The sequence below is a fragment of the Cimex lectularius genome, unplaced genomic scaffold (genome assembly GCF_000648675.2).
Source record: "Cimex lectularius strain Harlan isolate CLEC.00 unplaced genomic scaffold, Clec_2.1 scaffold77, whole genome shotgun sequence".
NCBI lineage: Eukaryota > Metazoa > Arthropoda > Insecta > Hemiptera > Cimicidae > Cimex > Cimex lectularius.
In genome coordinates this window covers 1,167,667-1,239,755 of record NW_019392836.1, presented here as the reverse complement: position 1 = coordinate 1,239,755, position 72,089 = coordinate 1,167,667, and the positions used below count along the sequence as shown (strand labels likewise).

Sequence of the window (72,089 nt, the reverse complement as noted above, 5' to 3'; positions counted from 1 at the left end):
ACTGTATATTTTGATCGATTCGATTCTCAACAATTAAACCAGACGGATCTCACCAATCTCCATGGGCTTCTTCACAACGATCCGATTGATTCGATTGTCAAGACAAAAACATAAATGCTAAATTTTAATAGTTAATAAGAATTGCGAAGAACATACACTGACAGGCAAAAAATTCCACCTAACTATATTTTTTCCATTTTCTCGATAAAAGAAAATTCTGCCCTTAATTTGTTTCATTGTTTTTATCAATAAGTATGTGTTTATGCTATGTTTTAAATTGGGAATATCAAGTAGAGGTAAATACTCTTAATCCTTAATCCAAAACAAGAATTAAAGATTGTTCAATGTTCAATTTTTACGGAATTTAAGATTCAGTCTCATTTGAATTCTGAAGCAATAAACTGTTTAGTTTTCATCTTTGTTTTCTTAATTTCAATTTTTAAACTTACAAATGCCACTTAGTGCTGACGATGTTTCGCGTGGTGCGGCACTTACTGATGGACGTCCATCTGGTATGCGGCTACAAAACTCTGCGATACGAAGTTAGAAGTTTTCCTACCATGGAAGGCCCAGTCCTGGACGCCCTAGTGTAACAGAACCACAGGAACGTTTTTTGACTTCGAGAATTTTGCGAAACCGTCACCTTACTGTTGTTCAAGCGAGTCATCAGGTCCAGGAAATTAGAGGTGTCCAAATTTCTGAACGCACTGCTCGAAGAAGATTAAATCAGTATGGTCTGATGGCTTTTCGACCCCGTACGCGGACCAGAATTGACCAGAACACAAAGTTGCTCGCATTTGCTCGAGAACACAGCCATTGGTCTTCTGTACCTTTTACAGATGAGTGTAGATTTGCTCTACGATCTCCAGATGGGCGTGAAAGAGAGTGGAGAAGGCAAAATGAAAGTTACGAAGCTGGTAATTTTCCCAGAGCCAACCTTTTCAACGTAGCTCAGTGATGTGGGGAGGAATCTCAATGGAGAGCCACAAGAAATTGGCTATTGTTAGTGAAGGGTATTTGATGGCCAATCTTTACGTGGATGAAATTTTGGAACATCATGCGTTTCCTATCCTCCATGAAATCAGCGACAATCCTATTCTAATGCAGGACAATGCCCGTCCAAGTGTCGACCATATAGTTCAAACGCACTTCAACAGCATAACATCAGGGTCTTAGCCTAGCCCGCTCTCCAGACTTGAACCCCATCGAACATTTATGGGATAACCTTATAAAATACAATATATATTAAAAATAAAAAATAAAAAAAATCTTATAAAATTGTCGTGGTGGGATCAGGACAGTTGTTTCAGGTCTTTTGATGTGAAATAAAAATAACCACAGCAATTAAATACAAATGAACACCTTTTTTTCTATTTTTTGAAAAAATAAAAATGAACAAAAAAAAAAAAATCCCCTTTTTTTAAATTAAAATAAAATAATACAAATAAGTATCTTTTCTATATTTAAAAATGAACAATACTGATTAAGGCCTTTTTATAAAAAATTAAGAAAACAAAAATAAACATTGTGCCAGCAATAATAAAGAAAATCAATTGACAAAAAGTGAACAAATGAAAATAAAATGTTCTCTGGACAAGTGATTACCCTGCAGCTCGTTGAAAGTCCAAGGCAAAAAGTTGTCGAACTCGTATGAAGCCGGTTGTGCAGTCCGACGTCCAGAAAGATCTCTTCCCTCCGTAAAAAAGGCTGCTGAATCCAGAAAACGTCCACTTGTCGTCCCCGGGGAAAAATAACAAGAGCGCAAACCACAAAAAACGACAAGCCACCTCTCTCGTCGCCACGCGTTCTTCGTCTGCCGGAGCCGCCGCGCATCAAGCGAACTCTCGTGCACTCGCGCTCCAATTTCAATGTGGTTATAACCTCAAAAGACGAATAAGAGCACGTCCATGACTTCCTGATGCACTCCACGATCTTCAAAGAACTATTCGTGAAGAATGGGCTAACCTCCAGCAAAGAGACATTTCCACACTGGTAGAAGGTATGCCGAAGTGTCTTCGAGATGTAATTAAGGCAAAAGGAAGAAATACGCGATATTGAAATGTTAATCAAAAATCTAAAACAAATCTTATCTGTCCACCATTTTTTTATTTTATTTTTATTTTTCATTTTCCTTAGCAATTTACATTTTTTTGGTTTTACTTTTTTTGATAAAGACTCAATAATTAAACATTAAACAATGTGAAAATTCAATTGATATATAAAACTATATACAAGTCAAGTTATATTACAATTGGGCGGAATTTTTTGCCTGTCAGTGTATATCCAAAATCTCGGCAAAAGTGGCTATTGTTTTATGCAGTTGACCAACACCCGATCTACTTCCCTTACTCTTTATTTTGGTCTATTCGATGCTCAATAATTTTAAGGACTTGTTTATTTAGATATTTGCCAATTTTAGACGGACAGATTTTTATCTTCTTGAGACTAAGCAGGCTTAAAAAAGACGATTTAATTCAAAATAATCTAGAGCTCCTCTATAAGAAGAAATGTGTTGTTACATAGTTACATAGTATCATAATTTATCGAATATAGGCCCGTCGACCAATCTAGTCTCGCAGGCGCAATTGTTTATCATAAAAATAGACGTGTTAAGAGAATTCTTTTTAGGAGTGGCGTTTTAAAACGGCCCATTTGTTTTCAGTTTAGTTACGAGGTATGAAAAGTGTAGTCTGTTTATACAGTCGGTGGTTGGAAAAAAAAATCCGTTCAAATCTTAACTGCAGTGTTCACATAAATCGTCAAATTTCAATTAACATTCACCATGTAAGTCGTGGACCTCTTCAAAAACCGTTTCGACTTTTTCTCTTTAACAAAGTACTGGACTTGACAAAATCAACTGTATTTGCCCATAAATTAAAAACTGTAAGAACTGACTGATTGTTAGATCTTCTTATAATTATTTCGATTAATGACGAAGTATACGTGGAAGTAAAAAGTACTCATTTTTCAGATTGCTTTCTGTTCCATTTCACTATTAGATTGCTTTCACCGTTTTCATATTTATGATTTGCCGGAAATGGAAAAAAAAACCGAGACCTCCCGTTAGGATGGAGATAAATATTTAAATTCCGTCCTGCCTAGAATGCACAAGATGGCTAAATTTTTATCTGAATAAATAGAACAACGAAAAACGGTCGTGTTTAATTTAATTTTCACCAAAAAATCTAACCTTTTAATCTGGTTTTTGTATTTCAAAGTCAATTTTTCATTATTTTTAAGCATTTTTCTCCAACCGGGTAACAAATTTAAAAATAGGAAACTTCAATGTTTAAAAAATTTGCCGAAAAATCAAGGAATTCGACATATACTATGCATACAAAAAAAGACAAAACGCACACAACAACACTGATGATGATGTTTGATGCTGATAAAATGCAAGGCTAAGACCGAAAAATAAAACCGTGACCGGGGTAAATCCACATTTTTTTTCAGTAGATCTAGTTTGGAGCTTATTTTTGACTATTTGCTTAAAAAGTAGTTACAATGTGTGAAGTGGACTATTAAACCAGAAGAGACAGAAATATTAAAACAAAAGATGGCTAATTTTGCATCTGAATAAATAAAAGAACGAAAAAGGTCGTGATTAATTTAATTTACACCAAAAAATTTATCTTTTTAAGGTAGTTATTGTATTTTAAGACAATTTATTATTATTTGTAAGCATTCTTATCCAACCAGGTAACAAATTTAAAAATAGGCGTAAGAAACTTCAATTTTTAAGAAATTTCCCGAAAAATGAAGGAATTCGACATATACTAGGCGTACAACAACAAAAATGTAAGACAAAACTAATTAATCTTTATGTAAGGTATTGGTTGAGATAAAAAAGTCAGCGTCACGAGCGGGATTCGAACCCACGACCTTCGGCTAAATACGCCGCTGCTCTACCACTTGAGCTATCGTGACTTCGACCCACTCGGAAACCAACTCTCCATCTCAACCTACAACCGTTCCAATTTTCCCTCCTTTTTGCCATTTTTAAACATATTTTTTTCATTTCAACCAATACCTTACATAAATTAATTGAAAGATGTTATTCGACTCCTTTCTTTTTTTGAAAAATGGTAAAAAGGAGGGAAAATTCAATAGGTGGGGTTGAGATGGGAAGTTGGTGTCCGAGTGGATCGAAGTCACGATAGCTCAAGTGGTAGAGCAGCGGCGTATTTAGCCGAAGGTCGTGGGTTCGAATCCCGCTTGTGACACTGACTTTTTTATCTCAACGAAAACCTTAATTAAAAATATTAATGAATTGAAAAAAATATTATTATTAGGAACGCAATTTTTCAAAATATAATAAAAATTTATAAAACGAACGGAAAGTAATAACGTAGGATAAGCAGACAGGCACTCCCAAAATTGGTAAAAAAGCTAGTCTTTCATGAAAAACAATTCATAGAAGATTTGAATTCAATTATTTCTTTTCCCAATTTCCTTCTATACGAAAATATCTGCACAATCGGATGAAAAAAAATTGTTCAAATTTTTTAAATTTTTCATACAGGACGTTTCGTAAACGCGCTGCTGTGAAACGCCAGTCGGAACCTTTCGACGGTCCATCCAACAAGGAATGTTATCCAAGGATCTGGGTCGATCTATTATAATTCGAGTAATTCCCCGTCCCCCGGTCGTTCCGACTCTGAGGAAAAACCTGAACGAACTTTCCTTTTGCGAAATCCCAGCCTGGATTAACACCAAATAAATTAAGACAATACCATGACCACAGGATAAGTGTTAAGGAGTGTTAATGCCGTTCAATTTTAACTTTATGTGCGTTAGTCATGAGAGTCAATTTTGTTTCGAAGTTTTTCCAAACGGTTTATAATCCATTAACGGTAATTTTATGGAAGAAAGTTTGATATGTTTCTGTTATGCAAAGTCGATTTTCCTTTCACTCTTTTTTCGTTATTTTCTTTAAGACACACTTGCCAATTCAATTAGTTTATTGGCCAATCCGTAATCGAAAGTCGTTGCGGTTATGTAATTACATAGTAAGACCTTAAATGTACAATCAGAGACATTTAGACTTTGAATGAGATATTTGCGACCATTGCAGTCATCGATTTGCCGACTTTCGCTCGTTTTTGGTACCGTAATCGGAATTGCCTTGTCAACACGTCGATTAGCATCGGCCAACCTGCAATTAAACAATTTCCAAATGCGTATTTTTAAACGTTTGTTCACACCCTCGGACCGGCGAGATGATATTCACGGCCCGGATCTGTTATTAATGGGCTGCCGGTGACGTGTTGAGACTCCGTTGTTGGCTTAATTGCCGGACAAAATTGGGAAAGGAAGCGGAATAATTACAGCGCCACAGGTGAAAAAGACGCGGACGGTATGTCTCTGCTTTTTTTGTCCGATTCGGTTTTTACTCGGTGCTTTTTAACGAAAGAAAAAACGAACGTTAACGAACGTCCGTTTTGGGTGGCCGTCGGTGTCGGATGAACAACTGTGTTCCTCCGGACGCAAGGTCCAATTCCCAAGTCTTAATTCGGTTTATTGACTCTTAGAAAGCTGAAAAACCAGGCACATTCGTTATTTCACAGACAAATTTTCAATACTGTTGTGTTACAATTCTAACCACAAACCTCAAACAACTAGAATGGTTAGTGGTTCCAAAAGTGGTCCCTACGCACCCCCAGGGGTCCTCGGTATCTTTCAGGGGAAAATTTCAATTGATCTGGGGGTCCTGAACAACGTCGGGGGTCCGCGCAAGGTTTAATATAAAATAATAAAATTGTGATCCATTTTTATTCTTATGGAAATTAGCAGTATTGTAATACTCGGTAACGAGTAAGAGAACTGATAAAATAGCCAGTAACTAGTACGACTAAGTAACTGCCGTAACTTGTAACTATAACAGTATTGGTAACGAATAAAAAAACGATCATTTCGGGATCGTGAGTTGCGGTCTGATGTGACGTAGGTTTTATAAAAACATTTTCTTCATCGTGCCAACGTTTCGATCTTTATTGAGATCATCTTCAGGCTCAGTGTTTGTTTTACGTGCAGATGTGTCATTATTGGCACTCTCAACACGACACACAAGAATGACACATCTACACGTAAAACAAACCCTTTGAGCCCTGAAGATGATCTCAATAAAGATCGAAACGTTGACACGATAAAGAAAATATTTTTCAAAAACCTACGTCACACCAGACCGCATCTCACGATCTATAAACAATTCCTCAAAAATATTTGAGATTTCTCCTATTGTATTTTAGTTAATGCAATATATTGGCAAAATAAATTGGCATGATAAAGAAAATGTTTTTCTAAAACCTACGTCACACCATCATCTTCAGGGCCTGGTATTTATAAGCGTTGTTTAAATTTCACAAATACATGTAGGATGTGAAAAAAATGAATTATACAATGCTTGAAATTTTAGATTAAATCAAAGTAATTGTACTCACTCGAACTGTATGTTTTCTGTGTTACACAGTAACAGTGGTTTGTTGAAAATTAAACATTTGATTTACAAATTTTTTTATATCCTTCTGTGCCATTTTTAACATATAATAATATGTGTAAGCCGAAGGAAAAATACTGACATTACAATGGGCGAATATTTGAAATATGGCTTTATTTCATTACCAGGAATTAGTATATTACCTATGTGTCTTCTATGTAATGAAACTATGCCAAATGATTCAATGAAAAGTTCCAAGCTTAAGGAGCATTTAATAAAGATAAGGATTTAACGTTTTTTCAAGCAGTCAATGAAAAATATTTGAAAACAACGTCATTGCAACAACTCATAGGGACAACATATAAGCGAGATGACGATGGACTGCGTGCTTCTTCTAACATTTCTTTATTGATTACAAAGTCCGGAAAGCCGTACACTATAGGTGAAGAACTTATTTTACCAGCTGTAAATGAGGTAATTGGATTTTCCGGTTACAAAAACAGATCCCAATTTTATATCCTGCATTATGAGTTATTGTGCAGAAGGTGGTGAGTGCTTTCCCGTCTTCCTATTTGGCAGAACGTGGATTCAGTCCCGTTATGAACCTCATAACAAAAAAAAAGAAACACCGACTAGAAATTAGTGCTCGTGGGGATATGCGGTTGCTGCCACAAACATTGAGCCGGACATAAATACACTCATAACATTTCATCACGTTCATCATTATTTTTTTTGTAATTTTATTTGAAACATAAGTTATAATTTCAATAAATACTTCTTCAACAAAATGTTTTTTTGTTTTGTTTTTTAATTTGTAATTTTTAAGCTTTTTCACTTGGGGGTCCGTGGGCAAGTTTTGACTATAAAAAGGTGTCCATGGGTCAAAAAAGTTTGGGAACCACTGAACTAGGTCAACCTACAGGAATTTGTTTTTCCTCTAGAAAGACGATCAAAATTCAACAAATACAAAATAACCCGACCCTCCAAGGCGAGAGTTTATTAAATTTTGAAATAAACACGAAGAGGATAATAACATCCTGTAATAACGCAAGGTGACAAAATCACCATTACTCCAGCATAACACAATTACAAAGTGTAACTGAGAAAATCCCCAGTTAATTTGTTTGTTTTGCAAATAAGGAAAGAGAAAGCTTGGAATCTGAGTGGCCAATGTTTTTGCTTAAAAATTGATATAAAAATAAAAATCAGTTATCTGATAATACTGATATTCCGACCAGAGTACATGATAAGCCACGACCAACTCGCCGAAGTACCTTTGGTTACTAGGTATGCTGAAAAATATAAAATACCAGTACCAGCAATCTATGGACAAAAGTGTATCAATAGAAACAAATCTTCGACCAAACGGTATAAATGCAATGTAAAGGAGTTTTACGTCTTGCTTTTCCCTACTTATAACCCTGTCACTCCGGTAGCCAAGTCTTTATCTAATTTATTTAGGAATCGTGATATGCGGTCTGGTGTGATGTAGGGTTCAGAAAAACATTTTCTTCATCGTGCCAACGTTTCGATCTTTATTGAGATCATCTTCAGGGCCTGGGATTTACAAATATTGTTTACATATAACAATTACATTTTGGATGTGGAAAAGTGAATATATACAATGAAAAATATATTTTTTTATATATTCAATCTTTATCAAATTTAAAATTCATTATAAATAATGGCAGGATAAATGGTTTTCTCTAAGGTTAATAATATTCATGAAGGAAAACGCAGGGATTCTGGTCAGATTTCTCAACGACCAATTCGCCATTTTTATACTGTTTTTATTACAATTCATATAAGTTTTCTACAAAAAAGTGAGTAAGTTAAAAACCAAAACTTCTATCACGGAATAAAAATCCAAGGGAAGTAAATTTACGTTTTGCAACTCCCTGCTTTTAAACACAACATCGCTCCATTAACCACATCATTACTTAATTTTCTTAAGGGTTCATTTTCATTCAGGGAAAGAATGAAAAATTTTTCATTTTTTCGTATCATCCTGTGTCCTCTGGGTGCATATGGATGGATTATTAACACCGGCCAGATTTCACGATGGCCGAATTCACCAAAGTTCCTTTTATACAAGATGGTGCTTTTTATTACATTTTATAAAAGTTTTCTAGAAAAAGCGAATAAGCTAAAAAAAACTTCTATCACGCAGAATTAAAGGAAACGGGAATGAGTTTTATGTTGTACACTCCCTGCTTATAACGGTTGCGTCGCTCCATTAACCATCATCATAACATCTCTTAATTTTCTCAAGGGTTTATTTTTATTGAGGAAAATTGGCAGTTTGAATGATCCCATATAATCTCGCTATTTCTTAAACAATAACTGTTTCAGATTAATGTGCGGTAACGAGTACTCAGATATACGAATAGAAGCCGGATTCCCACATGCTTGCGGATGCAGTATTGGTCTCTTCTTCTTTACCATCTATTCGGATGAAACTGCAATTTTGCCTTCTAACCCAAAACCCCATTGGGCTCTTTCTGTATCAAAGATTTCCACTGCACATCATAAGGAACTACTGACTTCCACTCAGGTTATATACTAAGGACTTTACCTAGCCGGCAATGTGGAATCCGTTAAATTTAAGCCACAACTACGAATCAGACTTGATAAACACGAAGGCTTTTATGACCTAAATCTGTTTTGATCCTCAGAACTCAACTATCTCTGTACAAGACTTTACTGCTATCAATACGGAGTGATATTGGACATATGGAGTGGAACTGCCATCCAATCTACACCGTATCCTTCCAATCAAAAGTCCTCAGACAGATCGTCTTTACTAACCGCTATATAAAACTTCCTCAAGATACCCTCTTTCAACGGTTTGTCACTTAGTTCTCGATTGATGCTAACCTTTTGACCAAAATCTATCTACATTTTCCCATCCTCAAATAACGATCGCCTCGGGACCTCGCCACTTAAATTTGTCATATTGAGTGTCAATCCAGTGCAGTCCTCACTCAAATAATTAAGTAACTAATCTCAGAGTAAGGTGCAAAAACGAGCACTCAGATATACAAATAGAAGCCGGATTCCCTCAAGGAAGCTTTACTGGTACCTTCCTTTTTACCATTTATTCGGATAATCCTGAAATTTTGTCTTCTAGCCCGAAACTTAAACTTCTAACCTCATTGGACTCTTTCAGCATCAGATTTCCGCTGTACATCCATAAGGTACTACGGGCTTCTAACGAGGTTATATATTAAGGACATTAACTAGATGTGAGATATGTGGAATCCATATGACTTACGAGATAACAACGAATCAGAAGACTTGATAAACACGAAGACGTTTAGGACCTAAATATGTTTTGACCCTCAGAACTCAACTCTCTCAGTACAAGACATTACTGCTATCAATACGGAGTGATATTGGACATATGGAGTGGAACTATCTCCACCGCAACCTATCTTTTCAATCAAAAGTCCTTACAAACCGGACTGTATAAAACTTCTTCAAGATTCCCGCTTTCAAGGGTTCGACACCTAGATCTCAAATCATGCTAACACTTTTGACCAAAATCTATGTACATTTTTCCACCCACAAATAACGATGGCCTCCAGACCTCACCACTTAATCTCTCATATTGAGTGTTAAACCAGTGCAGTCTTCACACAAATCCGCAGCATTTCTTTTGTCAAAGGACCAACCAACTGTCCAGCATCCTAAAGTTTTTTAACCACTCGATCAATCTTAGCAATACTGCCCAATTTCTTACCCTGAGAACCGGCATTAATACGATGGTAGTATCTATTGATATGTCTCTATTCGACCAATTCAGCGTGGGTAGATCAAGCTACCCTCGAAGCTTTATCGTTAATTATTCAGAAATCGTGAGATGCGGTCTGGTGTGATGTAGGTTTCAGAAAAACATTTGCTTTATCGTGCCAACGTTTCGATCTTTATTGATATCATCTTCAGGGCTCAGAGTGTTTGTCTTCTGTGTAATTGTGCCATTCTTGCGTGTTGAGAGTCACACACAGAAGACAAACACTTTGAGCCCTGAAGATGATCTCAATAAAGATCGAAACGTTGGCACAATGAAGAAAATGTTTTTCTGAAACCTACATCACACCAGACCGCATCTCACGATGTCTGAATAATTATCGATTAAAGGTCACTAATCACCACACATTTATCGTTAATGATAAGATGATTTGAACCTTGTGAGATTTTTCCATGTCTGCAAGGTGATGTATCTGTTGGCTGATCTTCACAATTTAGGAAAAAACGAAAATTTGTGGTTTGATCCTTTCCGATTACCCAGTTTATTTTCGCCATATATCAATAAAAAATGATAAAATATTCTATCATCAGAGAAACATGCAGACATAAAAACGATTCCTTCATAGTCCGACCAAAACAGGAGGACGGATCGGGATGATTCACCACTTTGCAGACCTCAAATAAAAATAATAAAGTGTTAATTTGACAAAATGAACAAAATAATTCTATTTTACAATCTTAATCGATGGTTATTGAATTATGATATGATGCTATCTTCTTGTTTACCGTAAAATTTAATAAAAGTCTACCCTTGAAGCTTTATTATTGAAAGTTAGCACCTTGTTGTGATTTCAGGTTGCTCTTAAACTCTAGGCAGTGGAAAATAATCCAACCTGTTGTTGTCAGTGCAACATCAAACCGAAGTAATTGGTTATCGAACTAAATGTTGGGTCGTGGCTTAACCTTGCTTCGATTCCCTTTTCGTGTCGAAATTGCGAAATTCTCGGACTTCCATGAACCGCCGTCCAATCAATCCATCTCGTTGCATCAGCCCCCGAGATCCTTGCGCAACTCTCGACAATCGTATTGTTCCACTAACCGCCACTTTAAAACGCCTTCCTGACTTACACTTTTCAAAATAGTACTCCGATTTCGAGAAGCGTGAGCTTAAAGGTCGCAATCGCGAGGTAAACAATGCAATCCCTTTTCCCTTTTACTCGACGTTAGTAGAGAATATCATCCGAATTCTCTCAGGTTAATAAAAAACAATATGAAATTTTAAAGTGACATTCTAATCGACATTTAAGTCCTAATTGGCCGCGATAGTCGGCCAGAAATTAATAATCGCCGGTCCGTCTATTCTCGCTTCAGGTGCGACCAGCCATTTTTCAAAATAGCTCCTCCACAGGTTGTTGTTCTCACCTAAAATTTGGCATACGAACCCACACTCTGTTCGAAGCACTGAGAACACTTAATAATTTGGTCAAAGATTATTTATAAATTCAGTAGAAAATTTGAGAAAAAGATTTCGCAGAATGAATATCGTTATCATAATTTAATATAATTACACAGCATGTTAGACAAATGTGAAAAAATATATGTACTATTAGGTAGTGTAATCAAATATTTAGGAACATGTTAGAAACATGTTCAAAAATTTTTTTCAATGGGACCTAGGATATAAAAAAAAATTAAGTATTTAATTTTTTTAATAAAGTTCTTTTAAACATACTCTTTGTAGTGCATGAATTTCAAAATTACTTAAATCAGCCAATTCGATTTTTAGCTAGCATAATGATGAATTATGCAGGATCGTTTTAAATGAGATTACATATGTAAAAAGTTATAAAAACCCAGATACATTTTCAATAAAGAAGGCCAATTTTTTTTTTGATGAAATAAACAATTCGAAATCGTTTTTGGCACAGTCAGAGCTTTTAAAAACGAATTTTTTTGGAAAACAAAATTAGGCGATTTTGGGCTGGATCGGCCGGGGGCATTTTTGTTCTAGTATGTCAAATGTTGAACTTAAAAATTCCTAAGTCCTCTGGATTTTAACCAAAACCTACAAAATTACAACTGTTGAAAAGTGTATTTCTCTTTTTTTTTGCGTATATCAACCAGACTGAGATTTTATGTCAGTATAAGTGGGAAAAGTAAGGAGGAATGCTATGCCATTACGTAAAAAATGTAATGTTGTTAAAACTTGTAATTTTATTATTATTTATATTTGTAATTGTAAAAATTGTTTTCTGTGGATCTGTGAGGTTTCGTCAAAATTATCTCTATTTTGGTGATTTTCAAAAAAAAATCTGAATCAATTTTGCGTCAGGCTGAATTGATCTCTATTAGGACACATCCACAGCATACTGCTAATCTATATTATTTGAGGAAATTATTCCGAAATTTATCTTTTTGTACTAAGATCAGGTAAATTGCTTTCAATTAAAGCGATAAATAAACTGGTGATTGTTTGAAATTAGAGATTTTGTTTATCCGAAAAACTATGTTCAAAAATCCCTTAAAAACAAAATCAAAATCAAATATAAGGTTCTAAAACCTTGTAATGTTTTCTGTAGATATGTGAAATTTCGTCAATATTATCTCTATTTTTGTGATTTTCGAAAAAAAATCTGATGTTTTAACCAGGCTGAATCGTGAATGTCCAATGTTCAACTTAAAAATTCCTAAATCCTCTGGATTTTATCCAATAGATACGAAATTACAATTGTTGAAATGCTGCATTTCTCTTCTTTTTTGGTCTCTCAACTAGATTGAGATTTTATGCCAGTATAAGTGAGAAAAATAAGGATGAATGCTATGCCGTTATGTATAAAATATAATGTTCTGAAATCCTTTAATGTTTCTGTAGGTCGGTGGAGTCTTTACAAAGTTTTTTATACTTTTATGATTAAAAAAAACTAGCGATTTTGCACCAGGCTGAATTAAGCTTTAGTAAGCCACATCCAGAGCAACCTGTGATTTGATTTGAGGAAATTATTCCGAAAATTTTTCTTTTGTACCAAGATTAAGAAAATTACTTTAAATTAAAGCGATAACTAAACGGAGGATTTGTAGATGAAGTTAAGGGTTTTGTTTATCCGAAAAACTATGTTCAAAAATGTTTTTAGCAAATAATATGAAAACAGTTGCCCGAAATTAAAAACCTTTTAGACGTTTCAATTTAGCATCAAAACACCTTTCAGAAATGGTACATTAATGAATACTTCTTTCAATTAATTATTCTTTCCATGTAAAGAATTGAATTGAATAATAATTCTTCATGTAATCTGAGAAATGTTTAAGTTTAGAAATAAATTAGTCTGTATGTTAGGTATTGGTTGAGGTAAAAAAGCCAGTGTCACGGGCGGGATTCGAACCCACGACCTTCGTCTAAATACGCCGCTACTCTACCACTGTACAGTTAAGATAGCTCAAGTGTTAGAGTAGCGGCATATTTAGCCGAACGTTGTGGGTTCGAATCCCGCTCGTGACACTGACTTTTTTATCTCAATCAAGACCTTATATGGAAAAAATAATTAATTAAAAGAAGTAGCTTGGTCAATTGACCACTAAAACGTAAATGCATTAATGAATACCTTGCAATTTTAAATAGATAAGTTTCTCTCTGTATCCCGTTATCCTGTTGAGATAAATCAAAACGTTTTCGGATCATGAGAAACTTGAATAAAAATTAAAATTTAAGTCTGTCGGGATATTTTACAAAACGACCCCATAAAAAAATATATGGGAGGTACAGTTAAACTCTCCCTGTATATTGAAATACATAAGGTTTTTTTTGACCGAGCGTCGTAGCAAAGTAGGGTAAAATATTTTTAGAACCATATATCTAAAAAAAATGTATATTTAAATTACTTAAAGTTTATTTATCGGCTCTTAGTGTCGATTGGCAAGAGCGATGGGACGCGCGTCTAATAATTTTTGATCTTTGCCTCCTCTTGTAAGTAAAATAGTAGTGAAATAGATTTCGGTTAAACTGAATTTAGTTAAAGCTTTCTAGACGTGAAACATGCTGATATAAACAGTCATTAACTTAAAATGTTCCAACCAGATTTAGTTAGATCTGGTTACTAAGGCTCCTTTTAAGTGCATTCGCACATAACGACTTTATTTTACGATTTTTCAAATATGTCAGAAATTCTTAACTTTTTCAAACACTTAACGAAGTTAAAAATGTAAATATATACTATATGCATGTTATTCAGTAGTTTGCAAATACATATCTCAGAAATTATAAACTTAATAAAATTATTATACATTACAAATGTGACGAAGATAAAGTTGTAGAGAATTAATTTTTTTTAACAATATGAGTTTAAGTACCATTTTCTACCTTTAAATATGACATGTTATTACCAAACAGAAAATAAAAATTTTGAGTTTCGTCTTAAATTACATATTTGAATATCTACGATGTCCACGTTAACAGTTAGTTGCAAAGAAAGTGAAAACATTTTTTGTAACAAAAAATAAAGTTGATATTCCTTTTCTGCACTCCAAAAAACCCCTTGATTCAAACATATAATTGGAATAATAAAAAATTAAAATGTTTGTCTCAAACCAATTTCGTTCCATCCGATATTTTTCGAAAACCCAAAAACAGTGACTTAGAAACTATTTTGTCCTCTATCGATTCACAGGAAACTTTACGCAGTTCAAAACACTAAATAAACTACTCAAACGCAGAAAACAAACACGTTGAGTGAGTAGAAATACTTTGATTGAATATAAAAAATAATTTTTGCATTGTATAAATTAACTTTTCTCCACATCCTACATGTATTTGTTAAATTTAAACAATGTTTGTAAATCCCAGGCCCTGAAGATGGTCTTAATAAAGATCGAAACGTTGACACGATAAAGAAAATGTTTTTCTGAAACCTACGTCACACCAGACCACATCTCGCGATTTCCGAATAATAATCGTAGTAAAGTTAAATATGGATAAAATCCAAAAGAGTTATAAATTTTTAAATGGAATAGTGGACATCGGAGAAAAAAATTGCACCCTTGACAATCAAGCCCAAATATTTCTATTAAATTAACATATACATCAAAAATTATTTGAAATAATAACCTTGAAACATCTCCATCAATCTACAGGAAACTTCACGTTGACCTAGGACCTCACAAGAAACTTAAAATAGCACAAACTAGGCACCAGTTAAAAAATTATAACCCGAGATAAAACCGTTTAAAGGATTTCATCAGTATTTTTTAAAGCTATAATATCATAAAATGGATGTTCTAATCTCAGGCATAAAGTAGAAAGATTCTTCTTTCTAACGATTTTAGGAACATGGAAACATGGATAAAATCGGAAGGAATCATACGTTTTTAAATGGAACACCAAACATTGAAGAAAAAAATTACACCTTTGCTTAGATAATCAAGCACAAAAATGTAAATTTTATATTTATGGGCTTTAAAAGGTGCTTAAAACGAATCCATTTTTTTCAAAAAATTTTCACCAAATTCACTTGAAGCGCGTTTTCTTTCTGCAACTTGTGCGCAGAAAGTTGGAAAACCAAATATAATAAATTAATTAAAAAAATAAATTTAAAAAAATAAAATAAAGTGGTAAAATTGGAACACACCATCGATCCACAATAAACTTAACAGGGACTTTATGACTTTATAAACTACACGTAATGGCACAAAGTTAGCTCCCATAAATAAATTGGAACCGGAGATATAAAGTAAAATGTTTAAGGAATTTTTGTTCATCTCCAAATAATTTTCCCTCTTGTAATGTGATAAAATCATAGCATTGTTGTATTAGACGGAAGGAAGATTACAACGATTCAAATAACTTTCATTTAATTAATCTTTATGTAAGGTATTGGTTGAAATGAAAAAGCCAGTGTCACGAGCGGGATTCGAACCCACGACCTTCGGCTAAATACGCCGCTGCTCTACCACTTGAGCTATCGTGACTTCGATCCACTCGGACACCAACTTCCCATCTCATTCCTACCTTTCGAAATTTCCCTCCTTTATGCCATTTTCAATATTTTTTCATTTCAACCAATGCCTTACATAAAGATTAATTAATTAATTAATTGAAAGGTGTTATTTGGTAAATCTGATCACGAAATATGATGGGTTATAATGACATTACATTTTTTAAATGGTGCTCCAAACGAATTGAAATTGTCTTTTTACACCTTTTTTATATATCAAATCTTATTTAGTACAATCCTGCATATAATTTTCTTAGCCTAGGTAAAAAGTTATATATTCCTTAAAATGAATGCGTAACAAAGGTATAAAACCATATTAAAAAATATTTACCGGCTCCTAGGCCCATTCGTAAGAAATTTAGAATCTATTTTCATTACTTTTTAACCAAGTATCACCAAAAAGTTTAAATAAAATGAGCGACCCCTCGTTCTTCTACTTGTTAATTCTTTTCGATTCAGTAAATTTATATTTATTTAAAGGTAAAAATTAAAAAGAAATTTATTTCTCCAACTGAATTTATTATTCACTAATGACATGTTTATTGCTTCTGAGAGGCACCATTTTAAAAAACGTGGATGGCCAAAACTCAATTAAACTACTTACAAATGTGTGGTGATTAGTGACTCACCGTGAGATGCGGTCTGGTGTGATGTAGGTTTCAGAAAAACATTTTCTTTATCGTGCCAACGTTTCGATCTTTATTGAGATCATCTTCAGGGCCNGCGGTCTGGTGGGATGTAGGTTTCAGAAAAACATTTTCTTTATCGTGCCAACGTTTCGATCTTTATTGAGATCATCTTCAGGGCCTGGGATTTACAAACATCGTTTACAATTAACAAATACCAGACCGCATCTCACGATTTCTGAATAACTACTTACAAATGTTCCTCATTCATAGTACTATATTTTTTTAATGTGCAATATCTATTTAATATGCAAATGGAAAAGTGCAATTTCGCTTTAGATAATCTCACCGCCCTATTTTTCAAGAGTAGCTTTCCCCTATTTCATCTTTATCTCCTGGAAATAGAAAAATAGAAATTATTTGCGATGTGAGGTATTGAGAGCAGATGAGAAAATGCCAATTTGGCCTGGATGATTGACAATGCATACAACTTTCCTCCAGGATGAAGATATGTTTTAAAAAATCCACGTTTTACGTGAAAAAATATAATCGTTTTGATGGAAGAATATCGCTGTGTAAAATTTGTAGCCTGTTGTTATTAAACAATATAGCAACAATCTGCTCGAAATGCAATAACTTGCATAGATAACGAGATAATTCAAATTAAAATAAAAATAAAAATGAAAAAGCATCAGTGGAGAAGCTATCCTATGATAGCGCTCCTAAATTAGAAATCATCACTAAATCACTCGAACTATTGTGTACATGAGGATTTGGGATTGTAGGTTATGAGATTTTTTGAAGCTGGATTTTACAACTTCATTAAAAAAAGGAACATTTAGGTCGTTATGAATAGTATGTTACAGTAGAAAATAAAACGGGGAGTTGACAATATATGTAAGGCTTCGTGATGGTAAGGTCTGGTTTCTAAGGAGATTGGAAGGTTTCGCTGAACATGTCGTATGTCTATATTAATTTCGATGATGATCATGATGATGGATACTAAGTATGGTTCCCCAAGCACAGCAGCATTCTGGCTTATTGTACTTTCCTAGATCCTTAGTTCTGTGGTATCGATTCGATACTCCTCCTAAAAAGTACTAAGTGATTGACTGCCGTTGGTAGAATTCCATTCCTGGGTTTCCTTTTGTCTCCCTGTTTATGTTTCGCATTCGAAGATGGCATGGGTGGCTGTTTCTTCCTCCTCATTGCATAATCTACAAATGTGATTATCATTGCATATGCCCATGTTACCTTATGGGTTTCAGTACTGAGTTGTATACGAGTATTTTGTTGTCAAGAGAGATCTGTCGTCTAGTAATATTTGAAGTAATCGTCGGTTCAATTCTATCCATTTGAGTCGTACATGAGGTTTCAGGTGAGTCTAGATGCTCTAGCTAGGGGAAAGCGTTGTCGGTTGGAATTGGGTGAGGTTATAATAGATTCGATGGAGAGTGATGCGACGGAGGGTGAAGGTTATGTTGTAGTGCTTTGTGTTCTTTTTGCTTCGCCATTTTTGAACCATTGTTCAATAGAATGTATCCGGAAGGTTCGGTGACGGTCGGAGCTAGAGGACAGATAGTCAGTATCGGGTTGTTAATGGATATCAGCAGTATATACTGAGTACAATAGCGGCCCAAGGAAGTTACCCTGAGGGACTCCCGCCCAACCTTACAAAGGAGAGTGTGACGATCCGACCCCTATTATAAAGTAGGATTTGAAGATGAGATAGTCTGTAGACGGTAGGATGTCAATGAGTTTCCAGCGCAAATCCAAGTGCCATTCTCGATCGAAAGTTTGTCCGACATTGAGATACGGTCCCGAGAAAGAGAAAGACTCTTGAACTCAAGAAAGGATGCGATGATGACCACAAATTGGATGGTTAAACAGAACGCCTAAATCATCATTTGGGGATTATATTCGATGATTCAAGGATGAAGTGTATTGCGTTAAAGGAATTTTTCAATAACCAATAATTGGCAAAATAAAATTAATTTAAGAAATTTACAAATTGATCGTGATTCTCCCACGCACAATTTTTCATGAAAATGAATTAAAATTTTACTCAAATTTATGTAAACATAAAAGACAAACGTTAGAGAAAACGTAAAGACAAAAACACCGAAATTATTAAAAAATTTAAATGTATAAACGTTCCTTTGACCGAAAATACAAACTACTCTTCTACTTGATTCACAATTTTTCTACAATATAAAATCTTGTGAAGTCTTGACTTTGTCAGTTGTTGAATATATACTTTTTATACCTAGTGTGATTTATTAAATTATTTGTAATTTAAAATAAATAGCAATATTTCGTTCAGTAAAGTTGTTTTATTTTGCTCGTCTACTCCTCTTACATGTCTAACATTAATCCTTATTTGATCTCTTTTGTTTATACAATGTATATACATAATTGTTTACAAGGACTAATCCTTTATTCATTCTTGTGTTCTCCAACGTTTATTTTTATTTCATTTGTTTTCATACATCAGAACGTCGTGCATGTCTAATGAAAAGTAGTCAAAGGCATAAATTCCTTACAAAATCTTAAATTATGAACGGTTGTGAAAAGTTTTGAGAAGCGTATCGGTTTTAAATATTTGCAATAATAGGAATATTGCGTCTAATTTTTTTTGTTATAGATCCATAGACTTTTCTGGCGCATGGTTGGAACACGCCAGATACGTAGGACTGAGAGGAAGTCAGCCTCTCCCTGCTTATAACCTTGACACGGCGCTGTAGCACTTTTGTGTCTTTTGGAACAAACTTGAGGATATTTTTTACCTCAAATCAAAAGAAGATATTGACATAAATAACAAAAAAGAAAAGATCATACTTGAGAGCTTAAATCCGTGTAAGTTTTTTTGATATTTTATAAGTTAAATTTATAATTAATTTTACAAGTTAATAGTATAAACAGCTTGTATACATAAGGAATTTTGTGAAAAGAGTTGCTAGAAGAGTTTGAAACAGTATTAAATGAAAAAAAATGTACAAAATGGAATGAATCAGAATCTTGCCTCTCCCTCCTTAAAGCCCTTACGTCACACCATCTTATTACAATACATACTTATTGTCTGCAATTTGTTCACTTTCTGTTATATCAAAATATAAGGAGGATTTTAATTAGTATCAATTTAAATCAAGAGTATAAAAGTCACGTCAGGGGTTGGTTTCAACATTATAAAGCAGGCGAAGAAAATAGGTATGAATACATTTAATAAAGTTCAGTGGAAATGTTGAATGCAAAAAATTATTATCACACCCTGCTTATATCCCTAACGAACAGGAATCAGAAAATTGCTGACACAACCTTTTCTCTCACTCCCCCCTCCAATAATCAAAAATTGAGCTATTTACTTGAATGACTACTGTCAGTTAGCATGAGCAGTTATAAGTACAGAATGTTTCACTGTAATGTATTACTTATCATCGTAAATGTGACTTAAAAAGCGAAATTGGGAAAAATAAATAGTTTTAATAAATCATAACAAATGTATCAGTATTTCAACATGTGACATATAGTCAGGGTTATAAGTAGCTAGAGGCGAAATACTGACTCGTTCCATTTCTGTGAATTGGACTCAATGAAGAAAAAATAAATTAATAAACAATAAGAATTTTATTCAACCACTGCAGAAATATTCTATATGAATATTTAAACATATGACTGGAAAATATAGTCAGGGTTATAAGTATGAAGAGGCAAAACACGGACTCGTTCCATTGCTGGGAATTGGACACAATAAAATAAAAACTACAAAAAAGGAATTTTACTCAATTACTGTAGAAATTATTCTATACCATGATTTAAACCTGTGACTGGGAAATATAGTCAGGGTTATAAGCAGGTAGGGGCAATATACTGACTCGTTCTATTTCTGTGAATTGGACATGAAACAAGTAAATAAATAAATAAATAAATAAAATCAAAATAATTAAAACAGGAATTTTATTCAACTACTATAAAAATGGCTGGACAATATAATTAAGGTATAAGCAGGTAGGAGCAAAATACTGACTTGTTCCATTTCTGTGAATTGAACATCAAAAAACAAAACAAAATAAATAAATAAAATTAAAAAAATAATAACAGGAATTTTATTCAACTACTATAAAAATATTCTTTAAGATGATTTAATCCAGTGCCGGGAAAATATAGTTAGGATTATAAGTAGGTAGAGGCCAAACATTGACCCGTTCCATTTCTGTGCATTGGACTAAAAAAATAAAAAATAAAAACATACGAATTTTACTCAGCCATTGTAGAAATATTCTACATCAATATTTAAACCTGGGACTGGGAAATAAAGTTAGGGTTGTAAGTAAATATTAACAAAATACTGACTCGTTCCATTTCTGTGAATTGGGCTCGATTTAAAAAATGAATAAATGAAATAAATAAAAAGATATGAATTTCCTTGTTGTATTAATATTCCAGATCAATATTAAACATGTGGCTTGAAAAAGTCAGGGTTATAAGTAGGTAAAGGCAAAAGAGTGACTTCTTCCTTTTCTGTGACACAAATGGCTAAATTTTTCTGGCAGACCGGGATGATTGGAACGTACAATGAATTTATCATTTTACATTGTTCCGACATTCTGACAAAATATCAGTTTGTAAAGGTGTGGATGAGTTGGTGAAGTCGATTTATTACAGTCGTACCAGCCGTCAAAAGACACGATCTTCTTTTTTGGATTTTCCTTAGTCTTTAAGTTTTAAATGTTATCTTAATTAAAACTGACATTAATCAAAATAGCTCTACACTGTTTTAATCAATATAATTGGGTAAAGCCCTGAGAATGGTGATATAAATCGCCGAAAGATTGAACCTAAAACTTCTACTTCATCACAAAGACTTTATGAAGATACCTCAAAAATTATGTGATTACTGTCCGGACGAAAAAAAACTCTAACTTTAGGTTGGTGATGTCGTCCTATAATAAAATCCGCTGACTTGAAATCAGGGTTATATGTGGGGGTAAAACCCTGAAGATAGTGATATAAATCGCCGAAAGATTGGTGAACCTAAAAACGTCTACTTCATCACAAAGACCTTATGAAGATACCTCAAAAATTATAATGCGATTACTGTCCGGGCGATAAAAACTGTAACTTTAGGTTGGTGATGTTCTGTAATAAAATCCGATGACATGACATCAGGGTTATATGTGGGGGTACAACACTGACTAGTTATTTTTCTGTGAATTTGACCGAAATGGCTAAATTTGCCAGACAGAATGTGATGATTTGATATTATCGTGAAATTGGGTGTTGTGAATTGGTGAGGAAGGGTTGGTGACGTCGTTCTGAGGCCGAGAGGTCGCTTCGACCGGCTTCCAGCCTGTTGCTCATCTGCCCAAGTCCGCAGGTGGCTACGAAGCACCAGGAGGGGCTTCGCCACCCGGGGAGGGGGTGCTTCGCCGCCCTGGTGGCCCGTGGGCCAAGCTGCGCCGACCGCCAGGGGCGCCCCGTCCTCGAGACCTCCGCCGACTTCCTCCACCACAGTCAGTCTAGCTTGCACACCTCTACCGCGACTATCTCTTCCACAGCCGCTCTTTCTCATCACTTCAAGTGCCGCGTCTTACCCACTCGGATGCTGAGCTATCACACCGGCTTCAACATTAAAAGGAAGAGATTTCGCCATGTCTGACGGCTCGTGAATTTTTACAACATCCGTCCCAAAAAAAATTATTTCTCTGGGTTTTTTTTGGGGAGTGTTTTTTTTGTGTTTTGTGTTGTGATCTCAAGTGATTCAGTGATTTCAAGATTTCCTCAGTCATGTTTGGGATTACTCTATTGCTATTTCTCCTTGGTTATCCTTTTAAGGTGAGTCCTATTTTTTTTCTTACTTTTTATACGTATTTTTTTTTCTAGCTATGCTCTGAAAAACACGGTTTTGGATTACCTCTTGTCCTTTCGTTATATCGCGTTTCTCATTTCCGTGTAGTCTTGTTTACACCTGTAAAAAATACCTGTTTAAAAGGGCTAAACTTCAGTCTATTTACACGATTTCAGCGTGCTCATCATCTAACTTCTTCCTCTTAGCTTCCACCTTTAAAACAAAAGTCATTCCACCATCGTGACATGTCCATATCCATAACAAACCATAGCCAAAAAAATCGGATGTTTTTTTCGTCGTTTATCCAACCTGCGATATAAATCGTTTATCGCGCATTCGGTTTTTTTCCGACCCTAAGAAAAGCATCCAAATTTCTTGTATGTTTTTTTTATAATTAAAAGTCAATGTTGAAAACTCCAGCCTTATGTTTACTTCGATCCTGGATTTTTTTTTCAAATACGTAACCTTTCCGGTTTTGGACGTAAAACCACGTGATGGCGAGGTTGGACGTTTTATGACGAATCATACGACGAAAAGGTTTCGACAGGATCACCTTACTAGATTGTAAACACTGACGAAAATGATCACAAAATCATTTTTTTTAAAACGTTGTTTTACACGGTTTTAAAGGTATTGCTATTATGAAATGTAAACTTCATGAATTTATTGCTTGACAAAAACAACTTTACTATTATAGATCAAAAATGAAAGACAATGTTTATATTTGTTTTAACAAAAAATAACAATCCTGGTCCGCCTTGTTTCGCTAGTTTCGTATTTTTAAGTATAACTAAATAACAAACACCTAACATACCTATCAGACTGATGTATCGACTGTAATATATATACTGTATACTTCGCCCATTTTTCTTCCAGATAACATTTTATTAATTGAAACATGTTTTTCGATTTTTGTAAAGACTGAAACGTTTTGATATTATTGACGAATAGTTCTTTTTGACCTTCTTTATCGTCCATTTTTCTCTTAGGCAAAGTTGTCAGTCGTGGTTTGTCAACGTTGACAAGGGTTTGGCTCCGTTTTGGGTCATAGAGAAAAGCCGTTTTTGGTTATGGTAAAAAGACTCGTTTTTCGAATTTTTTCTTTCCCCGTACTTCGGATAATTTCTTCGTCAAGGTGGCCATCTAAGCACCTGCCGGCGAGCATCTGCTCGATTCTACGAAGTTTACCATTAAAATCACCGGCGGTTTTTCGCCTGGGACTGGTCAACATTCGGCCCGGAGGAAGGTGGAAATCATTCTGTCGGGGGGGGGGGGGTTACTTCAAAAACTTCGGCGATGAAGTCCAACGGTGTTTTTTGTACGACGACGCTAAATTCGATTGAAAATTTCTTTATAGTACTAGGTAACTTTACATACTTAAATTGACCAACTGACATCGAAAGTACTAAAATTTCTCATGTAAATACAAAAAGTAAATAAGAAAAATTAGTCAACACACTATCTTTATACATTTCCATCATCATCAGCGTGATTTTCTCCATATAAAAGTTTACTAAATGCAATTTCGGTTTAAATAAAACAATAATTTAACATAAATTACATAAAACAACATCCTAGGATAAATCGTAAACAAACACTCGAACTTGCGAATTTTTATCACAAACTCACAAACAATTTCGGTCTTAAACTACATTTTTCTCCCAAATATTTCATTAATAATTCATAGATTGACATAAATCCATGGAAAAAAGGTCAATATTTTTAGATAGTTTTCATAAAATTAAAGTTTGGTTTATAGCATATATGATTGATTTTTAAAATGGTACCAATTTAAATAAATATTTTTTTATACAAGAAATGCCAAGGAAGGTCAAACTTGACGAGGTGCTTCCGATTTTTCTGTTTAATTAATAGTTGTCATTGGGTCCGTTTAGTTTCCCTCGTTTTCTTGTTTTTTTTTGTTTTTTTTTTAAAATAAACAATCTGTCTTATAAAGCTTCGTAAGTTTTTCAATTTCCTCCAACTTGCTGTATTTAATAAGACCATTAAAAAATTCAGAAAAGGATTCTTTTACGATTTATTACTTTTCATTTAGATTTTATTGTTTATTTCGTTATATATGTTGGGAAATATGAGAAAATAAGAGTTTAAAAGAGTTTTCCTCGTGATATAAAATAGTAAATAAAAAAATAAACTTTTGTTATGTTGAATTTTACGCTTGATGCTTTATGCTGCAAACTTTTCTCTTTCAAACACCCATGAATCTTTTAAATACAGCTCTTGATGGTTATATTCGCACAAGTGCATAAAATACATGCAAATATGTATTTATATATACGATAATGTGCTTGTGTTGAAACAAAAAAAAATTTGAAATTCAATTTTTCAAGTTACGGCGTAAAAACTACTATTCAGATGTCAGCCTGTTATGTTTTTAAGTTTTTATGATCGCATTGCATAAGATTGTTCTATGTTTGACAATTTGTAATAAAAGTAGGGGGTTTGAGTTTTGTTTTTCTATACTTAGATTTATAGAAAACTATGATTTTTTGGTCCAAATTGCTAATTTACTGCTGTGATTTTTTTTTTAATACTCAAGGATTGGATTTTGAATTGAAATTAACCCTGACCCATCGTATTTTTTTGGTTTATAGAATTGTTTAGGGTCTTATTTTATTAAATGATTATGGGCTAATTATGGGCGGAAATTAAGTACAAAGCGAGACTAGTCGAACCGAAACCAGGAATGTGCTTGAGAAATTTAAACATGGAAATGTTCATTTGTTTATATAGACTATTGGTAGATTATTCATTTGGCAGTTTTTATATTGACATTATATAATTTTATAATTAATTTGATTAATTTGTAAGTAGTAATGGATAGAAAAAGTAAGAAATGTTTTCTTGTTTCTTCACTTTTGGATTATTTTTTGTAAATCATTATTTTCCTCATTTCTAAGTTACCTGGACATTATTGTAAATATCCTGAGAATGGGTTGTTTTTACCAGTCTTGGTTTTTATTTAAGAACGGCTAATCTTCGGCTCGACTTAAGCCCCGATGAGCCGGCCGTAAGCGACAATCCTTTTCCAAATATAAAAGGAATCAGTCGACAAAAAAATTTTCTTTTGTATTTTTATTCCCCCCCCCCCCAAATGCCCATCCGGCAAATTCGTAATAAATCTATTCCGGAGCGCACTTGAACCCGAGATAAATAAAGATCCCCGGCCGGACGAATCCGCCGAGCGAGACCCATCGGGGGAGAAAAAAATCCCCGTCCTGAATTAGACGATCTCGGTCCGAACAGAATCGGATTATGGATATTTTATCATATTTTTTTTCACAAAGCGGAAATTTTGAGATTTGTCTAATCCTTGAAACAAGGCCAAATTCGGTGCAATACACAAGGTAGGGTGAAGTCTAGGGTTAAATACTGATAAGTGAACAATTTAAGATCTCCTGGCATCATGTCTTAATCTTAAATAAAGTATAAATTTGTTTAACAAATTCCATGGACTAGCATTTAAAAACAAGTTAGATAAACAATAAATTTCAAGAAAAAAGTCCACGTTTAGAATATTCTCAACATTTCCAAAAAGGACGATTTTTCCAATTTCTTAAGGGGAAAAATTGTCCCAGGTGGTCAAATATTTTATAACGACCTCCTAAGAAGGAAATCTCTATTCACATGATGTAAATTTAATATAAAAACACGTTAAATTTACCCAGTAATCGATGGTAAAAGTTATCATTTTATTTCCTCTCAAAATTGGATGATTTTTCTTGATCCTTCTGGGCGCTTTTTCCCATCATTCCTCGATGAATTTTCTTTTGGTTTTGAAGCGGACAACTTACAAAGCAGCCCGAAGTCCTTGGTAATCGCAGAAACCCCACGTCAAAGTTTGAACCCCCCAGGCCTGGCAGCTTTGAAGGAATTGCGTGCTTGGCACGATGACAACGATGACAGTTATCAGTAACAATTTCAAAGAAGTTATTGATTCAAAAGAAAATATAATTTGTTTAATTTCAAGCTGGGAATTTCATTAAATTTTTTATCTTAAGTTCGTCCTGATCTGTTTTGATATGACTTTTGTGCAAAATCCGCTTTGGACCAAAGACGAAGGAAAGCGAATCCGGATCCTCCTTTAAAATTTTCTCTTTGTTTCTTTTTACATTTTTTTAAATTGTGTTTTTTTTTCCCCAGTGCCAGTCATCAGGAGTGTTCGAACTGAAGATCCTCTCCCTCGAAAACCCCTTGGGGCGGGATTCGATGGGCGAGTGCTGCACCGGAGGCGGAAGCGGCGGAGGCGGCGAGTGCCCTAGGCCGTGCTTGACCCGCCTCCGCGCCTGCTTAAAGCACTATCAAGCCCAGGTGGACTACACGAGCAACTGCACGTTCGGCGATCTCGTCACACCGGTCCTCGGTACGAATTCGCTGGATCTCACGCCGAACGGACACCTCATCTCGTTCCCTTTTGACTTCACATGGCCTGTAAGTAGCAAACGTCAAATTTAACCTTTTGAAAAGCGCGACTGGTTAGTTTTGATAATGACAAGTTTGCATTGCCTTTGGATCAGCTCTGCCTGCCCTAGATTGTATACTTCGATCAAAGGACAAAGTACATCCGTAGTACCTTATAACAAACAATCTGATTTTGTCAGGAATAGCGAGAGTATTCAGATCATCATCATAAACTATAAAATAAAAATCTTAAAAATGACTTTCCTTAGAAAAAAAAATGCTACCTCTAAACTTTACCGTCTTTTCTCTAGTTTTCTCAAAGAAATAAATAAACTACAGAATACACTATTGATCAATATTACAAATACATTATTTCTTCGTGCTAGATAGAGTCAGATGTGCATACAAATCTTTTTTTCCCAATAAATATCAAACACGTTTCATTCTCCTTGGCCTGTTAATAATTTAATCTCGAATCAAAATCTCGATTACAGGAAAGATACATCGGTTTCGATTACATATATGATAAATAGGTCGGTTTTATCTGAGTAGAAACGGCATTTACGTCCTGTTTCTTGTTCTTTTCTTTGTATTTTTTTAATTAATAACGTACCAGTAGGTGCTCGTTCTTCTATAATTAATTATTGCTTTCTTAAAGGAATTTTCGTTTAAATAATTAAATAAGACACGTTATATAAAAAAGAAGCCTGAGACTTGATCTCTTCCTAGTGCTATTCGAACAAAATAAAATCCCTCGTGTTAATCGGAATCCCGTTAATGATTTGAAATAGCAAAATCTCGAGCTTCACGTAATGATTTATTATTTAATATATTAATTATATTTGCTAAAATTATAAATAATTATTAAAGTCAATGAAACCGTCTTTTCCATTTTTCTTCCTGTTTGACAGTTGAAGTTTTTTTATTTTTATTTTTTTTGGGTAATAAGTGACCAATTAGTTCGAAAAGTATACTTTCAGTCATTTTCTTTAATTATTTAATGCCCTTTTCTGAAAATGTACCTAATAGATTTAAAAGAGGTTCACTGTGAAATGCCTGACGAAAAAGTCACAGAAACTCCATATTCTTGATTTTATTTCATAAATTTTGTTATAATTTTTTATAATAATATATTTTATTTATACTTTTTATCTATATATATTTTTTTTAAATTTAAAAAAAATTTCTAGGCTTGACTTGCATTCATAGCACTAATAAAATGTCAATGTTGATAATAATAGGTAAAGTGTTTAGCAAGGAGTAATAAGGGGATTTGACCATATAAATGTGGTTTTAACTATTTGATCTTATTTTTCACTTTATTTATTATTTTCTTGATTTATAATTTAATGTAAATGCAAGTTAATCAAATAAATCTAAATGGTCAAAAAATTTAATAACAAATCAGGATTGTCTTAGTTCCTGCTTTGCTGTCCTAAAAATAGAATTTTCTCGTTTTTTCATATATACATTTTAAAATAATCTTTAATCTAGTTGTTATTTAAGAGAAGATGATATTGATAATAACAAATTTTTTTAGAAAAATCATTGGATATAAGAAAAATAATATTTGTCTCGATTCTGTGTCTTTCTTCGTCAGTTTAAGCAGAGCTTATTTTATTTATTTTTTCAAAGTTAAATATTTTTTATCGTATTTTGTACTGTGGGATTTAAGAATAGTTATTTTATTTTGTTACATATAGTACGTTATATTATTTTTTAGTAATCATAAAATCCACTCGGTTTTTTCGGAGTTGAATTTAGAGCCGGCCAACTTATTTTAAGTTAAAATATTTGACGAAACTGTAGCATCGGAAGCGTGGGAATTTTCCCGGCTACTGATTTAGAAGCCCCCCTGAAGTGCTTAATCCGTTCGCTTTCCTCAGTGGCCTTTCTCCGCTTTTAATTTAGGAAAACCCGGGAAAAGTTAGCCGAACGTCCTACGATAGGTTTATTTAAAATCAATTATTAGATGAAAATAATACAGCCATCAATTATTGGTCCAAGGGAAATTGTGTAGGACTTGGGAAAAAATTCTACCCGGAGTTAATCTTGTCTTTTGTATATAATATTATAATTCATCAACATTGACATATATTTCAAATGAAGGCTTTATTTTATAAATTACTGCAGACAAGAAAAAATAAAGATATCTAATTTATTAATGCCTTGTTTCAACAAAATTCATTAAGCTTTATAATATTCTGAGAAAGTAAAATTTTGCCTAAATAAACCACAAATTAACATTCTTTTTTTAAATGTATTGTACAAATGCTTAACCGTTATCGTAAAACGTTTATATTTCAGCAAAAGTTGAAAAGTCCTTTTTTATTTTTAGTCGTAGGATGGAAAAAACAGAATTAACAATTGGTGAGAATTGCGCGTTAATTGTGAAATAGTGTTGCAAGTGGGAAAGTCGATTTTTCCGTTAATTGGCCAATTTTGATTTTAAAACTAGAAGGGGCCTCAAAAATTTAACAGGGTTCTTTGAATATTTAGACAAAATTGCATAGTGGGAAAACCTCGGTTTATCAACCTGTAATTTTTTTTAGGGTTTTCCAAATTATTAAATCAATGAAAATATAATTAAACCAGCCGAAAAGATTTATTAATAGTTAAGTCTGTATAAAGCTTTGTCAAACTTTTTAGTTGAAAATTTTGATTTAAAAAAAATCTTGTAGCTTGAGTTCTTAGTTCCAAAACCCTGTCTAAAAAAAACTAGTAGGATAAATCAGATGGGATATATATATTTTGAATATTAATAACAATAATTTAGTGAAATAAAAATAAACTGTACATAAAATAAAACAAAATACTTTTACTTTATAATTATAAATTCTCTAAAGTTCTTTAAGCATTTTTAACGGTAAAATTAATTTAATAATTTTACTAGATGTTTTAAAGTTTTCCTATGCGGAAGTTTGATCAGGGCTTTGTTTTATAGCTTTGTTAACCTATAAAAATCGAACATTTTTGATATTATTTTAAGCCTTTTAAATTTTTATTTAAATTGGTTGGTTCAGTTTGAATTTTGTTTACGTGAATTTAACTGGTGTTATAAATTGATATTTTAACATGGTTACAAGCCTAGGGTTTCTTTTTGTGTTGCCCTTGCCCACAAGAACATGTAAAAAACTTATCAAACGAACTAATCGAAAGATAATTAATCCCCTTTGTTTTGGGTGTTGTACGGGCGTGGAGGAGGTTTGGGGGTCGTCAGAGGACGCCATCTGGCCCAATTTTTGCCCATTATGCAGTTACGAATGGTCGTTTAAGTGTGCCTTATCCTGGGGGATGACGAATCCCACTTGTGCGCCCTATTTATAGTGAGGCCGTGTTCTGTTATGATATTATTTTTGGGGGGCCCGATGCTCCTCTGGCCTAACGCCACTTATAGACACAGGGGCAAACCTTTAACAAGCCCTATGCTGAGTGAAATTTCATAAAAAGGCGGAACGGAAAGTCATCAAGAATGGATTGCCTAGGTTTCATAAAACGGTGCTAGTAAATTAATGTCTGCAGATTTAAAAATAATGCTCTAATTAACAATATAAATAAAGAAAAATCCAAATAAATAAATGTAATAAAAATAGCTAGGCGTTTCTTCTATACCTCTCAGGACTATTATTTCGTAATTGATGACGTCGTAAAAGTATGAAGTAACATTCTTATTAATAAACAAGCATTGTATTTATATTAAAAGTTTCACTTTCAATTTTAATTTAAATGTTTTTTAAAAGATTAAATCATCGTTTTACACGATGTGACAGTTCAAGTGAGGAAAATCAATTTATTTCTGTACGCCATTCAATCCTGACAACTTGGCAAGACTTTCACATTCTCATTCATGCCATGAGATTTATTTGTGAATCCTTGAATTTTTATTGTTTTTGCTGTTGTTTTTGTTTTGTCTGTACAATGAAATATTAAAAAATAATATTTCTGGTAGATGTATATATTGCTGAAACTTTTCAGTAAGGACAGTAATGTATTTGAAAGGCCTTTCCACCTTAGCTTGTTATGTTTTTGCAGTTTTTTTCTTTGTCACGGGTGCACATTTAAAATACATTTTATTGAATCGTAACGGTTGTCATTTGCTTTCAACGGTTCAGATAAAAGGGAGAAAAGTGGAATCGTCATAAACCAATCCAGGTTGATTTACTGGGTTCGTTTTTCTCCGGGCTACCGTGTCGATACGGGCAGTAAATACTTCACTTTTCCTCCAGTACGCCACTACCGTGGATAATGGGCAAGGCTACTGACTCCAGTTTTGACAAAAACCGATTCGTAACCGGTGGGCGAGACTCGGATCATACCTGGAAACGTCCTTCAAGGATTTACACCGAGGGGGAAATCGGGCCCCGATAATTATAAGAACGCTTTTGGGGAAACAGGTTGAATTGTAACAATTAAAAGGGAGGGCATTTTTCCGAGGGGCAATTATACGTTTTGTACAGGGGTATGTGGATGGTTTTTGCTTTTTTTATATTTTTTATTTGAGGGGGAGAACTCTTAAAGCCCACTAAAGGCTGCCCTTAGGCTGTTTCGCTTCAAAGTAGGGAAAAAATTCAAATAACTATGAACCGTTTGTTTTGTATTTTATTTAACGTGATCTAGTTGGTATTCATTTCACATTTGGGCCCAAACCAAAATTTCTCGATGAAGGAAATACCAAAATTGTCCCATTCCTTTCTCCTATCTCTCTCTCTCTCTCTCTTCTCTCTCTCACTCTCTCTCTCTCCTCTCTCTCTCTTCTCTCTCTCACTCTCNTCCTCTCTCCTCTCTCTCTCTCTCTCTCTCTCTCTCTCTCTCTCTCTCTCTCTCTCTCTCTCTCTCTCTCCACCCCTCCTTCCATATCTATACATTTTTTCTAAAGTTTCTTACTTATTCTTATATCTTACTCCATCCATCGAATTTTTCTCTGCTTGCAACAGGTTTTCTTACTTTTCTTTCTTTGTTTCTTTCTTTCTCACTCCTCCCTCTCTCTATCTTTTTATTTGTCCCTTTATTTATCTGTTTCTTCACTAACTTTCTTACTTGCCTTCTCTCCGTCTCGTTCCTTCTTTTTTGCTCCTTATTTTTCTTTTCTTACTTGTAACTTGTCTTCTCTCTTTTCCTTTCCCATCTCTGTAATGTAATTTATCTTCGTGTTCAGCGAATTTCTTACTCTTGCTCTCTCCGACTAGTTCTTTGTTTTTCGCCTTATATATATTTTCCTATTTGTAATACTTGTAACAGCTTTCTTTTATTTATTTCTCTGTCCATCTTTCTATCTATATATCTATGTCTTTTCTCTTTGCCAGCTAAGCCTTTGAGGTAAGAAGCGTTTTAGTTTCACTTGGTTTTGGCAAAGATTTTTTTAGCAGTCCTGTCCATTTATTTGCCTTTATCATAGGTGAAATTATTTTATTGACTGTTTTTGGAATCCTTCGCTATTTACTTCGGTTATCCAGTACCCAGTAAAAATTGAGACTAGGCGGACTAGGAAAACCAGACTTCTTGGACATTCAAATTCATAAATTTCCTTTGAAATAATTGTTCTAATAAGTTTAAAATTCGTTTTTGGCCCTGCGTTGTTTGTTTGATTATCAAATACCGAATTCGATTAACCACGGATTGTCCAGAAATTAATTTACTTTAACTTATTAAAATTATTTTGTATCCATTCTATATCGGCAATTCTGTAAAATTGATCTTTAGGCAGATTTCTTTCTGTTTGGTAATAGATTTTCCTGGCCAAGAGACAAATTGACTATCACTACAAAGTCACTGCCATAAACAAAGAACGAGAACTTTGAAAAATACCGCAAACAATACGCCAATATAGAAAAGGACCTAACTGACCTTCAAAGGGCAATTAAAACTGACATACAAGAAAACCTATCGATTTTTAATTGACTGTCACTGAAAACAATGGTGTTTCTTGTCTCAATACAAACAATATGCCACTTTAAAAGGAAAACATCCAGAACAATTATAGATGACATTTTACAATGAACAATGCTGGCTCCTGATTGACTGTTATTGCATAGTTCCATTAACTACGCCATAGCATAGGTCCATTACCCCAAGAGGAATTCTCACAATTTGTTGGTTTTTGTTTGACGTTTTCTCGAAACCCTTCCCTTTTTGTTTACTCTAATCCGTGTCAGATGTAGTGTTCGGTCTCCAGATTTCAACCGCCTGGGTAGGAAAAAAAGGAAGGAACCCCGAGGTGATCCCGCAAGTACCTGAACGTCTTTTCGACAGTTTTGTGAAAAGGGGTCGTAATAATCATAAGGCGAAGTATAACAATTAAAAAGGGCGGCATCTATGGGCGAGATATATGGGCAACCCGGCCTCCGGCAATTACACGTTATATCCTTGTTTTTCCGGCTGGATTTCTGGAGAGAGTGGAGCGCCTGTGGGAACTTACTCGGCGGTGAGTAACGGTGCTCCCGGCAACCGGTCCACCTCATTCATACAAAACATCATCAATTAGCAGTCGGGCTTTTTCCCACACCTTTTTCCACATCACGGCCTTATAAGCATTCAATATTAAAAATTAACCTGCGTGTCTTTTTTTTTTCAGGGGACTTTCTCTCTCATCGTCGAAGCCTGGCACGACACGAACACGACGTCGAGCCTGTCTGGTAAGCCCTTTTAAAACCCTTTTTCCTATGTCAACCTAAAACTTACGAAATATCAAAATCCATTTTTGTCATCCCTCGCAATCTTATTCTACTTAAAAATCTTCAAACTCAGAAGTAAACTAAATGCAAAGTAAACCCAAAAAAAATCACAATCCTTTTCAAAATTAAAAAAAAATACACAATGGAATCGCATTTAAAACAACTTTGGCAATTTTATTCCCGACCGGATTTCAATATTATAACAGAATTTCTGGAAAACAGATTTTGGTTTTGTTTCCTTGCCCTAATCCCATTTGTATAAGCCTTCACAAACAACGGTGAAACAGACAAATATTTTTTATTTGTCATTCATCCCGTATAACAATAACATGAGAGTATAAGATGGAAAATACAGTAGGTTACGATAAAACAGACGATTATTATTGCAAATTATCGACTGGAGATGTATGAAATGAGGGTTTTAAGTTTTAAACATATTTTTATAAAGGGTTACGAAACAAATAATGTTTTTTCTATTCTTAAAATTAAATAATTAACTCATAAAAGAAAAATAATCCAGTACACAGGAATAAAATTCTGATTAAAGAAAGACAATAATCTACAATATTTTGATTTTTATGTTTAAAAACGCTTCAAACCTTTAAGTTAAACATAATCTAAAATTTCATTTTATTTTTTTCTAGTCTTAACTTACAAATTAATACACACAGGAAAACAATGATTAAAATATAAAATAGATACAAGCAAATAAAAAGTTTTTAAAATTTTTTAAAGTTAAGTTAACTACAAATAAAAGAACATAAGAAAAATAAAGAACAGAAATCAGCTAAGTTTCTTAGCTACGTTTTCTGATAACTATGCAATAAGACAAAATATTTTTTATTCATTTTCTATGTTTGTATAACAAAATTAAATGTGTTCTACACGTTCTTATCAAGTCTTAACTTCATATGACACTAAAAAACACAAATTAGTGCACACAGGAAAGAAAAAGTACAGAAGTTAAAGTTTATTTTTGATAACTATGCAATAAGGCAAAATATTTTTTTATTTACTTCCTTTCTTTTCTAATTCCCTTTCAGTCTTTGAAAAAAAAATTTAAATATGTTCTGGAAGTTTTTTTTTCCGATTTTAACTTCATATGCTACTAAAAAGTACAAATAAGCCTACACAGAAAAGAAAAAGAACAAAAACCAGTTAAGTTTTCTTCTGATCAGTAAACAACAAAAAATATTTTATATTTGATTTCTGTGTTCTAAATATGTTCCGAAAGGTTTTTTCTTTTCCAAACTATAAAAATTAAAAATTAGCGCACACCAAAATGAAAACTTCTTGTCAGCTAAGTTTCCTCCTAATGCAGTAAGATTCATAGTATTTCTTTTATTCTTTTTTGTTTACTTTCTATGTTTGAAAACCAAGTTAAATCCATTCTAGTAGTCTTTTTTTTTCAATGATAATATTATTGGGTTGTCCGGAAAATAATGCAGGATTTTGGTATTAAACAAAAAAAAAAGAAACTAGTTACTTTAAAGCAATGTTCTTTAATCAAAATAATTTCCCATACTCTCAATACATTTCTCCCAACGTGTTGGTAANTCATTTGGAAGAGGATTAATAAGTGTTGACATTCATACAAATGAGTAATCCTGTAAACGTAAACAGAATATTTTATATAGATTTTTTTTAATGAAAACTTAAAAACCTGCATTATTTTCCGGACAACCCGATATATGCTGCTAAAGCATTCCCAATATGCTTGACAGAAACGAAAATGAGTAGAAAGAACATGTTGGATTTTTTCAGTTAATTTAGCAATAAGATAAAATCTGTTTTTATTTGTTTACTTTTGTTAAACAAATTTAAATATGTTCTGGAAGATTTTGTTCTGTGCATAAATTCAAAATAGACAAATTAGCTTAAAAAAAAACAGAAACCAATAAAGTTTTCTCCTGATAACTATGTAGTAAGACTTTTACTTTGTTCAATATGATTTGTAAGTTCATCTGATATTTCCAATCAAGGAATAAAGTGTGGAAATGTTGCACATATCAAGAAAAACTAGTAGTTCTTAGTTTCACCTAGGTAGGACTTGATTGCCTTCTTGTAACACAAGGACTTGTCGATTCTCACTTTTGCAAGCAATTCGACAGATAAAAGTCGCCGCAAGAGTGTATTATCGAGTTTTTTTTCTCTTCCTTCCAGTCCAATACAACACACGGTATGATTAGGAAAAATCCATTGTTCCAGTTCCTATCTTCAGATCTGTTTTGTTCCTATGAGAAAGGTTGCGAAACAGATTCCCAACGGGCGGCCGAAACGTACAACAGGTGTTCATCCCCTCATTTGGCCTGCTTGTCCTGCTTTTATGGTCCTTGGAAACTTCTTTTTATGGCCCAGGGTGTCGAGCCTGTTGATACCTATGTTTACTGGCCTAGATGGGAAATTTTTGTGAAATTACGTGAAAGACGCGAGCTCCGCCTGAAGATATTTATTTTCCGCAGAATTATGACTTGACGTTGAAGTTTAACCAACTTCCTCAAAAATGTGTGGTCTTTACCGTTAGTTAATGATTATTTGGAGATCGTGAGATGCGATCTGGTGTGGCGTAGGTTTTACGAAAACATTTTCTTTATCGTGCCAACGTTTCGATCTTTATTGAGATCATCTTCAGGGCTCAATGTGTGCTTTCTGTGTAAGTGCCCTGTAATAAAGATCGGATGTGGCACGATAAAGAAAATGTTTGCTAATACCTGATGCGATCTGGTGTGACGTCGGTTTTAGAAAAATATTTTTCTTATCGTGCCAACGTTTCGATCTTTATTGAGATCATCTTCAGGGCAAAGAGTGCTTGTTTTCTGTGTAAGTATCCTGAAGATGATCTCAATAAAGATCGAAACGTTGGCACGATAAAGAAAATGTTTTTCAAAAAGCTACGTCACACCAGACCGCATCTCACGATCTCAAAATAATTCTTCAAAAATACCTCAAGCTTTCTCCTATTATATTTTACTTAATGAAATAAATCTGGTCATTCTTTTTTTTGTGAAAGAGGCAATAGTTTTTTACTATTTTCTATTTTCCCAGTCATCTGACCTAAATATTTCAGTATAGGAAAGGGGCTTGAAGCGTTTTGCTCGTCCCGGAGCATCGTGCTCCGCTTGTTCTCGCTGTATATGCCTTACTTTAAATACTCATAAATAACACACTGAACATGGTGCGATTTCATTCTACATTGTGGAATGAGGTCATATTTGTTGTTGTTTTGATTAATGTTCTTGATAGTCTTCGTACATGATAGTTGCTTGTTTTATATAAATTTACATATAGATATATATATATATATATATATATCTTCGGTATGATAGGAGGTTGTTCTTTAATTTTCTCCAAGTAGAATCTTTCATTTTCCTTTTTCCTTTCTGGAATTCGTTAATTAGGGTAAATCGGGTTTGTTTTCGGACGATGCTTCGATTATTGTGACAAGGCCGGGGGTGTTCCCACGTCTGGTATGACCCACCGAAACTTTTCCCAGAGAGATAACTCTCGCTGAGGCGAATACAAAACAGATCGAGCCGGGAATACAGCCGAGAAACCCTGTAGATAGGCATCTCGTCGACATTTGTATTCAGACGGCCCGGGACCTCTCCGTGCTCTACCAATTACCTTCTTAGTCCTTACAGTCTTCACCCCCGCCTTCACCGCTGGCTCTTAAACGCTGAATTAATACGATCGGCCTTCTCTCGGATCCACGCTTACCAATTACCAAGGGTCTCGTTTAACAGAAACAAATTCAAAAGTTTACAAAAAGCACCGAGGTGAAGGGTTCCTCTCGGAGGTCAAAGACAATGCGAACTCTCCACAACAAAACCGACTCAAATATTTTCAAAAGTTAAAAACTGCCAAACTTACATCAATAACATTCAAGAATCTTCAGAATAGGTATTTATTATTATTATTTTCAATACAATTACCATTTGAGAAAATATATAAAGTAGATATACCATCGTTACTATTAGCTACAATAATTTTCTTTACCCTAAGTTATTATAAGATTAGATTTAAGCTAATAAAGGTTTACTCTAATGAGTTTTTCAATCGCTTTAACTTTATTTTTAAATTCATTAGATTTCGTGATCCGATTGACCAAATAACATCTTTCAATTAATTAATCTTGATGTAAAGTATTGGTTGAGATAAAACAGTCAGTGTCACGAGCGGGATTCGAACCCACGACCTTCGTCGTGGTAGAGCAGCGGCGTTTTTAGCCGAAGGTCGTGTGTTCGAACCCCGCTCGTGATTAATTTATTTCTAGACTTAAACATTTGTCAGATTACATGAAGAATTATTGTTCAACTTTTCATTAGGGTTTCTAATATATATATTTATTTTATTATCAGTCCAGTGAACTATTCAGAAATGTAATAGGTTTTAAGGAAAAAATCATTATGAACAATTTGACAATCTGTTCTTTTTACTTGTGTATTTTGTATTTTTTTAAGGCTAGAGAAAAAAAGTACTTTTCAAACTTTCAAAACTTCATTTCTTGATTGGAACTATCCGATAGGCTTACAATCGTGCTCAATAAATTAAAATTCTTATTGCATAGTCATCAGGCGGAAATTGAACTGGCTCTGTTCATTTTCTTTTTTGTGTACGCTTATTTATATATGTTTAAGTTAAGATTAGAAAAATAACATTTTTAAATATATTTCGCTTGGCTTTCTATCACGGAAATTAAATTAAAAAAGAAAGTAAGTAAATAAAGAAAATTTGGTTTTATTATATAGCTATCTGAAGGAAACTCGAATGGTATCTGTTATGTTTCGTTCCTGTTTAATCTAAAGTTTACTTTTTATAGTTTCGTCTTATTGCATAGTTATCAGAAAAAGAACTGGTTCCTGTCCTTTTTCTTTCCTGCTAATTTTTTATTTTTTTGGGCATATAAAGTTAAGACTAGAAAGGAAAAATGCATAAAAGAAATTTTCGAAGAGAAACTGAAGATTTCCTAAAAATTGCCTTTTTAACAATCAGAAGGAAACTTAGCTGGCTTTTGTTCGTTTTTCTTCCTGTATAGCGTATGTATTATTTTAGTTGCATATATTTAACTTTGTTTTTCAAGACAGAAATAAGACTTAAAAAAAAGAATAAATGTAAATCAAAAATATTTTGTCTTATTGCATACTTATCAGAAAAACCTAAGTAGTTCCTGACCTTTATCTTTATTTTGTCTTTGTTTAGAGGCATATAAAGTTAAGATTATAAAAAAGATTTAGCTCTGTTTTCCAACAGAGAAAGTAAATAAAAATATTTTGTTTTATTGCATAGTTATCCGGAGAAAAAACCAAGTGTCCCTGTTTTTCTGTCTTTATAAATTTAAAACTAGAAAAAAGCTTTGACTTTGTTCAACGGAGAAAGTAAATAAAAATCATATTCTGTTTTACTGTTGCATTGTTATTAGAAACAGACCTTAACTGATTTATTTTTTTGTCAAATACAAAAAGGTCAGTTTTTACTTACATGTTCTTTATTTGGCATATAAAGTTAAGACAAAAAAAGAAAACTGAATTATTATTGTTTATGTAAACACTTGTAAAAGTCAGAAAAGTGTTTGATTCCGTTAATAAATAATATTTCAAGCGTTAACCCTTTACAAAAAAATACACGTGAGTTCTCAGAAATATCGACTTAGTAGTTGTAGACCCTACCCTACTTTTGACAAATGATAGGTCAATTATTGTAATGCTAGGCGGTGCCAAAGTAGGATAGGTCTTAATTTAGTTGCTTGCTCCAGTTTTACCGTTTAGAAAATATAATTTTGTTCCCATACACACTCATTCACGTCTAACGTGTTATTATTTTCACAAATAGTTTTACGTTAAATCAAAACCATAAAATCACTAATTATCTTTTGTTTAATATAAAGGTCTATAGGTGGATGGTTGTAGTAGGAATGAAAGAAAATAAGAAAAAGGCATAGTTTCATTTTTGTGATTTTAAATAGATAATAGAAATTTCCATATGGAAAATAAGTATATTTGTCTCCTTAGATTTTGAGTAATAATACGTTAAATTATTCTAGGTGAGTTAATTTAATTGCTGTCTAATTCAGTTAATAATTGGTACTTTTCATCCTTGGCTATTGATAAGCACGCATAAACATAAATTATGTATTCAGAACGTCAATTCTTTTTCTTTTTCTTTTCATGGGATCTGAGATTTAGTAGTGTTGTGCATTGGAGAGGTCAATTGCGATGTCTATTTAAAATAAATCATCGGAATTGGCTATCCAGTTGCGTTTTGAATAGTCTCTCGGACCTGGGTGCTGTGTTTTTCTCCAGTTTTCCCAGCCGTTTGAAAGAGAGTGGAATGCCTTTTAAGGACGATTTCGCTTCCTGCCACCGATAAGACATGGAGAAATGGACCGGTCAGAGGGTTCAAGGACTGTTATGCATCGTCGTGACGGTCTTATAGTAGCTATTAATAACGATACTTTTTCCCACGTACTGGAGGCTCGCATTCCAGCCACCTATTTCTCGAACTTTCCCAAAGGACCTGTCTGCCCTCCGACGAACGTCCTCGGGGATTTCGTACCGGGATTGTCTAAGGTCCTGTTTTCGAGAAAACCGATTTAAGGAGACCTTTTATTTTGGCCTCTCGATTGGAATCCGGCGGAGGAGCGAGAGCGAGAGGGAGACGTCCGAAAGGAAGAGAGGGGGAGCAGAGATTCGTGGGAAAAGAGCTGATAAGTTGCCCGTGCATACCTCCGTGCTTCCCCTCCCCGCAGTTCCACTTCACTATTACCAACCTAACCCGCGCACCTTAATTTACCTACTCCTCTCAATACACCCCTTAATCAAATACAATTAACGGGCAAAAACGAGGGGAAACCAAATATTTACTGGGAAGAGTCTCAGGACCCCGTGGGCCCCGGGGGTACTTCGCGATTCGGCGTAAAACACTTCGAGGTCCATCGCTAAAACTCATTTCCCATATTTCTCACCTGCAAGTCCACTCAAAATAAACAAAATCAAGAAAAAAGTATCTTCCATAATCGTTATAGAAAATCCAAAGGCACACACCAATCAATGAAACGGCGAGATTACGCGGACCGGATGAAAACTAAAGACAAACCTAAAAACAATTACTTAACTTAAGATGATTTCTTTAAAATCAATGTTTTGTTATTGAAACTGGCTGTGTGCCTCTCCCTACTTGTACCCTGACCTGAATACCCTCTACTTTAGCCTCCTCTGAAGATGGTGAGCATTGAGCATCAGAAATAAACAAAAAGTCCTGAACCGCATAAAATCAGGTTATTAGACACCACTGGCTTCTGACTTTTTATTACATTTCTATAGTTATATACTAGGTTCATCGCTAAAGCCCACTTCTAACGGTATTTTCATTTGCAAATCCACTCAAAATAAACAAAATCAAGAAAGATATGTTCCATAATCGTTATAGTATTCAGAAATCGTGAGATGCGGTCACCGAGAGACCGCATCTCACGATTTCTGAATAATTATCGATTAACGGTCACTAATCACCACACAAATCGTTATAGTTTGAAAGTCCAAAAGCAACACCGTTCAACGAAACGGCGAGATTACGCGGACCAGATGAAAACTAAAGACATACCTCAAGACAATTACTTAACTTAAGAGGATCTCTTTAAAATCCATGTTTTATTTTTGAAAGTTAGTTTGTACCCTCACCCGAAAATCGTCTATTTTAACCATAAAAACCTCTGAAGATAGTGAGCAGCAGAAATAAACAACAAGTCCTAAACCGCATAAAATCAGGTTATTAGATAATGATTTTGTTATACATTTCTATAGTTATACACGAGGTTCAGTGCTAAAACACATTTCCAGGAGTATTTTAATTTATAATTCCACCACCTTTCACATAAATTAAAAAAAAATGCTTCCATGATCGTTATAGGTTGAAAAGAGCAACAAAACACCCTTTTGCCTAGGGCCAATTGATATGAACAGTTCATGTGGTAGGTCTATTACCGTCAAAAAGTGGCATTAGGAAATAAATAAAAGTGATTCCAGGCCCCCTCGATGATGATATCATCAATAGTTTTTTTGTGCTAATGTGAAAATAGGGTGTTGATGTATCGGGTGTGAGATCTCTTCTTTTTATGTAGCTTGGTCGTTTTCGATCATTTTTATGTACCCCTCGTTTTTGGGCCCGTTCGTTATCAAGCTCTGATGATGGTTGATTAAAGAAAGCAGATTGTGATCGCAAACGATCAAGCTACATGTTTAACATAGTAATATGTACAAGATATTAAGAGGGCATTTTACACTCTTTTGTTTATTTTATTGTTCTCGTTTTTATTTTTTATTTTTATTTTATTTTAGGAAACAAAAGATTGATAACAAGGCTGACGACGCAGAGATGGCTGGACGTCGGATCGGACTGGACCCCGGGCGGCACTGAGGGTGCGCTCAGGTTCGAGTACCGAGTCACCTGCGAGCCTCACTATTACGGAACCGGTTGCGCAGTGCTGTGCAGGCCTCGGGACGACAATTTCGGCCATTACACCTGCAGCGAAAACGGCAGCAGGATCTGCACCGAAGGGTGGGACGGCGAATACTGCACGACGCGTAAGTCATTCCGCACACATGCAGATCCCGGGTCGGTGAACCGAGGGGAAAAAAATTGTACCCGAGAAAAATCGGCAACGGCTTGCATAATCAGAGTGAAGAAGGGAATCGGTGATAATTGGAGGAAGGCTGGGAGGAAAGTGGTATAGCCGTGGGAAAGGCTACCTACGGATGGACCGGGTCCGGCAGCTGCCCCGACCTCTTTTTCTTCTCCGACTCCCTCTCCTCCCATTCGTATTTTGTACCCTCTTATTATATACAATAGAGCACGGCTTTACTTCTCACTGCGGACTTTTCATTGTAAAAAGATTACCCAGGGATCTGCAGACCCTTTATGTTTACTTTACAAAACGACAATATATTAACCCTTTTTTGTTTTTGTTTTTTGCAGCGAAATGCTTGCCTGGTTGTGACGCCCAGCACGGACGCTGCACGAATCCAAACGAATGCATGTAAGTTCTTATTAATATTCTTTTTAGTTTTTTTTAAGCCGAGAAAATAGTGGGAATTTATTAGATAGCGGTTCTCAAACTCATTTTCCCTCCTGCTAATTGGGAACGATGGAGTGTTTTAATTACAGTAACGGCCTACCTCCAGGATTTGAGACGTTCACGGCGGAAACCTCGTTCTTAAGATCCATGGGATCTTTTCAGCAGAATTCGCCCGAAAAGAACAAAACATAAATTCATAATGATTTTCGCACAGTGATCATATTAGACTCGGCCGTTTTTTTTTCATCCCGGTGTATATTTTGATCTGACTTGACCTGAAGATGGCCAAGTGCCGAAACATTCAAACAAAACATCAAATAGTCCGGGATTTAATTTATTCTCTCTTGACATAGTGACATTTTTTCAATTCAGCTTTTTAATTGTTTATTATTTTTAAATTGGTTTTAATTTGAAATAGATTCGAGTTTTGTCATTAAGTCGGGATTTTAAAAGCAGGGATAAACGGAAACGGAGAACCGGTACCGGCTAGGTTTCGGTTCAGTCGCACGGTGACCCTCGTCATGTGTCATTCGGCCTGGTTCAAATTTGTCAAAAAGGGGATCGATTTTGCCGGAAGCCGGTTGGGAAAAATGTGTTCCGGTGCCCGGCCGGTGGATCGTCTGGCCTTGTGGTGCCGAGGTGAACCTTTTCTCACGACACAACTCGGATCCACTCCATTACACAACCACTCCTACTATTATCGCCGTAATCGTGGCTTATTTATTTTCGGATCGATCTTGTGTCGGGGGGCGGGGGGGGGGAGAAAATTAATTTAGGAATTTGCCCGTTTCCGAGCCGATGGATCGTTTTCATTAGTTGGCCCGACTTCAGAAACCTTTGTAGACAGATGTAAAAGACAAATCTTTTTAAATTAACAACCCCGCAAACTTTCTGAGACGTTTCATCAAAATTACACTTGCTTTTAAAAAATTTCCTTTATAATTTATTTAAAATAAACCTTCACATATATACATTTATGTAGGGAAGTTGTGTTTCGTTGTTGAACTTTAACCAAGCCGAGACATTCGACTTTCACCGGGACGAACTCTTCAATTAAAAGGCGAAATTAAACGGACCGGATGAAAACTAAAAACACACCACAAGACTTAACGATTTAGCACAGAATGTCCTGAAAAACCCCCTTTGGTTCATGAACCCGGCTTTCGGCTCTCCCCACTTATAACCCCGACCTGAAAACGCACCGCTATAACCATAAACACCTCTGAAGGTGATCGAAAATAATGAACAAAAAAATACTTAAACCTCGTAAAATCACGTTATTAGACAGGCTTCTGGCTTTGTTTATACATATATAGTTGTATTCCATGTCCATTTCCCAAGGTATTTAAACTCCTGTACACCTTCCACACAAAATAAACAAAAACAAGAAAAAGACTTTATTTGGCATGGGCGTGATAGTTTTGAAAGTTCAACGCCAAAAACACGACAAGACTTAATAATTTAGTACAATATGATTGCAGACACCGTTGAAGACTATGAGAAGCAAATACAACATCTGACAGGACAAAAAAAAGTAAAAATAAACAGAAACTACCTTAACAACATAAATTCATGTTATTAGATACTATGGGCATCTGGCTTTGCTCATATATATTTATAGTTATAAAAAAATACACAGATAAAGTTTCGTTCAAGAACATAAGAGTCTCTTGAACCAACGATTTTTTTTTTGCCATTCAAGACCAATTTGTTGACAGAATGTCCTGAAAATCTCAGTTTGATTCTACATTTGGCTTTTTGCCTCTCCCTACTTAACCCTTGACAACATTTTTATCATGAACAACGCTGACGATGACGAGAAGAAGAAACGCTTCGGACTGGCCAAAAAGACGATAAATACAGATAAGCTAAAATAAACAGAAACCATATAAACAATATAAAAACATACTCAGAAAGAAAAACGTTGATCCTCAAATCCGAACTTCTGAACACTATTTGGCACATATTTTCACTCGACTAGTAACTATTTTGGTTTGGGTTCTTTCTTTTTAATATTTGTTTTTAATAAAACCGATATCAATAGATAACAGAAGATCTGTACTGTACATTATCTGTGAACTATGAAATGAACATTGATTTTTTGCTTCTTTCCAATATTAATTTACATTTTAAAGTCCCCATCAAATTTTATTCACCCCCTCGGGCTTCATAATCAAATAGGTCACGGAAAGGAACGGGGTAAAAAAATCTAACAATGTAAATGGACCGGCCGGAACGCTGTGTGGAAAAAAAGTGGGAACCGGCGTACCCTCGCACTCGTGACGACTTCTAATGATTGCTCTAATGAAATGTTGGGAAACTCTTTTGCCTCCCTTTTAACTAGGTGGCTGTTTTTGCCTCAGTCCGTCCCACCGACAGTCCACCATTGTCGTCGGACGACAATGAGTGCCATTAGATCGACGACAATGTCCCACTCGTGGCACCCTTGTGAAAAGGAATAATTAAAGGCCTGTCTTTTACATCAACCAACAAGGAGGTAATTTGTAAAGACAAAACTCAAAAAAAATCTTAATTCACTTTTAGAATATTTCACAAACCGAGAGTTGAATTAGTCGTTTTTGTTAATAATTTCTTGTGTTTCACGTGATTAATTAATGAAGAGTAGCTAGAAAGAGTGTTAATTGCCGACTTTCCTTAAGAAAGTGATGTTTAATTGAATTTTGTAATAATAGACCCACGAGCCGTGTTAATACGGCGCGACCCAATTCCCCGGCGAGGTGGCGTGATCGCCGACAATAGTCCCATTGACGGTCAATTATGTTTCAGATGTCATAGCGGCTGGAAAGGAAGGCTGTGCGACAAGTGCGAGCGCTACCCCGGCTGCTTGCACGGCACTTGCCAAAAACCGTGGGATTGCCTGTGCAACGAGGGCTGGGGCGGTCTTTTCTGCAACCAGGATCTCAACTACTGCACTAACCACCTTCCCTGCCGACACGGAGGCACTTGCTTCAATACCGGCCAGGGATCTTACACCTGCAGTTGTCCCCCTGGATACACGGGGACCGACTGCGAACACAAAATCGACGGTTGTTCTCACAAACCTTGTCTAAATGGGGCAAAATGCATCGTAAGTATAATTGATTTAGTCCATTTTTGCCTGTATTTTTTGTGTTTGTAATTTTAATTTTTTGTTGTTGTCTTGAAGGATGAAGGGGCGGGAGGATATAAATGCGAGTGCCCCTCTGGTTGGAAAGGCACGCATTGCGAGAATTCAGCGGTGACGTGTGGTCATCTGCCATGTCAGAACGGTGGGACTTGCGAAGATACAGCGACCGGCTACTCGTGCTCCTGTAGCCCTGGATTTTCCGGTCAAGACTGTTCGGTGGAAGTGGACTTGTGTCAGTGCCAGAACGGTGCGACATGCACTCCAGAAGGAAACTGCATCTGCCCGACGGGCTTCTCCGGATCTCACTGCCAGACCAACGTAGACGACTGCATTGGCTCGCCTTGCCGCAACGGAGCCACATGCATAGACGGCGTCGACTCCTACAAGTGCCAGTGCGTACCCGGATTCGTCGGCAAGCACTGTGAGGACGAGGTGGACTACTGTCTCGCCAAACCCTGCGCCAACGGGGGAACCTGCTACAATTTGGTGAACGATTACAAGTGTTCGTGCAGGGCCGGTTTCACCGGTAAAGACTGTTCGGTCGACGTTGACGAGTGCGCCCCCGCCCCTTGCAAAAACGGCGGAAAGTGTACGGATAGAGTGAACGGTTTCTTGTGTACTTGTGTCGACGGTTTCGAAGGTGCGACGTGTGCGGAAGAGCCGGGACGTGCCGGCAACATCTCGAGGCAAGTGCTGGCGAGAGAAGAGTCTGGTCTGAGCGCGGAGCACATTCTGGTGATAGCCACCCTGTCGGTGGCGGTCCCGTTGGCCGTGCTGATCGCAGCTGTCGTCGTCGTCTGCATGAAACAGAGGCGGGCCCTGGAGAGGCGGAAGGCCGACGAAGAGGCTAGGCGGCAGAACGAGCAGAACGCCGTCTCCAGTGCGGTGGTCTCCAAACGAGCCGACCCCCACATGATAAAAAATACCTGGTCCTCTCCTCTTGCTCTGGGTAAGAAGACGGACGACGGGCCGGAAACGTGCTGGGACCCCGTCTACACCCTCCAGCGGACCAGATCTCAGAAACAGCTCAACACCGAGTTGGTGAGACACAAGGACGAGCTACCCCCTACGAAGAGGATATCTCTCATGTCCTTGGACTCTAATCATCCGCCGCCGGGCGTCCTCTGTAATTCCAGGTAAATATCTCTCACGATCCCTCTGAATTGTTTTTCTCCGTCGGTCAATAGGTGGGAGTTGTTCAGACTCATTCCCACCACCCCGTCTACAGTCCACAAGGACGTTCTTTCATACCGGCGCATTCATTGAATTGAACAAAAGCCACCATGATACAAACTGGGTTTAAAAACGTCCCCCCTCGCCTTCTAACGCACAATTCGATACATTTCATAATCATAATTACTCTGATGAACATTTTTTTTCTCTCAACTCTTGCACTATCAACATTTCCACTATTTTACGTGCACTTTCTACTATTGCAAATCTTTACTCGCGAATATTTATATTATGCTTATAAATCTTCAAAATTAACGCTGTGGCTTTTTTTTCACTGCAGGAAATCCTAATTCAGTTAGGTTATTTTTTAAGATTATTCCTTCCCGGGCCAATTAGATCTTTCGCCCCTCTAGTTTTCTTCTCGGGATATTTCACCTCGGAGTCTTGCTTTTATTTTTGTCCGTTTTGCTCGACATCCGACTAAGTGTGTTTTTTTGTTTTGTTCAGTTGCAGTGACATGTCTGGAGGAAAACGGCTGGAGTCGACGAGGAGGAGTAGCACGATAGACATGCTCAAACCTCCTCCCGTCTACGTGATAGGGGACCACCATAGGCCTTAGCCATTCGACTGAATTAACTATTTAATAAACAATGAACTTCGCAAAATTATGATAATATACATACATGTGTGTGATATTACGTGTGCATGTCGACTTTTTTTTGTACTTTGTAAATAACTTATTATAATTGTGATTCAAATTGTCTGTCGAAAAAAGAACTAAGTCATACAAAATTTAAAAAAAAATTTATGAGAACGAAAGTTGATAAACACGGACAAAACGCGTTTCCCGGAACTGAGCCGGCTTCCGCTGACACTGTGGGGACGCTTTTTCTTTTCTTTTTTATTAACGATAATATGTATTATTGAATGGAATAATTTGTATTATATTATTATAAATATTATGTGAAGGGAGTCCTCCTATGGAGGGATACAGTTCCTGTAATTGTTATTGCTAAGTCATACCTATCTGTAGTGGGTGGGGGATCTCATTTCTTTGGTAAAAATATAATTAGAAAAAATAATGTATTTAAAGCGAGAGAATAATTAAAAAGGGGGAAGCACCCACGACTTAGTTATTTTCCAACTGGGTCCTGGGGCTCTTCCTTTTTACGACCAAAGACATTGAAGAAAAACCAGTTCGTCTTTAATTTAAACAAAATAACCTCGACCAATGTATTTTTGACTCGAAACTTCCGTTATTTATATTTAAAAAAACGTTTAATTGTATGTAAGACTTCTCGGTCATGTGTATAACACTTCATACTCTTTATACATATATATATAGACTTGTACATTGCCTGAAACGTGATATGCACATGAGCGTGAAACGAATTGAAATTTTCTCACTCACTATAACGATTTTTCTTTTCTCTTTTGTATGATATTGTATATTTACGATTAAAAACAAATTGTAAGTTGTGTAAATAACTTAAAATAATGCCCAATAGTTGTTTCACTTACTTTACTTTAATAAAACAATGTCGATACATGACTTATTTTCAATTAAATTGTAGTTTTATATGACCAAAACATTCCTTTCCCCATCTCCGATAAAATTCGAAAATTTAATTAACGATTTTCACTCTCTAATCGTTCAAATATTGGAACCAAAATCTATAATATATTATTTCAAAGAAACACTAAAACATGTAGTTTTTTTAGCAATTTTATAATGGATAAAAAATAAAATTATACAAATAGTAATACTTTTATATCTAAATAGATAAAATCGAACCATCAACAGGAAAAATATAGTCGTAAAAGGGTGATGACAGCTTATAAGCGAGGAGAGGCGAGATACGAATTATTTAAATTTCTGTGTTAATTTGTTGTTAACTTCAAATTAGCCTCTTTTAATTTCAAAATAACCCTTTAATTAAAGCACAAAAAACGGAGAAAAACACTGAAATTTTTGCATATAGGCTAATTTGGATATAAATGAAAATTAACCACAACGAAAATTAAAAATGATATAAATATAAATGATTCGTGTATTTATGAATAATAGAATTAATAATAAATGAATTACTTAATCATTTGAAAAATGTGAGCAATTCTGGTTTTTAAGTCTGGATGTATTTGTTTTTTTTTTTAAATCTCACATTAAAATAAGAATAATTTGTTGTATGTTTGATTTTATATTTTATTTTTATTTTTAATCGTAATTTTCATGTGGCCTCTAATAGGCCCAGCCCCATTGTCTTTTTAATTTTCAATTTGGCTTTTGCCTAATTTGAACATAAAAACGGTCAATTTGATATTACAAAGGGTTAATTTGAAGTTAAAAACAGTTAAATTAAAAAAGGGATAATTTGCAGTTAAAACTCAATTTGAAATAAAAAAAGGTTAATTAGAAGTTGAAACTGGTCAATTTGAAATTAAAAATGGTTAATTTGATGTAAAAACGGTTGCTTTGAAATTTAAAAGGGTTAATTTGAAGTTAAAAACTGTCAAATTAAAATTTTAAAAAAAGATAATTTTCAGCTAAAGTTCAATTTGAAATCAAAAAGGGTTAATTTGAAGTTGAAACCGGTTAATTTGAAATTAAAAAGGGTTAATTTGATGTTAAAAAACAGTTGATTTGAAGTTTAGAAGGGTTAATTTGAAGTTAAAAACGATCAATTTGAAATTAAAAAGGGTTAATTTGATGTTAAAAAACAATTGATTTGAAGTTTAGAAGGGTTAATTTGAAGTTAAAAACGGTCAATTTGAAATTAAAAAGGGTTAATTTGAAGTTAAAAACAGTCAAATTAAAAAAGGGATATTTGCAGTTTGAAATAAAAAAAAGATTAATTTGATGTTGAAACCGGTTAATTTGAAACTAAAAGCAGTTAGTTTGAAGTTGAAACTGGTCAATTTAAAATTAAAAAGGGTGAATTTGATGTTAAGAAAAGGCTGATTTGAAATTTAAAAGGGTTAATTTGAAGTTAAAAACTGTCATATTAAAATGTAAAAAGGCTTGATTTGCACTTAAAACTCAATTTAAAATCAAAAAGGGTTAGTTAACATGAAGTTAAAAACTCAATTTGAAATTAAAAATAGTAATTTGAAGTTGAAATTGGTTAATTTTAAATTAACAATGGTTAATTTAATGTTAAAACCTGTTTGTTTGAAACTGACAGAATAAGACATCCAAAAACAAATAAACAAAAATTGACTTTAAATATATATTTAAATCAAATAAAGTAAAGCCAGCAGGGATATAAGCAGGGAGATTGAAAAGTAAAACACTCAGACTGACTCGATCTTTTAAAAAGACAGTACTTTCTAACAGATTTTTGCTTTCAATGATGATGATGAGCTGTAAGCTTGAAATCCGGATAGTTGAAAACAACAATCTGGGAGTAAGAACTACCTTTAAAAGATTGTAGAACATAATCACTTTTATCATTTGGACTCAATCTGACTTATTCTACCTCAGTGAAATTCACCTGAGCCTAAATGTATGCTTAATGTCCAAAATGTAATTTTTGATATTTTAGTCGTCTTATTTTTTATATTTTTTTAAGTTGTTTAATAATTAAGTGCTGCAGGTCACAGAGGATTATCAAAATTTTCACTTTTCCTATTCAAACATCTGTTTAATCCACTCGGGTGGAATGAAGCCGAGGATAAAATTGTACTAATTAATTCACCAGGTCGGATAAAACAAAACGGCTTTGGAGGATTTCCCATGAGATCGCCCCCGGGAGAAAGGCTAATGGGCCGAGATGTAGGCGTGGGTGGCAGGGTTTATCCCCAACCACCCCGAGGAATATCGGGGTAGTCAGAATGCTAACCAGACTATCATGTTTTTCCTTATTTGTGTTATTTTACCCACAATTAACGAGGCCTTTTGGTATAGAGAGATTACCAGTAGGGTAAGGATCAGAGCGTTGGTTAAAGTTTTATCACAAAACATCATAACTTGGCTGGATAATCAGTTAGTGATGTTAAACCTATTCGGAACGAATATATTGACAGTGTTGTGGTCGAACCGCTGTCAGGGTTATAAGCAGGGAGTGGCAAGTCGCTAATTATTCCATTTAAGAAAAACAGTTTCCCGGCATCTAAACTAAGGACAACAAGACTACTCTATAATTACGCGAAATAAAAATGTCTACTAATCTCCCTGTTGAAAAAGCATCCTTAAAAAAATTTCAGGGTTTTAAGTAGGACACAAGACATTTCAAACAAACTGTTGACAGAGTCCGTAACACAGCTACCTGGAAAAAGTTTAAATTTAACGGCAATTTAAATCTATGCAATGCTGTAATCGAACAGGTGTCAGGGTTTTAAGCAGGGCGAGGCAAGTTGCCGATCAAATACAAATTTTGGCTAATCTCCACGTTTAAAATCAACAGGGTTGTAAGAAGGGCGTGGCAAGATATTTCAAACAAACTGTTGAGTCAGTAACACAGCTACCTGGAAAATTTTTAAATTTAACGGTAATTTAAATCTGATATGTTGTAATCGAATCGCTGTCAGGGTTTTAAACAGGGCGAGACAAGTTGCCGACCAGTACAAATCTTGGCTAATCTCCACGTGTAAAATGAACAGGGTTATCAGGAGGGTGTAGCCAGACATTTCAGATAAATGTTGACAGTGTAAAACGCACTGTTATATTGAACAAATTTCAATTCAATGAAAAGTTAAACGTTTCTCTGAACCATAACTGCGCAATGGTATGAACCAAAGCCAGGGGCATAAGTAAGCAGTTTCTTCAATCTAAGAAAATCAAACTTAAGACAAAAGTACGATCAAGAAATAACGACAAAACTACTCCATAGTTACACCAAATACAAATCTATGCTAATCTCCTTGTTGAAAAACCAATGTCAGGGTATAAGCATGGAACGGCAACGCTGATTCCTTCAAGTTACAATTTAAAATTACAAGTTAAAAAAAAAAAATCCAGACAGCGAAGAATAGTCGAATGGCGTGTCCGAGAAGTATGGTTAGAATGGCAGAGTGAATAATTTTATAATAAAGTGGAAAATTATGTCCTTCCACCTGTCAGAGTTTATTTTCAGAAAGCAATTGTTTTACATTTAGTTACATCTTATTAGATTTCGTTTAAATTCCCAGCATTGTGCTTCGTTGAACACGACTGAATTAAAAACGACTCCTTACTAAGGATTGAAAATTCTTTTTATCAACCTTCTAAAATTTGATTTATTCTATACATATTGATATTTTAATTTTGAAGAAAATTTGAAACAAACTTTGAGGCTTAAAGAATTTTTGAGTTTTTAATTTGTCCATTAATATGGATCTGCTTATTGCTGTTTCATCATGAATTTTCTTGTTCATTCCAAACAAGAGAGTCGTTTTACTCTCGGGCCATCGAAGCAAACACTGATTAAAACATTTGTCCTTTGATTCCTGCCGTTGAAGGAATCAGGCCAGACTTGCACACACTTATGACGACAGCCTCGATCCATATCAAGTTTATTAAAGAAGCGGTCTGTTTTTCCTCCTGTTAATAATTCAGCGAGTGCAAGAGGCTGATTCTGTGAAATAGGACGGACGGGTAAAAAATTCCCCTGCACCCACGTCGTTAAGTGTGTTAACTGCATCGAATAACTTGCTATTAATTAGCCAGGAGTGAAAGCTGATATTGCATTGAGTTCGGGAGTCGGGTCTCGTTTAATCGGAAGGTACGAGGTTTTTCTCACGGTTCAGTAGTCGAACAGGAGCCCATTCACAATTCAATTAAAAAATCCACACCAATATTATTTAATATAAATTACTAAATGATCCTATGCGATTGACCAACGTTCGATACCGTTCGAGTGAGAGAGAGTGATTTAATGAGAGAGAGAGAGAGAGAGAGAGAGCGCTAGAGAGAGTGGGAGGGAAGGAGAGAGAGAGAACGGGAGAGTGAGAGACAGTTTTAGTCAGAGAGGGATTTAATCCGAGAGAGACGGTGAGAGAGACAGAGGGGGAGAGATTTAATCATAGAGAAAGAGAACGGGAGAATGAGAGAGAGAGATTTAGTCAGAGAGAGAGAGGTTTAATCCGAGAGAGACGGTGAGAGAGAGAGAGAGGGGGAGGGAAAGAAAGGGAGAGTGAGAGAGAGATTTAATCACAGCGAGAGAGAGAGAGAGATTTAATCAGAGAAAGACGGAGAGAGAGATTTAATCAGAGAGAGATAGAGGGAGAGAAAGATTTAATGAGAGAGAGAGAGAGAATGAGAGAGAGAAAGAGTGAAAGGGAGAAAGGGAGAGAGAGAGGGGAGGGAAAGAAAGGGAGAGTGAGAGAGAGATTTAATCAGAGAGAAAGAGAGAAAGAAAGAGAACGAATCATTCTCTGTTCCTTACTCTGTATGTCTGTCTTTCATTCAGAGATAGATGGATAGACAAATAAAATGAGAGAATAGAGTCTGTTACAAGAGGAATATATAGATAAAAAGACAGAACAGAAAAAACGAAAGGGATAGACTATAGAAAAATACGAATAATGAAAAAGAACGTACAATACATAGGCGTAGAGATGAAATGGTAAGTAAATGGAGTGTGAGACGATGTGAGACAGAAAGAAAGAGTGAGAGGGAGAGAATGAAAGATAGACATACAGAGTAAGGAACAGAGAATGAGAGAGTGATTAAGTTCACTAATTCAGTCTCGATCACTCTCACTCTCTCTCACAATCTCTCCCTCATGAAATCTCTCTCTCACTCTCTCTTTCACTCTTTCTTTCATTCTCTTCCTTTCTCTTTCTCTAAAATACCCTCATTTCCCACCCTATCTATTTATATATATTTATAATCTCTCTCTTTCTCTCTCTTTCTCTCTCTCTCTAGCGCGCGCTCTTTCTTTCTCATTAAATCATTCTCTCTCGCTCCCTCTTTCACTCTCTTTCTCCTTAAATCTCTCTCTCTATCTCTCACTCTACTTTTCACTCTTTCTCTCATTCTTTCTTACTTTCTCTCTCTGTAAAATACCATCATTTCCCACCCTATCTTGTTATATATAACCTCTCTCTCTCTCACTCCCTCTCGCACTCTCTCTCTCTCTCTCTCTCTCTCTCTCTCTCTTTCTCTCTCTATTGCACACCTCTCTTTCTTTACCCTTGTCTCTTTTTATAACCTTTCCAATTCATAGTATGTTTCAACACAACCTTTTTTAAATTTCGGCTTACTACTACCACCATTTATTTCTATATCATTGTTGATGTATCTATTTTTTTCGGCTGTGAGCAACAGTGTGTTTAATACAATTTGTTTGTATAATTAAGTATAATTAAGTTGATGCTATCTAATTTCAGCGACCCATGCCTCTCATCTGTAAATGGTAACAGCTTTTTAAAGTTTACCACTTCTGGACACGAACGGATCTCGATGAAAAATCGGACAGAAAAAAAATAACTGTTTCAACTTGGGCAATATGAAGTCCGGTTTAATTCGCCGGCGGAGGTGAACCGAGGAAATTGTTGTTATGAGAGTGAAAACTCATGCAGAAATAATTGTCGACGAAAAGCTACCCGAGAGGTCGTGATGATGGGTCACGAATTACGTTTCGACCCTCCTCCCAAAGCTTAAAGAGCTCTTGTCACCTTTTAATATAAAGAAATATTTCATATATATGTATATATATATANATATATTGTTAAAATGTCTATTTAAATATGTCTATATTTTTAACTTTAATATTAAGTCATATTATTTAATTATTGAAATTATGAGAAAATGTGTTCAACTGTTTTTTTCTAATTTTTATTATTTTCTTCACGACGATGGCGATGAAATAACCTAGGAAGTTGGGTACTTTATTCATACTTCTAGCATTCATTTTTTCACATTCTTTTGATGAGAATAAAATCAAAATTAATTGTCGGGGGGATTTTTTTATTCAGGCGCGTGGCGTTCATCATTTCCACGTGTAGGTCAGTATTGATGACAGGCAATGCCTCGGATTCCTCCGCGTAGCCGTCGCACTTCCTCCACGTGTGCAAGGCGGACGACGATCGATAAAACTAACGTTTTAATTCAGCGGATGAAGGTCGAACAATGACCAAAAAGGATGTGATTTGTCACGCGTCCTTAACATCCTTCTAGGGGTGATATTCCGTCAGAAAAAGGAAAACTTACTGAGCAGAAAGTTTAGTGACAAGACAAATTAACCCCTACAACTTGATTCTACGGATACGGAGCCGTATTCTGATTTAACGAAAAAAAAAGAAGAAAGACATATATTAAATATTAGTAATTATTCGGAGATCGTGAGATGCAGTCTGGTGTGACGTAGGTTTTTGAAAAACATTTTTTTTATCGTGCCATCGTTTCGATCTTTCTTGAGATCATCATCAGTGCTCAAAGGAGTTTTTTCTATGTCGATGAGTCATTCTTGTGTGTCGTGTTAAGAGACATACAAGAATAACACATCTGCACGGAAAACCAATACTTTGAGCACTGAAGATGATCTCAATAAAGATCGCAACGTTGGCAGGAGAAAGAAAATGTTTTTCTAAAACCTACGTCACACCAGACCGCATCTCACGACATCCGAATAATTATTGACTAACGGTCACTAAACAGCACATATTAAATATTACAATTTTTTTAGCTCATATTCCATCAGACACTTCTTATTTTGTAATTGAACAAAATTAAAGACGAGCTTTTTAATAACTCCACTAGTTTTTTGTAGCTGAAACTGCTGCAACAACGATTCACTTTCCTACAATCATTTACAAGCTTAAAAACTACAATGAATAACAATTTATTTAGTATGTACACTTTTTACATAAATATCATTCGATTTGTTGAGTCGAAATGTTTTATGAACGAAACACGTTCATTTCTGATGAGGGAATACCGTCGAGGTTAATTCCTGGGTAGTTATTCAAAAGTGTTTTATATCAATAACCTTTACTATAGTTGGGTTATAGAATGAAACTCTATTTTTTATTAATTAATCTTTATTTAAGGTGTTGGTTGAAATAAAAAAGTCAGTGTCACAAGCGGGATTCGAACCCACGACCTTCGGCTAAATACGCCGCTGCTCTACCACTTGAGTTATCTTACCACTTCGATCCACTCGGACACTAATTTCCAATCTCAACCCCACCTTTTGAATTTTCCCTCCTTTTTGCCATTTTTAAAATGTGGTGTAATCTATTTGATTCTCGGCGACAAATGAAATGTCCACGGAGAGCGTTAGTGAAGATATACTTCATTTACCTTATTAAATTCACTAGTTTTCGTGGTCCGATGACCAAATAATATCTTTCAATTAATTAATCTTTATTTAAGGTAGTGGATCGAAGTCACGATAGCTCAAGTGGTAGAGCAGCGTCGTATTTAGCCGAAGGTCGTAGGTTCGAATCCCGCTCGCGACACTGACTTTTTTATCTCAACCAATACCTTATATAAAGATTAATTAATTGAAAGATATTATTTGGTCAATCGGACCACGAAAACTATGAATCTATTTTTTACGTATTTTCAATGTTTCCTTGATCATCGTGGGACGCGTATTTTTGCTTTTTTCTATCGCTTTTATATATAAGCAATTCTTTTATCCACTCTCTCTCTCTCTCTCTCTCTCTCTCTCTCTCTCTCTCTCTCTCTCTCTCCCTCTCCCTCCCTCTTTCTCTTTCTCTCTTTCTCTTTGACATACACACTTGGATAGACTTCATTCCGGGAGGGGTCGTAATCAACTCCAGTAGGAAAAAACCCTTATGTAAAATTTACAACTGCCATGAGCAATGCCGAATGGATCAATGTGGTGGAACAACATCCCAGGACAGACAAGCGAAAAACATTGTTCGATAAACATTCTACAGATCGATAGGTAAATAGACATATATAGGGAGACATGGACTAATTGAAGAATAAATGTGTTGTGAGATAGATTGAAGAAAAAGGGAATGAGTGAGAGAGAGGGAGTGAGAGAGAGAAAGAGAGAAATTTTATGAGTGAGGGTGAGAAACAAAGGTACATGTCGCAAATCTGAAAGAAACAACTCATATGATCTTGGTGATCTGTTCATCGAATGAATTGATTTAGCTCAGATCCAATTTTGAAACTTTTTCTAAGTCTTTTGTCATTGTTGTTCTAAAAAATTCAATTTCGTTTTGAGGAAAGGTTTTCCTTCTAAATACGATAAAATCCTCCTGGGTGCTCGACACCGAAGCTTTTCCAGTTTCCCTCGGAAAAAGTCGACCTCATCAAGACATTGCGTCTCCTTTATATTCCCATCTATTACGGGTTTCAGATCCGGACGATTTCTGATGCTGATCAATACCGTCTCTGTCTTAAAATAAGCTCTGACCTCTCTGAACTATATATAAACAAAAGGGGGATTTTTAAAAGCGGGCAAACTGTTATTTTAAATAAGTGGAAAGGACATTATTTCTTTTCACGGGTTCCAGTTTTCTGTTCGTACTGATAGTTTATGAAACATTTATTATCTGTCATTGCGCTTTTTCCGATTGAAACTTGATGCACTATAAACGGCTTGCGTATTACTTTATGATTAGTGTTATCTGCCCCCAGGGTCGAATTTGTTAACTAATTCAAGTCCCGCATATGAGAAATATCTGTATTGTACTACTAGGGGCTCTCCTAGGAGAAAAGCCTAAAAGAACCAACGCCCACACAGGCCAAAATTACTACCAAATTCAGGTTATACGTTTCAAAGCTGGTAAAAAAACCTATTAAACCAAAGTATGTAGGCGAAGGGAAAAATATTGTGGGAGGGAAATAATTAAAAATATTAACATTTCCTGAAGAATCCTAATTTCACATTTGGAAAGTTTCAAATTAAAATTCCTCCCAGATTCAGCAAGTGATTGTCGAGGAACGGCGAAGGTTTTTTTCTAAGTATAAGACATATTTTTGGTTTTTGTTTAATCTTAAATTTTAGACAGAAGACGTTGTTAGGGCTGTCGTGGTGATCGTGAGGTCACGTACAACCCAGGACCGTACCGCTGCGCTGGACAAGTCGGGACCAAACAATAAATTGACCCTGGCCTGGGTTTCGGGTCACACCTGGATGAAGGGCTCCCTTAATAGCCGAGAAAAGTTCGACAAAGGCCCCTATTAGGCCTCAACCCTTATGTGGTTTCGCAAGCCCTGAAAAATCTGCCTTCCGGTCTTAAGAGGGACTTCGTTTTGAAAATAACCTATAGTAAGACGATTTGGTTGATAAAAGAAGGCAAAATGGACTCGATTCTTTAATTAGGAAAATAGACTCATTGAAAAATCAGCCAGTGTTTACTGTACAACAAATCTATAGGAAAATATAAGATTGTTTCATGACACCCTTAGAGTCTTTTTGCAATTAGGTCTTACGAAATGCTTTAAGCTGTGACCTTGAACGGAAGTACATGGATGTTCACATGTGTAGTCATTAGTGGCAGGGTAATACAAAAACTTGGACCTCAACACAGCGAAATTTTCAAGAGAAGTTTGTGTCAGAAAGTTCGAATATTGGATAAATGAGCTTGCCAAATTTTGCCAGAAAAAGCTAAGATATTTCTTCCCTAACTTCTAAGGTTCTAGAAAAAAACCGGATGTTAAAGCAAATAATGACCCTTTTGAGACCCTAAATATTACGAAAACATCAGACTGGCAGAATTTTTGTCCAAATTGTGGGAGAACCTCTAGGAAGTCCACTTGCATATGCTGATCTGTTAGGTAACGAAAGAGTTGCCATGAAACGCCAGAAGACTACTTCAGAAGCAGGAAAAGCGATTTCTCAGAGAAATTGATCGAAAAGTTTTACAATATTTATAAGACTTTTACGACATTCTGAAATCATCTTCTGCAAAAGGAAATGACAAAGTTCGTAACAGGGTGATAATCGAAAGAGAAGGAAACTTAATCGTGAAAGACCTTTAGATATTTTCAGATAAATAGGACAAAAGCTCAAAGGAATGATTTTTTATTGTTAGCATACTACAAACCACCTGCAAAAACGTAAGAGGTATAATTGCCAAGTAGATTTTTTCAAGAGGAAAAGAAAACTTTCTTAAATGGTACTTTTACCAAGGAGAAGGAAATCAAGGCAACTTTCAGAGGTTCTTTAAAAGTCTTTCAATCCAATACAAAAAGTACATTTTCCAAATTAAAAAGAAAATGAACGTCAATGTATGTGCTTGCTTTATTGTTTACTACTAAGCTTTCGATAGTGTGAACACCACAGTAATCGAAATTTTAAGAACCATCAGTATCGACAGCGAGGAGCTCGAGTAATATCGGAACTGTGTTGGAAAAAGTTCAAGTCCATGGAGGCTACCTCAGAGGATTGATACTCGAGAAGAGCGTGAGACAGGGCTGTATTCTATCACCCTTGCTTTTTAGCCCACATATACAAAGGGCGTCCGGATTAATGGGACATATATAACATAAGGTATTCGGACGACACAATTGTGCTAAATAACATGCACTGTATGACCAATGTTCATCACAGTGAAACCTATATCCTAACCAAGGTAATTAATTACTAATTATTCCAAAACCAAGGTCATCGTGTTCTCAAAACAGAAAATTGAGATATATCTAATGGCGAATGGTGAGCGGGTGGAACAAGTGATGAACAGTCCAGAACAAGATTGGTCTTGAAGAAAAAAGCAAATTTAGTTGTTACTGACAACCTATTTTAAGGTCATCAACACGGCAAAACAATCTATGCCTACAAATTGACATATTTAAGTTTTTTACAGACGTTCTCAAATTTCCTTGAAGACCCACTCAGTCCTAAAAATTACCTAACATTCAGTCCTTGAGGGTTTGTTTACCTAGGAAAAACCAGAACTTTCAACTTACGTATTGGGTTCATTGATTGATCCTGATCATAATTCACAAAATTAATTGTCCAATTCGATTAGAAATGCGATAATCCTCTTTAGTACAATCCGGCATCACTTTCAAGGAGACAGAAGTTGGAAGAATTGAAATAAATTAAAATTGTTCCGAATTTTCAAGCACCAGGGAAAACCCACTTTCATACACGTTCTGCCTTTTGGATTGAGCGAGGGTATACATACTTAATTTGGGAAAAGCCCAGATTTCCAAGTTGAAAGGGGCTTAACGAAAGAACTTGGCGAAATGGTACAGATAATGCTAGTACGACATTTAAGACAATTCAAAACCATTTAGAGGAATAGAGAATTTTTGAGCAGAATTTTTCCAGAAAGCGTCAATTCATTATGTAATACTTGAAGGATGAAATTGAAACTGAAATCGAACCAGGGCTTGAACTTTAAAAAACGCGTTATTTGACGGATCTTAAAGGAAAAAGCGTCACAAAATTATTTTCGTGAATTTAATTGGAAACATAACCTCCCATAATTGGATGTAAATATCACAATTTTGAAGTACGAGGGAAAACCCCGTACTTGTTGCACATTTGCACTTGCTGTCACGATGGGTTTAGCGAGGGTTTATTCTCCTAAGCCGAGAAAAGCCAGGACTTACCAGTAGAAAGGTCTGACACTAAGTCGCTTAGCTCAGCGAATCAGTCAAAGTTTTGATTTATTTTTCAATATTTGTTTTCGAGGACTCTCGGAAACAGTATGTAAAAATGTTGTAGAATTTTAAAGTTTTGCCAAGAAGAAAGGAAACCTGTTATAAGAAAATATTTTAATTTTTAAGTCCTTTTAGGGATTATTTAACAAGGTGCTTTCCTAGGTGTAATGTATAAAAGTTTGATCCCTATGTTAATCCAGGTCTTTTAGGACATTCAAAATCCGTCTGGGGCAAAAGGAAGTGGCACGTAAACGCGCAATCCTACTGTCAAGTTTCTTGAAGGGTTTATGTACTTAGGGGGAAACCCCATGCTTACAGAAAGAAGCTTATCGAAGTGAAATTTGACAAATTATGTTTTGGTCTGTTTTTAGTACTGATAGGCCTGGGATAAGGGGGGTACTAAAACCATTTCCAACAGGAAGAAATGGTGGTGTTTTAAGCAGGTTCTCACCTGGAAAAGTTTCCTTTTTTACACAGTCCTAATTCGATGTTTTTTGAGGATTTATTTGCCTAGGAAAAGAAAAGCATAAAAATAAGGGTTCATCAGAATTATTTTGATAAAGGACTTCTTTGACCGCGCTGATGTGTTGTTTGTCAGTTCTTCAGGGTTAAAGCATGAGTAAAAAAATCCAAGCCCTTCAATTGATATGTATGGGTAAACTAAACTGATATATTATGAAAAGTGGTCTTAAGCAGATTTAACCATGAGGAAGGCATTCCCTTTTCACATAAATGGACGTGAAAGCAACGACTGGAAATTCAGCTAAAAACGTAGTAGAGTTTAAGCCAACCAATATAATCTTAAGTAAGAAATCAAATTTTCATATAGGAGCAGAACCACCCTGTACAAGCTGTTCTGCTTTTAAGGTACTTGAAAAGTTTATTTAGCTAAACGAAAAGTAGCCCAGGTTTATAAATAGGAAGAGCCTCACTGCAACAACATTTAGCAAGGTATGATTTTTTTTAAGTATTGGTCTATTATGTTGAACGCCGATGCTATGTGCAGCCAAATTTTTAGCCTCGTAATCATATTTTTCCTGAAGGAAGATGAAACTGCAAGGGCCCAAACCGAAATATATTAAAGAAATTGTCCAATAAGAATACGACTATTTATGTATTATAATTCTTTAACACATTTTTCCGGAAGGTGGAGACATCTGCTCGTGTGTTCGTACTTTAAAGGTTCTCGAAGGTTATTTACCTGGGAGAAGAAAAATCAGGAGAAGAAAAACATTTAGGTAGGAGTTCTTTCCATATGTCTTTACAGACATTTTGCACATATATGTAGTCAAAAAAGTGGCAGAATTCGATAATTAATTTCCCCTAAAGAAGTAGGAAACCCCTATAGAACCAAACCGAAATACAGAAAAATAAATTTATCTAATAAATAAATTATCTTTAGGCCTACCTGGAATTGTCTCAAGACAGAAGAAAATGGCCGAATTCATCTGCACCTTTGTCGAGAAGGAGGAGGAAGGATTTATTTGTCTTGCTGTCACGAACTTAAAAGTCCTCACGGGCATTGACGTCGAAAAAAGAAAATACAGGGTGTGCAAATTTATGTGAGGTATTTTCTATTGTGGGTTGGTCTTTTAGGGTTCTTTGAAATCATCTATATCCAAAACGCGCTGTTGGAATTCGTAAGCCCATTTTCCAGAAGGAGGACGAAACTTCTAAAGTTCCAAATGGAAATATAGAAAAATAAATGGAATTGAACTGTTTTAAATTATATTATGGATTATCGGGAACCATCTGAGGGAAGAAAGAAATTGTCGAATTCTTCAGCTAAGAACACTTCACTTCTTTCTTAGTGATGTCTCGTACTTTGAAGGGACATTTATGAAGAAAAAGAAAAGTGTCATTGTGTAGCAAGTAATATTTATTTTATTATAATATGTAAGGGTTAGTTTCTAATGTTAGTTGGTCCGTTGAGACACGTTGAAAATCATATTTAACCAAAAAAAGTATCATAATTCAAAAGCAGATTTTTCCAGAAGGGGAGGACGGACTTCTATCTTGTGATGTATCATATCTTGGAACTGAACAGATTTCTTTTAAAGGTCCTTGAAGTTTATTTGCCCAGAGGAAAATTGTTGGGAGGTACAATGTAGGAGTTTTTTTCTATTATTCATAGGTTGTTAGGTTAAGACCATATGTAACCCTACATTTGAAAAATGGCAAAAAGGAGGGAAAATTCAAAAGGTGGGGTTGAGATGGGAAGTTGGTGTCCAAGTGGATCGAAGTCACGATAGCTCAAGTGGTAGAGCAGCGGCGTATTTAGCCGAGGTTCGGGGGTTCCCCCCTCGTGGCACAGACTTTTTTATCGCAACAAATGCTATATAAAGATTAATTAATTGAAAAACGTTATTCGGTTAATCGGACCACTCTAATGAATATTTAACAACGTTATGTGGAGTGCGAGGTACATCTGATATGTGTTCCATTCTAATTAATTCTGCATCCCCATCTCGTTTATATAATTTTGTTAAATTAAGTGGAATTAGAAGAAAGGGACTGGATAAAAAAAATATAAGTACTCGGCAGGATCCGAAAGAGTTGTTGATAAATTGGAAACGTCTTTTTTCTCGGAGGCGCGCCGATTTGTCCGGAATACAGCTTTTATCTGGAAGCGCGAAGAGCCGTTCCAGCTCTTTCACCGTCCGGGATGAACCGATTCGTTGCATAACCATGGAGAAAGTGGACGGAACAATCCATAATCGGCCGTTCGGGTCTTTTTGAAATTAATCACGGCCTCCTCGTCCCCGTATTCGCGCTCATCTTCACCCTGGTGATTTAAGAAAAAAAAAACTCGGAATGCCATTTAGATAATTTGTTTTCCTCTCTCGCTCAAACGTCCTAACGGCCCCGGTGACTTGTGATCAATGGCTCGCCACAGGTAAAACTAATTTCTACAAGAGACTTTTTATTAATAATACTTGAGTGAACGTGCGGATTCAGATGAAATCAACTTTTTTTTTCTCCCTCACCGTCTTGAGTTAATTCATTGCGGTTCCTTTTTAACAAATTGGAAATTTCATAGACATACATTCTTTTCGGTAATTTATGATTTGCTTTATTATTTAGTATTTGACGCCAAAAGACATTTTTCCTTCTTATCCAAGAAAGTTTCAGAAACAGGAAAGACTCATTATCGCAGTGATTATGTTTCGACGATTTCTCTTTCTACAAATAATTATAAATTGGCCGGTTTGAATATATTTGAATTATTGCCTCAGCACATTTCAATGCACGTTTTTTTTTAACTTTTTGAGCACATGAATATGAAATATGTATCTTAATCCTGAACCCTACTGTGGCTTAGGATCCTGCCCCAAAAGAGGATACACCTTAAAATGGATCTTGAAGGAATCCAAAACTGGTGGAACAATACAACAGGTATAAGGCATGCGAGAGATTTATAAAAGGACCATCCACACTTACAAAAGAATTAGGAAGGCAGCCACAAACGAACCAGGATTCTAGTTGGACTCCTGACAGGACGTTTATGTTTCTCATTGGGCGGCGCAATGTCATTAGACAATGAGGTTCTTCAATGCGCACCTGGAACATAGGCCTTATCACACGTTTAGATACTCAAGTTAGGATTCACCTCTGCTCACCGTGAGGTTCGGTGTAGAAGCCACCACATCTACAGACTAATCATACGTGCAGACGTCTCCCGCTTGCCTCATCCGAAGAGGTGGGCTAACATTTTGCACTCAACCGTGTGCCGCGCGTAAAGGGATACCCGAAAGGCTGAAAGCCAATCTCCCAACGCGCTCCCTAGATAAGGGCACCACCGAACAACAGGCTTTTCTTTAAGTTCTCGCCTGGAGCTTCACGACTGAGCCACGACGAGTCCATCCCCATACAGCTGCACTGAACATGGAACGTTTCGCTTCCCCGTAGTTCAGATGGTTATGCACCTACCTCCATCTATGAAGGCAGGATCTCGTACCCCAACAGTCGGGTGTCTCTGGTCCAGCACCCGCCGTCCGCTGCCAGCTCGCAAGCCAACACTCTTAACGCATTTCAAGGGATTGGGTAGGTGCAATTTTGCATCCTCGCATGCTATACGATTCCTTCGTCCTCTCTTCCATGCACGCCACTCCTGACAGGAGATTGCCATTTAGGAAAGTACATGCAAGAAACACTGTGCAGATACTGCCAGTGAGAGGAAAAGGCCATATCATAGCCAGAACATATCTTATTTTTATATGAAGGTCTATGTAGGTGCAGGTTCTTGCGACTAGGTCAGGAAAAACCGCAAGCAAGATCCTACACTAAGGAGCCTCAGGCAAAGCTATGGAGGCTGATTAACAACCTGAAGCTGGCCAGTGAGTTATAAAAAGCAGGGGAGCACAATAGATCTATTCAGGTCGAGATCCAGAATTCCTTGGCCGCCTCCTTTATCCCTATCCCTATGGTCTTAAAATTTACTAAACAATGAGCATGTAAATAGAAGAACTTGACTATTGTGAAATTGGGAAATTTTTATGCGAGTACACGATTCTACTTAATAAAATTGTAAACTAAATATACTATTTCTTGGTAGTTCCTAGTAGTTAATTCAGTTAAGTTCTCCTGGAGGTTTAATCAGTTTCCTTTCTAGGTCTTTCTTAATGGTTATAGCCAACATTTCTGATATGTCTTTTAGCTGCAATTGATGAACTTGTAATTTGGCATATTTGATTATTTTGATCTGACAAGATCTGCTTTTTTGGTTAAAAGTTTTGTTTTATGTTGGTTTGGCTTTTTCATCAATATTTCTCAGATTTCGTGATGGATATGCGGGTGACAGAAATGATGCTGGTTATTTCCGATTGATTTGGTCAGTATGAATTGTGATTTCTTTCTGGAGATTTGCTGAGTGATGAAGCTGTAACCTGGTCATTTTTGATCATTTTTTTCTGCTAGTACTGTTATTTTTTATCTCGTCCTTTTTGTGTTAATGCATAACGCTTATATGTACAATGCCGGGTTTCTGACTTAAGCTTTAGAAGAAACCTTTCGCGAGAAAGGCTCAAGAAATTTCGTGAGATTATTTCTTGAAAACTGCTGGTGATGAACCTGTAGCTTGGTTATTTCTGGCGAAGTTGCTCAGCTGGTCCGTGTGATTTTTTTATAACGTTGAACGTTTTTGTTAGTTTTCTCTACATGTTGAAGGTGTCAATTTTCGTGAAATTTAAGTCAAGGAGGTTTTGCAGCGAATTTCCTGGATCACAAGATATCTGCGAGGTGATGGACCTGGTAACCTTTGTATCTGATCGTTTTGAACTCCCAATTTTTTTCCTATATTCTAAGTAGGTAGTTTGTGAACATAAATTTTGAGATTACCTCTGGAGACCTGCAGGGTGGCCTGTATCTTATTCTTCTCATTTTGCTCCGATGGTCTTATGACATCACCGGTTTCGGTTGGGTTTCTTTACGTGTCGTTTGATGTCAATTTTTGTAAAAGTTAAGTCAAGGAGATTTCTGCTGCGCTTTGTTTGTTTGTATGTGAGGAGTTTAGGAGTTTAGGTCTGTGGCAAATTTTTTTTACAACTTCTTACCCTCTATTACGTCTATGTGAATGTCATTAGCGTATCTGTGTTCATGTGTGAAGTTGTGTCTTCCCATATATTCTGGGAAATATTCTTATTCAGAGCTTTTTTAAGAACAATAAGAATACTTATATGGCAACAATATAGAATACTGAAAATATGGCTTAAGTTTGTGAGATTTTTACAAGAGGTGTGCGAAATCATGGTCGTAGCCCAGCGTTTCTGATCATTTTGCCATTCCTCGTGGTTTGGCATGGCAGTTTTCCTTTCTGAGTTCTGTCAATTTGTAGGTGCTTTTTAGAAAAACAATTGAGCTTGCTTGTTGAGACCTGCGAGATGATGAGCCAAGAGCTTGACGTCTGTGATCACTCTGCTTATTGGTCCTGGTTGTTTGAGCTCTTATGATGTTGTATATTCCTGGAGATTTTCTTTACATGTCGAACTACCGTTTGTTGCCAAATTTTGTAAAAGTCAAAGAGATTTCTCCAGCGAATTGGATGTTTGTGTGTGAGTTCAGTTCTATTAGTAGGTACCTATTTTTCTTGAGAATTTTCGAAGAAGTATTTCTCCTCAAACTTTCATAAGGACAATTCTGCACGGCTCAAGTGGCTTCTTCAAACCTACGGGGTGATGGATATTTATGGTCATTTTGGACTGCCAACTTGTCTGGCACTGCTTACTGCCTCGAGGTGGTAGCAAGTCAGATCTGAACATTTTGCTCTGTTGGACCTGTTTTGGTCTGTCAATTCCAATTCGAGTAAGTGTGGTTTCTAACGAGCAACGCGAACCTGAATTTGTTATATTTTTTGTCATTGTCAAAATATGGAAATTAGATGATAGTCCTGTTTGGTTTCTGCAGCGTATTGGATGTTTTAGGTGAAGTGTTCAAGTCTGTTAGTACGTTGTGTTTTGGTTATCTACAATTAATCAATGTACCTGTGCTTATGCATTCCATAATTTTGGAAATGTTCAATGGATGCCCAGATGTTTTTCTAGCTTTTGCCAAATCAAAAATGTCTATTTGTCAGGTTATTAACCTAGAAATCAAGTTTGAATACTTTTTACACATAAATTGTCGTTGATGAAGTAATTATACCTAGTTCACTTTTCTGTTCCTTGGATGTGTGCGAGTTCAGGTTGTATATAAAATCCGGTAGGGGTTTCCCATCGGCTTTCCCCGGCCCTTTCATCGGTCATTCCACCGTGGAAAATGTCGTAAGGGAGATTTTACGCTGCCCAATCCGTAACTATGTGAAATGGAACGCGCACATTACCGATAATCGCGCTGGCCAAAAGCAACAAGGAAGAATGAGAGAGAAAAATACTTTAAAACACAACAGAAGATGTCCTGTAAAAAAAACCGCTAAGGAAGACCATTCATCTTCCTAACCGCAGACAAAAATGTAATACGACACCGTGAAGCTTTTATTCTTAATTATTTAGACGGATCATCCTGGCACGCTCGTTCTCGCTAGTTTGGTCTGTCAAAATCGTTTCGTTCCTTCTTAAGTCATTCTCTGTCTATTTTGACAGTAGTCCCAACCATACAAAAGGTCTTTGTGAATATTTTGTTGTATAAAAACGAAAGATCGCAGAAAAATACGAGTATTTATTGTCCATCGCTGACTGTGATCTTCAAATTGAAGAGCACCCTTCAATCGAAAATTTGAGTAAGAAAGAAGAACAGACAAAAGAAAGCAGATACACCAGGCGAAATGTAAATATACAAATAGAAGATTTTTAATTTAGTAAAAATCAAAGAAAGACATGAACATGCGAACATCTACTGTAATCTTTACGTTTTTGGATAGGCATTTCAGCATTTCGATACTTTTTCCTAGATTAAATTATAACCGATGTAAAAAGACAAATATCTACTTCAGTTCAAATTTGTGAATCTTTTACACGGTGTGATTGTCTTGATGATTATTTCCGTCTGTTTTGACTTTAGTTCAATAGACGTCTGCATGTTTGTCTCGCGCTAGTCTATTTAGCAAGCGGAGGAACGCAATAAATATTTTCCGATTTTCAGAAAGATAATTTTGTTTTGTCTTGTATGAATTGCAAAAATAATATCCTACGGTAGTGAATGCGCCAGTGCGATAAGAACATGGAGACATCCGTTGGACAAAGTTTCACATATTTTTAAAATTTTGGCTTTAAAATTGAGTGAAAAATTAAAAAATTCCTCATAAAAATCAACAACTAAACGAATTTTTACATTCAACAGGTCTGATAAAAAAAAGAAAAAAAAGAAAAAAGCGAACATAGCAGACCATGTTGACTTAGGAACGATCAAACAGACGAATATAAAATTTTTAAACATGCTCACTAAAAGGAAGGTCAATCGCGAGAAAAACATGGAGGCATTCACTTTAGATCTTGTGGGTTTATTCCGCAAGCGGTTCAGCTTGCGTAAAGAAATATGTTTTTAATAATTAATGTATACTGTTTAAAATAAATACCAAATATTAATATCATACAGCAGAGAAACATGTGTACATCCACTGACTAGGGGTAACTGCCATAAACTAAATATACAACAAGAAAGGTTCGATTAGGATCAACAGTTAACGATGAAAGTAGGAAATTCTCCTGAAAAGAATGGTCTCATGTTAAATTGACCCTACAGGTAGAACGCTCGAGAGAAACATGCAGACATTCATTGAACAGAGCTAAATTGCTTAACTTGACTCACCATTACATCGACAGAGGTTCGATTAGGCTCCACAGTTAACGTTGTTTGAGTGAGAAATTTTCCTGATAAGAAAGGTCTCATTTTAAATTGAGCCTGCAGGTAAAAGGTAAGCGAATCATGATGACTTCTACAAATTGTATCAAATTGGCTGAGTGAACACAAAGAATTGACAGAAAAACATTTGTGCTCTTTTCTTAAATTTATAAATAAAATAAATTTCGATATTATTTAACCTTCAATAAGGCAAATCTTGAATCTTAAAAATTCTTTCTAAAGGTAAAATTTGTTATTTGTTTGTTTCAGAATTTTATTTGTTATATTATTGTATATGTAAAATACCCTGTATTAATACTGCAAATGAAATACGTGCAATCAGTTTGGGGGGACGTAGTGATAAACTTCCTTATTACCGGGTTTCTAGGATGGTAAAAATTGCCTCCTGAGCATAAGTACAATAATTGTCATAACCTGACATACTTAGATATAAATCGAGAAAAGGTTTTATCAGGATGAACATTTAACGCTGTTTTATTAAGTCGTTTTCCTGCAAAGAAAGATACAATATTAATCTTTATGTAAGGTATTGGTTGAGATAAAAAGTCAGTGTCACGGGCGGGATTCGAACCCACGACGTTCGAGTATATACGCTGCTGCTCTACCACTTGAGTTATCGTGACTTCGATCCACTCGGACGCTAACTTTTTTATCTCAACCTATGTCTTTCATAAAGATTAATATTATATCTTTCTTTGTGGGAAAATTTCTCACCAAAACAGGTTGGGTCGAGATAGGAAGTTGGGGGAAGATGGGAAGCTCAAGTGGTAGAGTGGCGGCGTATTTAGCCGAAGGTCGTGAGTTCGAATCCCGCTCGTGCCATTGACTTTTTTATCTCAACCAATATCTTACATAAAGATTAATTAATTGAAAGATGTTATTTAGAATTGCACCACGAAATCTAATGAATACAATATTAACTTGAGGCAACAAGAATGACGGGCGCGAGAGAAACTTGCGGACACCTACTATAGATCTTGTAGTTCTTATCGAACGTTATTGAGATATCAAAAAGTATACTACAAAAAAATAGAACAATGGCTAAACTATATCTGTTAAATAAAATACCTACCTAATGGGAACCACCTACAGGAAGAACGAACACGAGAGAAACACGCAGACATTTAATAAAAATTTTGTGGGTTTCGGCATTTATACCGGATCAAAGAAATCGCCAATAATGCACCACATATTTTTATCTTATAGCGGAGACAACCGGAAGGATCGGGCCGAGAGAAACATGCGGATATCCAATGAATGTAGGGGGCGTCGGTGGCCGCAAAGGTCCCAGGTTCGAATCCAGCGGCGCTTCATTCGAAAAACCCCGGCACCCTGAGGTTTATATGACCTCTGCTGTTGCGAACTTATGTTTGAAAGTAGCATTGATGTACAAGAACATAGATCGAGAAAATTACAAGGAGGATAAAAAATTAACTGTTTAAAACTGAAAAAGTACTTACATTTTGAATTTTTAGCGATTCGCCATTGCTTCAGAATCATAAGCAGTAAAGACATAGTTTGATGAATATTTTAAAAAATAATTATTATATATTTTAAATTCTAATTAATTAAAGGGTTAATATTGTTATGTTATATGTTCCCTCTTTAATCTGTTCTGCTAGGGAGACAGGCAGTATGCTAGGTAAACATGTAAAAGGCAGGAAGTTTGGCGGTTGATTCTTATGTAAATTTTTGATTGAAAGGCCGAAGTTGGAGTGGGCTGACTGTCACCAAGGATCGTTTCATCCTTAAATATTTCCATAACGAGAAATCCCCTCCACCAAGGATAGAGCGTTTGTGAGTAATGAATAGAGAAGTGTTCGGAAATAGAAAGAATTACAGTCTATTATTGTCGGCGGTCGGGAAATGTTTAGCGGTGATCTCCGTTGTGGCGAGGTGATTGCCGGTTTGGCCGAGGAGATGCTTTATTGCGGTCGCGACGGGTTTCAATGGGCTATGTCGAACGTATTATTCGCCGGACACGACGAACACCTGAGAGGCCGAAAAGGTTCGACACGACGAAAGTGAAACCGAACCTTCGGGAAAAAATCTTCGCCTGTGCTTCGTCTAATTTGTTCTAAGTTACCTTTCTTGGAGTATATTTGGGTCAGACAAATTATGCAACCTACCCATTTTCAGTGGATGTTCGCATGTTTTTCTCGATCTAGTCCACCCCATATACATATGCTAGTATAACTGAGACCTTTCTTTTAAAGGAAATTTCTTACTAAAATTAGTAGGTTAATAGTTGATCCTAGTTGAAGATTTCTCGATGTATATCTGTCAACGTATGCCAATTACCCATGTTCAATAAATGTCCGCATGTTNAGCGTTAATTGTTGATACTAGTCGATGGATTTTTCAATTTACATTTAAGTCAGACAACATATGCATTTTATCATTGTTCAATGGATGTCCGCATGTTTCTCTCTAGCTCGTTCTACCTATTATTGATCCTAGTTGAACATTTCCCGATGTATAGATGTATTCTGTCTGTAAGACAACTTATGCCAATTACCCACGTCTTGTAGGTGTCTGCAAGTTTCCCCCGAGCTCTTCCTTCCTGTACGCTCAAGTTCACACAGACCATTAGTTTCAGAAAAATTTCTTATTAAACGTTAATTACTGATCTTAGTTGAACATTTTTCGATGGATATTTACGCAAGTCTAGTTATGCAAACCATCCATGTTCAGGGGATGTCAGCACGGTTCTCTCTCGATCGCCCTTCCTGTAGTCTCTAGTGTAAGATATATTAGAACATTCAATTAATTAAGGTTTTTAAGTTCATATAAAAAGTCAGTGTCACGAGCGGAATTCGAACCCACGACCTTCGGCATGATACTCCGCTACTCTACCACTTGAGCTATCGTGACTTCGATCCCCTCGGGCACTAACTTCCCATCTCAACCCCACCTTTTTGAATTTTCCCTCCTTTTTGCCATTTTTCAAATGTCATGTAATCGGATTGGATTCTCGGCGACAAATGAGATGGCCACGGAGAGCTTTAGTAAAGTGTACTTCATTTTAATCAATTAAATTCACTATTTTTCCCAGGGGTTGAGATGGAAAGTTAGTGCCCGAGGGGATCGAAGTCACGATATCTCAAGTGGTAGAGTAGCGGCGTATCAAGTCGAAGGTCGTGGGTTCGAATCCCGCTCGTGACACTGACTTTT

At 35.6% G+C, this 72,089-nt stretch overlaps 1 protein-coding gene across 1 annotated transcript; it reads left to right on the top strand.

Annotated features, from left to right (window-relative positions):
* Positions 1 to 21,818: 21,818 nt before the first annotated feature.
* Positions 21,819 to 48,656, top strand: LOC106669577 (neurogenic locus protein delta). The gene is made up of 8 exons (XM_014399149.2): positions 21,819 to 22,628; positions 26,806 to 27,093; positions 33,635 to 33,695; positions 42,068 to 42,313; positions 42,705 to 42,765; positions 45,592 to 45,892; positions 45,971 to 47,067; positions 47,612 to 48,656. The coding sequence occupies exons 1-8, from the start codon at positions 22,581 to 22,583 to the stop codon at positions 47,721 to 47,723; spliced, it is 2,214 nt and encodes a 737-aa protein (XP_014254635.1). The 5' UTR covers positions 21,819 to 22,580; the 3' UTR covers positions 47,724 to 48,656.
* The last annotated feature ends 23,433 nt before the right edge of the window (positions 48,657 to 72,089 follow it).

Excerpts from the sequence above, each read along its gene's own strand:
- LOC106669577 (XM_014399149.2), top strand. The coding sequence starts at position 22,581 with ATGTTTGGGATTACTCTATTGCTATTTCTCCTTGGTTATCCTTTTAAG. Across the intron at positions 27,094-33,634 it reads CTTTTGACTTCACATGGCCT|GGGACTTTCTCTCTCATCGT; the intron begins GTAAGTAGCAAA and ends TTTTTTTTTCAG. Across the intron at positions 42,314-42,704 it reads CGGCGAATACTGCACGACGC|CGAAATGCTTGCCTGGTTGT; the intron begins GTAAGTCATTCC and ends TGTTTTTTGCAG.